The sequence below is a fragment of the Centropristis striata genome, chromosome 11, assembly GCF_030273125.1.
Source record: "Centropristis striata isolate RG_2023a ecotype Rhode Island chromosome 11, C.striata_1.0, whole genome shotgun sequence".
In the NCBI taxonomy this organism is placed as follows: Eukaryota; Metazoa; Chordata; class Actinopteri; order Perciformes; family Serranidae; genus Centropristis; species Centropristis striata.
The window spans coordinates 10,467,222-10,529,572 of record NC_081527.1 but is presented as its reverse complement, the minus strand read 5'-3'; the positions used below and the strand labels follow the sequence as shown (position 1 = coordinate 10,529,572).

Here is a 62,351-nt window from a genome sequence, read left to right as displayed (position 1 = left end):
TGAAGATGTTTAGTAAAGAGCTGGGTCTTTAGTCTCTTCTGAAAGAAAAACATGTATGAATCCATACTGAGGGAACTCCATGGTTGCAGTGATTCACAATAAAAAAAATAAAAAAAATTATTCACTGCACATTTTATAACATCATTGTCTGCTGACTCCTCACTTAACTAACTGGTACAGGGTCACACGTTATCAAAAACTGCTTCATTTGGGAACCTTGTGTCATTTAGGAAAAATAAGCCTTATGCATTAAAACTACTTCGTGTTCAGTTTCCGACATTTTTTGTCTTCTGGAGGGCGTAGCGGGTTCAAAAGATACTGATTTTATATGTAACTAGAAAAACTAAGGAATCTATAGACCCTAAGCATGTCATATCATGTCGGGAAGTTGTCGAAATAACGCTGTAAAGTAAGGCTATTTTGGCGACTTTCAAAGTGGTCATGTGACCTCTGATGTCATGCTATCTCAATGAAAATAAGCTCTCTGGGTTCCCACAAGTCTCCTCTTTACACACATTGCCTACTCTTGCCTAATCTTCAGGTTCACAGCTTTCAGATGATGTTAACCACTTCTATGTGGCATTTATTGATGACCTGCTATCTCCCCCTAAACATCTTCTGCCCACAACCACCAATTCTAAAAAAAAAAAAGGACCTTAAACACAAACTGGTTAATGTTTTTTTGCCTTATTTTTGCAGTACGAATAAAATCAGAAAAACCTATGTGGCGTTTTACCCAAAGTTACCACAGTTTATTCTTACCCACAAGAGAATCATATTTGATCTTAAATTGTATGTGCGTGCCAGGCAGTTTGAAAATAAACTCATATAAGGGCGGCCGACCTTTGTGCCATGTGCAAACCACAAACCAACATTAGACAGCAAACTTAGACTAATGATAAGAAGGAAACGGAAAGGAAATGACACACAAAGGCAGCAAAAAGAGGAAAGAAGATATTAAAGACTTCAGAATATTTTATCCACATTTACAAATTAATCAACACTCTCAAAGAAATAAATTTACTTTCAAAAGACAAGATGAAAGTTCTTAAGCTCTTAATCAAATGAATGCCACATCAATTTTTTGCCTTGAATATAGACACAAGTCTTTTCACAGGATAAGAAAAGTGATCTGCTGTCATGTTAAAAAGTGAAATGAGTCTGGCTGCACACCATGGTGCACTGCAATCTTGTGCAGGTCATAGCAAAGCATGGTTATTATGTGCACTTGTTCAGGTGTGAATAAAAGCTTGCCACCTGTTGTTTCGATATTTCCACCTCCTTTCAGTATGAGTGCACATCAGATTTTGGATAACGGCCACTATTTGCTTGATCTGAGTGTTGGTAAGTGTTGTTCTAAGTGACGGTAGCAGCAGATTGCCCGGATCACCTAAATTAAAAGTTGGATTTGTTACAGGCCTCAGACATGAGTAACCTGTATAAGTTATGTAAAAGGAGAGACAGGATTCAATCGTTGTTGTAGTTCAGCAGGCTGTCCTCTGTCTGAGGGACGGAAGCCCGTTGTCACAACCAGCGCTCACCAACACGATACTCCCCCTGGTGGCGCACGTGCGCAACTACACTCTCAAAAATATAACCAGTAAATACCTCCAAACCTGGTGTCTTTCACAAAAAATATACACAATAATATAACAATCACACTACTATTGTGACCATACATTTGTGGGTGTCACAGATTCATTAGCTGGTTTGTCATATCATGGGCATCATAGAAAGTATTACCAAAAATAGCTGCTTTAAAAAAACATTGCGCTTGTTTATACAGATCAGTATCTGTGGAACCCAATAAATATTAAACTCTTAATATTGACGTTAAAGCTTGTCCCACAGTATGCTGTGTTTTCCCTGTTATCCCTTAATCTTTTTTCTGCATAATATGTGCTTTTAGTACAGTTTACCATAAAGCATTTTGCGGGTACTATACTTGAATTATTTAAGAGCAGTGTTTTCTCTAGGATTTTTTACAGCAGCAGGGGTAAAGGGTTATCTGTCCCCTGGATGGTGTGCACGTGTAAATACAATCTGCAATTTAGAGAGTATAAAAAATGACACTCGACTGCAAAACAAGCTTTAGAACCAGTGTTCTCCACAGGATTTTCTGAGACAATGATTGGGGGGACCCAAACAAAGTAGGGGGGTCCGTTTGCATGCTCCTCCGGAGAAATTTTTTTCCCTAGAAGCCTAAATTTGGTGCCTTTCGCACATTCTAATGCCACTATTCCATCTTAATCATTGTATATTTTGATTCATATTAATTAATTATTGTAAAGGAGAAAAAGTGTTCTTCTATGTTTTATTGAAGGCATGATATCTTGACACTCTTTTTGTACATTCTGTGGTGGATTCTTTTAACACATCCATGTGCTCTTATTTTGAAAGCTACATGTGTTTGCTTTTATTTTGAAGGCGGGTCTAACACGAGATTTACATGTCTAATTACAATATGAAAGTTACTCTGATGAGAGAAAGCAGTGAGAACATTCGGGCGACGCTCTTAAAGTACATCTGTATTTTTACTGTACTGTATTTTATTGTGAAGGATAGAAGTACGGTCCAGGTGTATTGATAACGATGGTTGGAAAATGGAATGGGAGTCCAAGAAGCTCCCGAACAAACATCTGGTGCAAGACCCCAACCAACAGGTCCCTGGCACCAACCTCCCAAGGAGACAGTGGTCAGTCGTTTCAGGACTGGACATGGCCCCTGCTTGGCCAACCTTCACAATGGGGCAGTAGCCCTACCCCACTGTGTGCTTGTGGAAAGGAGCAAACCATGGAACACATCATAGAAGTTTTTCCTCTCAAAAGACTGAAAGGAGGATTAGTTACCCTCCATACAGCAGACCAGGAGGCAACTGCTTGTCTTAAGTTCTTTGCATTCGCTAAATAAATAAATATGACGTGGTATCACAACAAGTTATAGCATGAAATGCTACAAGGCTTGGTGCTGAAATGCACCATCAATTGCTCAGCAACCTCGGAATTGGTAATCTCACGGAGGAGAATCAAAGATCCTCAGAGGCTTTTGTCTGCAGAATATATGATGTGCATTAAACAGACTCTGTTGATGCAGCAAGGCATATACTTTTCTCCAGGGCAGGTAAACCAGAAGCAATGCCGCCGACAAACGATGCGCTCCACTTCCATCTGCTGAGAGTACACTACCAGGCAATGGTTTGGAGAAATGCTCGCTATGCCAAACCTGAGCTTCCTTCACCCTTGGAAATGGGATGGAAACATGGCGATTCAGGACTACAGCCCATTCTTATGTCACAGAATCCAATACCTGAAAGTTGCCTGGAAATGATCCTGTGTGCCTGTAAAAAACAATGCACAACACGCCAGTGCAAATGCCGAAAATCGGGGCTGTTATGCACTGCAATGTGTGCATGTCAGGGTGATGACCAATGTCCTTGTTTAAATGTGGAGTTGTGGTCCTCAAGCAAGATGTGATCTGTAGAACTGTTCAAGGGAATATTATGGAATACCTCACATATCATATATACACTGGGAACATTTAAAAGTGATATTGATTGAATATTTATGTCAGCCTTAAAAAATGACACAAATAATGCTTAATTTCATCTTAAAAGTTGGTATTTTGCATATATATATACATAATACTTAAATTCCTCATCTTGATTGCCTACTTACAAAAAAACTAGGGGAAAGTGGTCCAACGACTGAGCAAGATGGGCAATTTGGTGGCCATTTTGATATGCAAATTAGAAGGTCAATATGAATATGATATGAAATATGTAAAGTAGGTTGGTTCCCGACTTGTACCCATGAATGCTCCTCACTTTCACTTTTTGGACAATTCCGTCTACACTGTGTTCCAAATTATTATGCAACTGAGTTTTTTCTCCGATTTTCCTAAATAGTCGATGCAAATGACAGTCAGCATAATTTAAGTCATCAACCGTTAGTTTAATTAATTCTAATGTGATTGGACAAACCTCCCAATGATAACAGTATTTTTTCAAAAATAAAAAACTTAAAATGCACTGTTCCACATTATTACGCACGACAGAGTTTTATAACATTTTATAGGTTTTTAAGAACTGAAAATGCTCATTTTTGGATTTTCCAGCATTCAGAGGTCATATTTACTGAAATCAAAAGCTATTTCAATCAAAATCACCTTAACAGGTCAAGTTACATTTTAACATAGGACCCCTTATTTGATAGCAGCTTCACAATTCTTGCATCCATTGACCTTGTGAGTGTTTGGAGAGTTTCTGCTTGAATTTCTTTGCAGGATGTCAGAATAGCCTCCCAGAGCTGCTGTTTGGATGTGAACTGCCTCCCACCCTCATAGATCTTTTGCTTGAGGATGCTCCAAAGGTTCTCAATAGGGTTGAGGTCAGGGGAGGATGGGGGCCACACCATGAGTTTCTCTCCTTTTATGCCCATAGCAGCCAATGATGCAGAGGTATTCCTTGCAGCATAAGATGGTGCATTGTCATGCATGAAGATGATTTTGTTACTGAAAGCACGGTTCTTCTATTTGTACCATGGGAGAAAGTGGTCAGTTAGAAACTCCAAATACTTTTCAGAGGTCATTTTCACACCTTCAGGGACCCTAAAGGGACCGACCAGCTCTCTCCCCATGATTCGGCCCAAAACATGCCTCGCCACCTCCTTGCTGACGTCGCAGCCTTGTTGGGACATGGTGGCCGTCCACCAACCATCCACCACTCCATCCATCTGGACCATCAGGGTTGCATGGCACTCATCAGTGAACAAGACTGTTTGACAATTCGTTTTCATGTATTTCTGGGCCCACTGCAGCCGTTTCTGCTTGTGAGCATTGGTTAGGGGTGGCTGAATAGAATAACTGACAGAATAACTGATAGAATAACAAACATTACTTTGTAATGGCATTTTAGCAGCTGTTCTCTTAATCCGATGTTTTTGTCTGGCAGAAACCTTCCTCATTGTGCATTTATCTGCACGAACCAATGTGTGCTCTGAATCAGCCACAAATCTCTTAACAGTAGGATGATCACGATTAAGTTTTCGTGAAATATCTAAGGTTTCCATACGTTGTCCAAGGCATTGAACTATTTCGAGTTTTCGGCAGCAGAGAGATCCTTTTTCTTTCCCATATTGCTTGGAAATGGTCATCTGCTTAATAATGTGGAACACCCTTCTTAAGTAGTTTTCCCTTAATTGGGCTTACCTGGCAAACTAATTATCACAGGTGTCTGAGATTGATTTCAGTGATCCAAAGAGCCCTGAGACACAATACCATCCATGAGTTTAATTGAAAAACAAAACATGTAATCTTTATGACACTTAAATACAATTTGCGTAATAATTTGGAACGCGGTGTAGACTATAAGACCAAAGGATGGAGTTCTTTGGAGTCAGTTGGCTCAGCCCAATGGGTGGTCGGTTGTGCAGGATTAGGAGAACCAGGGGTGCAGCAGAATCTGCTCCAGAGTGCCGCGCTCCTCAGGGTTCACAGCCAAACACACCTTCAACAAGTCCTGGCAGTCTGAGAAGAAAGCAGAGTTTAAGCTGCAGTTCTTTGGAAAATGGAAGGAAGGAAATAACTTTTCACACTATAAGTACCACAACTCAGGACGGTATTGAGGCTTCTTACCTTTGGACAGCATAGTGTTTATGGTAATTTTCTTGCGAAGGAATTTTTTTGTGGTGAAATGGCTGTCCACCAATTCATAGAGCAGAGCGCCCAGCTGCCAGACTGTGCTGGGGCCCGCCTCGTATGTGCTAAGCCGGAAAAACTCTGGAGGGATGTAGGCAGTGGTTCCTACAATACACAGAGAGAAACATATCATGAGTAAGATTGACTGATCAGTCCAGAGATCAACTGATGGATGAAGAGCAGAGGCCAGCAGCGTACCACAGAAGGACTTGTGCGGTATCTCCGTCACCAAGCAGGCACTTCCAAAGTCTACGATTCTCACACGAGGGACATCCGAGCTAAAATCAACGAGGACATTTTCTGCTTTAATGTCCCGATGGAAGACTCCACAAGAGTGCATCTTAATTGCTGCTTCCACCAGCTGCTTCATGATGTTCTTCTTCATGAGATAAAGAGAAACAGATGAGTTGGAGCAGAGCAGAGAAGGAAGTGTAAGGAGACACTTAAACCATTATGGGACAGTTTTGCAGCTTTCACACAAAAACGTTAGTGATTGAGTTTGGTTTAGGGCTGCACGATGTGGGGGAAAAAAACCCATTATCATTATTTTGCACGTCACGGCTGTGTGCATCATCGATTAGTGTCCTCTGGAAACACTTTCCATTGTGTATGAGCTTCTTGCAGTGCTTTTTCTAACCTGGCTTTAATGGTGTAGTGGGTTGTAAAGTTGGTTATTTTTTTCTAAATGCTACACATAAAGATGTTTCTTAATTTGCTAATTTTTTCTCTATTTGCTGCGTGCTGGGCTCTCAGGGCCGACGTACATTTTTCATTTTAGGAACCCTTTATAAAGGTGGATTACTATTAAGTGGTAACCAAATAGGCTAAGTTTGGTATGCACTGCATTGACGCCATTTCTAATGAGTACACTGTGCAAATACAGAAAAATCTGCATTCAACTTTTCCACATAACAAATACACACATGTAGTCTGGTGCGAATGATCCGCTAGATTGGAGCTAGTGTCAACAACTAGCGAATTTCGGGTCTTATTAATTTCTGCGTTGGGTAGTTAATGTCATCTACACTATCATCTTCAGAGCATTCAAGACATATTGTCTTTTATTTAAAGGTTGAGGTTGTTGTTATGGTGTTTGTCGTACAAAATATGGATGTTGAGAAATAAAATCAATACTCTGGTGTGCACCAAAACAACCGGTCCGAGACCTCTTGCAGAGAGGGTCGCGGTCCGTTTCCAAACGGACCCTACTGCGGTTCTATTCCACTGTGAACAAAAGCCGATCAGAATCCGACCCAGTAAAAGGAAATGAACCAAAACGCAGTGGATTGTGGGCCACCTGTGTCGTGGAATTTACTCAGATAATATTATAAAGAGACTCTGGCTACCACTGAGCTAAAGCTAATTTGTCATTGCAGAATTATCATAATTGCTCAAAATAACTTAATATGTACCTTTGTGGTAGAAGCAGATCGTTGTAGGAGCATCAAGGCTCGCCTTCTCTGATTATACAGCTGTCTGATCGCAGCTCGTTGTAAATAATGGATCAACACATTATTGACGACCCCGAGCCTCAACAGGAGCTCCTTCTGAGCGTTTCTCTCCAAATTAGTTTGGTCGGAACACCAGAGCAGATTAAGGCCAGTAAAATTAAACACACTCAGTTTGCGCTAGGTTCCACGTTGCTTTGTTTAAATTTTTCACCGCCAACTTTTCAACCAATAAAAAAGAATAGTGTGAGTAGATTTCCAGCTCTCCACCTTCATACACGCCCCTCTTCAAATCTTTTTTTGTTATTTGGTCCGCTTATATTACTGCACTTTGAAAGCAAACCAGACTAAATACAAAACGAACCAAATGTAGCAAATTTCACTCTGATTGGGACCAAGGTTATAATAGTTTTGGAATTTTCATTAGTTTTAGTTTAAATTTCATTGTGAATTTTTTTTTGTCAAATTCAGTTTGTTTTAATACGTTTTTAGAGTGAGTTTGCTAGTTTTAATTAGTTTTTATTTTTTTGGAAAATGCTTAGTTTTAGTTTAGTTTTTATTAGTTTTAGTTTTTTTGTAATGGCGTATTTGTTGGGTGCCAGATTCAAAAAAGTCACAATAAAGCTTTTATTTCCTTTGTCTGATCCATCTCAGCCCCAATAAGTTTATTAAGTCATAAAACCAGATAGATGAAATGGATTTCATATCAACCAAAAAGGTTTACATATGAAAAAAAAGTTGACAAAGACGAAAAACTAACTTTAGTTAGTTTTAGTTAGTTTTGTAACCAGTTTCAGTAAGTTATCGTTTTTTAAAAAAACTCTCGTTTTTATTTTTATTTCAGTTAACGAAAATGTTTTTTCAATTCTAGTTTTCATTATTTCGTTAGTTTTCGTTAACTATAATAACCTTGATTGGGACGAACCAAACGGACTCGGGTCTTAAAACTCTCCTCTGACACTGACAAAATTCAAAATGATCTCAGTGCAGCTTTAAGGTCACCTCTTGCACACATAGACACAAAAACAAGCTCCAGCCAGCTCCAGTACCTTTGCCTGGTCTTCCCTCAGGAACAAATTCTTATCGAGGTAGGCCAGCAGGTCCTCACAGGGGACTGGTCTCTCCATGACAAGCAGGACCTCTGTGCCCAGATCATACCAGTCTAATAATGACACGGCAGCATGTTTCCCCAGTGACCCCGCTCCACCTGCCACTCTCAGCATGAGAAGCCCCTCCAATGGCACCATGTGTGTCTTTCCATTTATAACCTACAAACAACACAATGTTTCAGTATAGATGTGGGTGTTTGTGGATGTTTTTCTAGCAAAGTTCAACATTGATTTTGGTGCTGAGACATCAGATCAAATCACTCACCACTGGTCCAGTCTTCACAGCAGCTTTAGGGATGCGTTTGATCGCCACCTACAGGACACAATCACCACAACTTTAGTTGGTGCAGGGAGAGACGGCTGTGTGTGCATGTGTGATGTGAGAATACCATATATTTATTACTTACTGGTAAGTTGTCAGTTTTTCTTTCTCCAGCATAAACCGTTCCTTGGCCGCCTTTTCCGATCTTGAGAAGCTGCAGGTACTTGGCCTCAAATTTTTCTTCAAACACAAACACAGATTCATGTTTTAATATTTTTAAACAAAAGAAGAGCTTGATGGTTGAAATCAGTTATTGTTAACCTGTGGTTCAGTAAAGTCTTCTTCTAGTTTTTCCCCCATTATAGCTGACAAAACTCACTTAAAAATCACAAACTTTTGCTTGTTTTGTATTAGTTTTCTTCAATCACAGAGGTAATACTTTGATATTTTGGGAAATACAGTTAATTGCTTTTTAGCCAAAAAATTAGAGCCAAAGATAGATGCTCTCATGTCTGTACGGTAAATATAAAACTATATATATTTAAAGCTCAATCAAGAACTAATTGAAATATACTTTTAAGAAAAACATTGCAAAGTCAATATCTCTTTTTAATTTAATTATTTAAAGTATAGAAGGGATCCTATTCATTTTTATTTTGTCTCATTATTATACTTATTTACTTATTTTTCTTTTTGTCCTATTGTCCCTTGTTTCATCTGTTGTTGCTGTTTTGCCTGTATTAATGAAATCAATAAATAGATTTTTTTTTTTTAAAACATGACCTAATACCACCAGTAGCAGGTTAACTTAGCTTAAGACGAATAGCAGGGGGAAGCACCAGCACATCTAAAGCTCACTAATTAACACTTTATATCTTGTTTGTTTTAGCTGTACAAAAAGGGTGAAAAACATGTTGTAGTTTTCCAGGGATTGTGTGCTAGCCTGTAGAGTGCTGCAGTGTTGACACATGTTTCTAAGCCAACCCATGAGTTAGAATCACCATGTTTCCCTGATTTTTTTAAGCATAAATGCGATTGCCAGAGTAAATTGCAAGTGTTATAAACACTACAAACGACCTACACCACAGTCATATGACTTCAACAACACCGTATACGTAGACAATAGAGGTGGGGGAACTATCCATCCTGCATAGTATCGCAATATTTTGCGTCAATGTATGGATATTTAGCCGACGAGCCATATTTTTTTATGTACTTGAGATACTGGTATCATATGAAACTAGAATATCTAAGGAATCTATAGGCACCATGTGTCAGGATATCATATATTTTGCGTGGCAATATTATATCGATTCATGGCCGCCAAGTATCGATATTCAGGAATATACTGGATTTACTGGTATCACATGAAACTAGAAGATCTAGGGAATCTATAGGCACCATGTGTCAGGATATCCTGTCGTAATAAAGCTGCAAAGTTAGGCTTTTTTTATGTTTTAAAGTTGAGTTAGTTACATGTTTGATATCAGTTCAGTTCAGTTGGACTGAATACTTTGTTGGTCAGTCTGTGGGTTTGACTCTCATCGTGGAGAAATAAAAAGACTGAAGTGAGATGAACTGACTGAGAATTTTCTCTTATTTGACAAAACAATTCTTGATTGAATTCAATTTTGTAGACACAAAATGCAGTTAAACAGTTAAATCACAATATATTGTATCGCAATACTCACCATATCCCAAAATGCTTAAAATCTGGATAAAATATGTATGTTTACGTATGTTTGGACGGGTTGGTGGTCCTTTCATTGTCCTAGTACTTGTTACTCTGTTCAATAACAATAAAGTTGAATCTCATCAAAATGGTATTGTGGGGCCTCTGGTGATTCACACCTCTAGTAGACGATGACCTTTTTATATCCCCAACAAACCTCTGTATCTCAGTTAGTCACCAACCAGAGACTCCCTTATCGGCTTATATTCTGTTGTAGAAGAAAATCTCTCAAGCTTGTTCTAACCATAGACCTTATTTCAGGCAACAAAACAAAAACTAATCGAATGAAATTGAATTTAGATGAGGGACCCAGAAGTGCAAAATTGCCGACTCAGTTCTGGGTGTTAGGAGTCCGACTACACACAGTATATGCTCACACACTCTCCTCTCATTCTCTTTCACACTGTCAGTGTACCTCTGCTGGTCCTGACGGAGCAGGATGGCGTCTCATTGTTCTGCTGGGAGGTTGAAGGGCTGCAGGAGCTCGGGGAGACTTCACCAGCGTTGGTGTCGTAGGTTCCAGTTCTCCGCCTCTTCGGGGGGGGACCCCTTTGGGTGCTGGCTTTTCTCTTGGTCCCTTTAGCTGTCACATCCTCCACTGGCACCTCAGCGGGTTCACTGGCACACCTCTGCCTTTTTCTGGGTGGCTCTGAGTAATTTATGCTGGCCTTGCGTTTCTTACTTGTCACCCTACAGTCGCCCATGCAGTAGTTGGGTTCAGTAGTGCTGCCACTGCTCTCTACACATGAAATAAACCCAGATAACTGGTTCATATTGCATGATTCTGCAAAACTCTGTATTGTAAGTTCAACATTGTTTTGTAAATTTTTACTTTTTACTCCACAAAATTTATTTCACAGCTCTAGAATAATACTTAGCCATTAAGCCTACTGACTACCTTCATTTGTTCAGTTCATTTGGCTTATAAATACTTTATTACTTTTACTTGAGTCCAATCTTGTAACACTGGACTTGTAATAGTGTTTTTGAAGAGTAGTTCTGATACTTTAAGTGATTACTAACTCTTATTTAGCACACAGCCTACCTGCAAAATAATATTATCACACTGCAACTAAAGTCCAGCTGATAAAGTCACTATGTAGAGTCTTTCAAAAATGATTTATCAAAACAAGTGAAAAAAGTGACTATGAAGTCACAATTTAACTCGTTTAAAGAACCTTCTGTTTGTATGTTGAGACAAGTAAGAATAAACCAGGTATATATACATACTTAAATCAATATCAACAAAGTTCACGTCTCTTCAAGAAGACAGGAACTTTCTGTCTACAGTTATTTAACAGGATTTCACACTCACTTGAACAATTCTCTGAGTCCAGAGAATAAAGAGTCTTTTCATCCATGTTGCTTTGTAAGCGCTCGGTACAAATATTTGAGAAAATATTTCACTGTATCAAGAAGAAGTATCAAGAAGTTGTGTGTCTCTCTGCTGATAATATGTGAGTTTGAGTGAATTATCATCTCTCTGAGAGTTCTGAGGTTCTGTGTTCTGATTCTGAAGATCAGGGTTCTATTCCGTGACAATACTAATGGAACACAGGCTGAAATAACTAGAGTGGCCAAAATAACTGCTAAAAACACAAAATAGTCCAAAAGCTAAATCAAAAACAATAAAAAGAGACTAATAATGATTATCTCTGGATTGTTTGGGCACTGTAAGCACAACATCATAATGGTGAATGTGTTAGCGAGTTTTTTTTAACACACATCAGATAGTTATGGTCCAACATTAGCTTTTATTTGTAGCCGTTTTTCTATTCACCTGATGAATATAAGTAATATTCTCTCAAATTTAAGTGCCGATTTAGTCTCCACCAACTGAAAAGTACTTTTCACTTTATTTAATAAACTATTTACACTTTTATATAAAGACACTTGCACATTTGACCTCAAGGTCACAAATCCGAAACCTGCCAACTCGAGCATCTATCACATTAAGGATCAATTAATCAATTAATGGCTATGTTTTTATGCATACTCCTTATAAATACTCCTCCTTATATACATTCCTTATATATACTAAACGTACTAAAACATGTATACATGGGGAAAATCAAAGATATATATACAGTCCTATGCAAAACCCTGTTTTGATAACGGACACTTTTATTTTCAAAGGACGAAAAGGGACTTCCTGTTGATTGTTGAACTAATGTTAACTCAAGTGAGATTAAACTGTAAAAATAACGTCAAGGAGTTCAAAGTTTTATGTTCACAGTAAGCTTCATATTTAAATGTGTTTTTTGTTTAAATAAGTTTTGGATAAAATTAAAGCTAGTAATTCATGCTAGCAAGGTTTGATACAGTAAGCTAGTTTGCTGTTTCTATAATTGTTTTTGCAACTTTCCGTTTTGCAAACTGTAGCTTTATCCAACTTAATTCTCAACTCATTGGCTTATTGACGTACGGCCGCAGAACTGAACGCTCAGCTGTGTTTCAGTTCAGTGATACTGATATGCAGTCAGAGATAAAAATTAAAAAAGAAAAATACACAGATCGATCAAATTCTTAACGACCGTTAATCATCATCGATTAATTATTCCAATCCCTACTTTGTCAAATAAACCATTTACACTCACTATCAAGACACTTGCACATTTGACCTCAAAGTCACAAATAGTTTCTACCAGAGGCAGGGACCAAGTGTCTTTGTAGTGCATGTTACAAGTAGGACTCAAGTCTTTACACTCAAGTCCCAAGTCAAGAAAAATTAAGACAAACAGGTCCTGAGTTTTGTGTTTTAAGTCTTAAACAACTTGAATGCTCTCTTATTATATTAAATAAGCTTCAGGTCTGAGGTAGTGTAAAAAAATAAATAAATACAATAAACAATAACAATTAGAACAATAATTTGAGGTTGTATGCTGTGCACAATATTAGGCAAGATTGATAAAAAAATAACAATAACTTAACTTAAGTGTATCGATACTTTTGAAAATGAGTATTGTATCCGGATAGGACGTTTTAGTATCAATACTTTTTTGAGTATCGATACTTTTGACAACTCTAGTAAAAACACAAGCACTGGTCAATGGTCTCACGCTGTCTCTTCCTCAGGATGGAACGGAAAGCTCCAAGTGGGAGAAATTCAGACGGTTTCAGTTCAGTCTGTGAGGTATTCCATGTCGAGGGGGCAGCAAAGCTAAAAGCTCTTTTTCCATATTCAGTCCTTACATGAGGAACAGATACAAGAGTAGTGCAGGAACGTAAGCATAGCAACTGTTTTTTCTCTGTAATAAAGAGCACTAATAGGGAGGAATCAAGCCTAAGAGAGCCTTATAAACTACTCTGTAAAAAAAGATAAACAATAGCTACTCAATAAAATTGAGGCAACAGATTGCACGCAAGATTATTAGTTAAATCTAACTACGTTACAAGTTGAGTTGATAACAACTTAACTTTCTATTGTGTTGGATTCATTCAAAATTCTCTCGATTTAGAATTACATACACATAAAGATTATATTTAATGTGGTCAAAATAAGTAGATTCTATCTCAAACATTTTTTATATTAAAATTTCTTAAACAACTGCCTCAAAATCAAGGACGCATTTATATTAAATACATTTTATCAAATATATTAAGTAAAATGAAATTACTACAGAATAATTTATTACAGTGTATAGTCAGCCAATGTGTGTATCTGTGTGTACTCAAAGAAGGTCCGATTACAAATACAAAAATAAATAATCATTTTTTCAGGCGAGACGAGGAACGTCTGGATGTGCATCACTGATTGATTAGTAATATTTATGTTGTACGTTCAGTTCTGTTATGTACTGCAATTTTGTTTAGAGTTGTTCACAGCTCTACCCAAAGGGAGTTTTTTGTTGTAAACACAGTAAGGGTTTTTTATTTTATTTTGCACAATGCTGTGAACAAATTGAAATTGAAAGAGTGTATGCAATAAAAAATGTAAAACATACATATTCAGTGTGTTGTCCTCATACAGTAATATGTAACTTTCAGTGGCGGTTCTACACAGGGGCCTACAGGGGCCACTGCCCCTGTGAAGAAGCCCTGCTGTGGCCCCTGTGTCAAATTAATAATACATAAAAATCAATTTATAACCAAGAACGACTGAACAATTCTTATCTATTTTTTGGGAACCCAGAATGTGTACATTGTGTAATAGTTTAATTGTAATTAATGTTATTGTTGATAAGTCTCATTGTTTCAATCAATTAATTTGTAAATTAAGAGATTTTTATATACGCTAAAATAAGGGTTTTGAATGCTTAAATATCATCTTTACCGTTTTTTTTATGTGCCCCTGTGATTAAACACTGGCCCCTCTTTGCCCCCCACAGGAACATTGGTCTAGAACCGCCACTGGTAATTTTACTGTAGTTTTCAAATGGCTGTGTAAATAGTATACACTGCTGTCTTGAGCATTTTCAGGTAATGTCACCAAGATCTGACTTTTTTGCCTTGGAAAACATTTACAGAGTAAACTGTCATAATGAAAACATGACAGAGACGTTTGACTATCTTGGTCATAAACACTGTTGTCAGGACACTTTCACTGACATGAATTCTTGCTTTTGAGGAATGAGCTATCCTTTCTGAGCAAGTGACACACTTTTGCAGGTTATCAACTAGGTTTTGCAATTTGTACTAATAGTTTTGAAAAATGCATTAACTGTTCTGCAAATGTTAATAGTGAGAACCAAAAGCACCAAAGCAACTGAGAAGAACTGTAAAGTCTTTTAGCTCCATGTCAGTGTGTGATCTCCCTCTGCTGGATCCTCATGTGCTCAGCATCCAGAAATCAGCTCCTGAACACGTCAGAGCAGCACTGAAATGTAATTAAGTACATTAAGTCAAGTACTGTACTTCAATTTGAAGTCTTTATAAATTACTTGAGTATTTTCTTCCTTCATTCTGCTTGACACTTGTACTTTGCTACATTTTGGAGTAAACTTTACACTTTTTACTCCACAACTTTTATCTGACAGCTAAAGTTACTTTACAAATGAAGATTTTTTTTAAATAAAACATGATGCTGTAACAATTAAACTTCTGCACAGAACAATAAGTACAAATTGACAGAAAATAAATGGAAAATATTTTCATGGTTTAAGTCATTATTCATTAAAATCATTTCATGGCTCCAGCTTCATTAATGTGAAGGTTTGATATTTTTTCTTTTAGTTGTTCAAATTTATTTCTATTATTTGGACAAAATAAACTCTGTGAAGGAGTTGCTTTGGGCTTTGTGTAATTGTGATGTAATTTTTTCACAAATTTCTGAAACAAAGAGGAGAAAAAAAATCAGCAGATGAATGCATAATAAATACTGATGCATTTCTTTTTTATACTAAGAAATGTTGCAAAGTCAGCGATTAATAATCAGAATAACTGATTTTTCTTCTACCAGGAATACATATAACCTTTGATATTGAGTGTAAGTACTTGTATTGAGATTAAGTACTTATAAATGACTTGAGTATTTTCTTCCTTCATTCTGCTTGACACTTGTACTTTGCAACATTTTTTTGGAGTTAACTTTACACTTTTTACTCCACAACTTTTATCTTACATCTTAAGTTACTTTACAAATGAAGATTTTTTTAAAATAAAATATGATGCTGTAACATAAACTTCTGTACCTAACAATAAGGTCGGCTGAGTCAGTGATCACTTTTAAGTCTCTTCTAAAAACACACTTTTATCGGCGAGCTTTTCCTGATTTTACCTGAATTTTTAATTTTCCTTGAACTGTCTTTTAATTGCACAGAATGATGTCATTTTCTAACATTAGAAAATGACATCTAATGTTAGCATTTCATGGCTCCAGCTTCATTAATGTGAAGGTTTGATATTTTTTCTTTTAATTATTTACATTTATTTCTATTATTTGGACAAAATAACCTCTGTGAAGGAGTCGCTTTGGGCTTTGTGAAATTGTGATTAGATTAGATTAAGATTAAAGATGAATTACTTTTATTAATCCCACAATGAGGAAATTCAATGTGATGTCATTTTCTCACAAATTTCTGAAACAAAGAGGAGAAAAAAACAGCAGATGAATGCATAATAAATACTGATGCATTTATGCATTTTATACTAAGAAATGTTGCAAACTCACCCATTAATAGTCAGAATAACTGATTTTTCTTCTACCGAGGGGACAAATAACCTTTGAGAGCTTCAGTGATTCGAGTCAATTAAACTCAGTTATTACAATGACAAAAAAGACACAAAACAACAAAAAAGAGACACAAAACAGCCACAAACACACAAAATGACTACAAAGTCCGACAAAAGAAAAGAAAAAAGAAAAAATTAACACATTATAGGGATATCAGTTTTGGAGGAAAAAAAGGGAAATAAATATCATCATTGTGAACAACTAACAGTTATGACACAATCACAGTCATTATTATTTATAAGACAGTACCTGATTGTCGTGTGTGTCTCTTAATTACAAGAAAGCAATATGGTCATTATAATAATAATGTATGTAATGTTTATCTTGTGTTATTTTTATCCCCATATTGTGACATTACTAGTGACAGTCAACACTGGGCCATTAGCTGCTTTCCTGATCAAAGATGATGCTGAACATTACAGGCTTTATGTCTTTAGTTTCAACTCTAATTTTATATATTTTATATTTGTGATGTTCTGGTGAAAGCTGCAGCCTTGGGCAGTGATTCATCCATGCTTGTTTACACAGTTTGTTTGCATCCCAACACTCATTCATTTGTTTACAGTCCAGATTTCAAAATGATTTCCCGGACTGCTGTGATCAGAGGTCAGCATTTAGAAAAAAACAAACAGAGTCAAGCCAAAGGTCAGACTGCAGTAAAGAATCCTCTATGTTATGAATTAACCACATATTGATATGAATTAAAGTCTTTTAGCTCCATGTCAGTGTGTGATCTCCCTCTACTGGATCCTCATGTGCTCAGCATCCAGAAATCAGCTCCTGAACACGTCAGAGCAGAACTGAAATGTAATTAAGTACATCAATTTAAGTACTGTACTTCAATTTGAAGTATTTATAAATTACTTGAGTATATTCTTCCTTCATTCTGCTTGACACTTGTACTTCACTACATTTTTGAGTCAAATAATACACTTTTATCTGATGGCTTAAGTTACTTTACAAATTATGATTTTTTCTAAAATATGATGCTGGAACAATTATACTTCTGTACCCAACAATAAGGTCTGCTGAGTCAGTGATCACTTTTAATTCTCTTCTAAAAAAAACACTTCTCGGCGAGCTTTTCCTGATTTTACCTGAATTTTTAACTTCCCTTGAACTGTCTTTTAATTGCACAGAATTATGTCATTTTCTAACATTACTTTTATCCGTTGTTTTATGTCTGTTTTTTTCTTGTCTTTGTAAAGTGCAGTGTTTTGAAAAGCGCTCTATAAATAAAGATTATTATTATTATAAATACGATTAGTACTTCACTACATTTTGGAGTCAATATTACACTTTTTACTCCACCACTTTTATCTGACGGCTTAAGTTACTTTACAAATGAAGGTTTTTTTTTTTTATAAACAATTAAGCCTCTGTACTGAACAATAAGTACAAATTGACAGAAAATAAATGGAAACTATTTTCATGCTTTAAGTCATTATTCATTCAAAACATTTCATGGCTCCAGCTTCATTAATATGAAGATTAGATTTTTTTCCTTTTCTCTCTTTATATAGTAAATTTTCAATCATCAATTGGAAACAAGAAACATTGTGAAGGTGTAACTTTCACTATACGCCACTAATTGTGGCGTAATTCCTCTTATGTTCATTTTCAGCATGTTTTACTGAGTTACTGTTGCTATTGTGCATTATTACACACTAGTACAGTGCCAGGGCCAGATTAACACTTTGCTGTACCCTGGGCAACGATATTGAAGGGCCCCATCATCACGACCCAAGAATCACCATAATTTGGCAAAATACAGAATAAATTACAGTAATATCAGAACTTGGCTCGGCTTACAAATGGCTCTGGATCAATCTGAACATTATATCTTTTATTTTGCCAATGTATGCACAACAAAGCTTCTTGAAGCATTTGCTTTTGCATTGCTTTATTTTTGACCCCACTAGATGGCACCTTGGCTTTAAAAAAAAAAGAAGAAGAAAGGCTTCAGCAATAGTAAATGAGTGTGTTTTCAGCCATTTGTTGGACAAAGAGCGACATCTCTTGGCTCCGTAAATATAACAAATGCTTCACAAAGCTTCGTTGTCCCAACACTACATTCTGGAGTATGTTTAAAAACAGCGATTAATCACTTGGCAGGTGTCTTCCAAATGCCCATCTCTTCCCTAGAGTGCACTAGTTCATATTTTCCCCATTTATAGGCCCCCAAGGGGGAACTTTTTCATATTTTCGTTATTTAAAAAAATATATATTTTGGATATATATTTGGCATACATTAAGGGCTAAACCATTATAGAGGAACAAAGAAAAAAAAAGAAAACGGGGAAAATGTATGTTACATTTCATGGGGACTTTAAGGCCACCCTACAGGACCTGTTACTATATTTTCTCCATTTAAGGGCACTTTTCTCCCCTTCCAGGGCCCAGTAAGCACCACAACATGAAATACTAAATTCCCTGTCAAACCCTCCTTTATCTTCTATTTTACTATAAACAATACCATCATTTAGTCATTTAAAATCAAGCTATATTGAAGACTTGAAACCCGCAATTCAGACCATGAACTCATTATGATGTTGACTGAATTATAATCAAGTGAGCAGTCGGATTAGTTTCTAGACCCATAGACGATCAAGTGGAATCGCCTCCTGCTGGCCTTTAGAAAAAATGCAGTTTAAAGCCATAGATTGTATATAAATAATGGACATAGTGACCGTGACGTCACCCATTGGTTTGTGGACTGCCCGTTGGAAACATCAAGGTCAGCGTTACACTTGTCGCCATCTTGTGTCGCCATCTTGTTTCCGATGCGGGGAGCAGACCATAATTGGACTGTGGAGGAGCGAGAGGGATCTGATCACTGACTACAGCCTCTCTACACCTCAACCTGACAGAGAGAAGTCACTGCTAATTCATGTTAGCATTAACTGGTGTCTGTTAGTCCAACCAAACGCTGAACAAGACATTTTTATTGAACAAAACGTTCTCATAAACTGCCATTAAGTGAAAATACAGTGTGAAAGGGTCAAAGTTATGAGACCAAACCGGTAAACGTCCTTTTTTTATATCTTTATAACTTTGACACGTTGCCGTGGATACGCATTGTTCTGCTTCTCTCCTGATGACGGCTCGCCTTGTTAGTGACCTGTCAATCAATGGTAGCCACGCCCCAAAGCATGATTCTTTCTTCGGTTTTCTTCTAAATGGGGCCATTATTTGAACTATTGACATCAAATTGTCTTGAAGATTTTTTACTAGTGATTGAGACCATAGTGTTGTCCTAAAAAGTTTATTTCATTTTGCACTGAAATAAATGGACAGAATTTTTTTGCAGCCAAACTTAGCGCCCCCTGTTGGAATTTTCGATAGAATGCAGCTTAAGGCACTTCCAGGTTTGCCTCCCTGCTCAGACACGGAGCTTGCCGCCTGGTTAAAGCCACTTCTGTATTGGCTTCATTTTTCAGGCCGAGGGGTTTCCACTTCCACAGAAGCCCAGCATTTCCTCCTGTCCCTTAGAAGGAACTAAAATACTGAAATATTAATAAAGTGAACATTTTTCATCCACAACAGGCAGCACACACATTTGTTTTTCTGAGGCTTTATTGTCTATTTTCATGTGACGACTTAAAGCAAAACTTTCCTTAATGTCTCTCCTCTAGCACAACACCAACAAAGAAGAAAAAGAAGACTTTAACAAGGTCATTGCATGACCAGGAGATGTGCTGATCCGTCAGAAACTGAGCTAGGAACTGAATGCTTGACTGAGATCATCTCGCTGAGCAAGAGCAGAGCAGTATTAACAAAATCACTTACCTGCATCGTCCTCTCTGCTCAAAGAGCTTTGGATCTGACAGGTTTGATCATTTCATATCATATATGTACATTCAGACCACAAACACCCAAAAGAAAAACAAAGATAAGTGTAAAGGAAGTGTCTTTCCTCAAACTCAGTGGCTGTCTTGTTTGTCGTTTTTCTGTTTCTTTCCATCTAAACGTTTCTCAGCTGAACTCTTAAACAGTGACAAAAAGGAAATCCTCTCTTCCTCTGACCCCATTATGTTGCTTAACATCTCATTTAAGTTGTTTCCACAGTATGTTTTCTTTTGATATAAAACATATTTTGGTATTTTTGTTTAACTACATGAAACATTAGAAAATAATTACAACAAAAACAAACAAAAAAATCCCCTAAATCTCCTCTCCAGTGTCCAGAGCAAAATCCAGCAAAATGCATCAGGAGTCCTCGAGGAAGTGTTGGAGGAAGTCCGCTGGATAATGTGTCCTCCTTCTCCTGTTAGAAAAGAGATCTCCTGTTGGAAGATGGGATGGCAGCTCAGCAGAGAGGGGCTACGTCTGCAAGAAGTGGACTGAGGGGAGTTGGAGGGTCGAAGAATTTGTTTGTGGGATTTTTCAGAGATGGACGCTGTGATCTGGGCTCAGAACCTGAGGTGAGATTTGTGTTTCACCATGTATCTGAAATGAGAAAGGAGGAGGGAAGAAAGTTTGTGCGATTTAAAACAATTCTATGAAACTGTGTGACGGCAGAGCGGGAGACAAACAAATACAGTCATGGAAAAAAATATGAGATTACCCTTTTTACAACTAAAGGTACATTTGTTTGGACAAATATAATGATAACAAGAATAGCTGATAAGAGTTTAATTGAAGAGCTGATATCTAGACATTTTCCATGGTTAAATCATTATCAAGAAAACCATGGAAAATTGCTAGAAAAAAAAAATCATATGTGATATGTATTAATATTAATTGTATTGATATTATACATCATATCCATACAATATTCTTGTCCTTTTGCACATTCTACTTATTTACATATTCTTATAACCTGTGTGTGTGTGTGTGTGTGTGTGTGTGTGTGTATATATATGTATAAAATGTATTATGTTATGTATGTATGCACACCCTGCACAGGCTTAATATATGACACATTGCTGTTATTATTATTACTACTACTATTATATACATATATACTGTTGCTGCCATTACTATTATTACTATATACTGTAAAATACTATTATTATAATTATACCGGTCTTATTATCTCTATCTATCTATCTATCTATCTATCTATCTATCTATCTATCTATCTATCTATCTATCTATCTATCTATCTATCTATCTACACACACTGTACTATCATTATATACTGTCTAGTCACAATAACATTATTACCATCATATCATCAGTATAATTACCATCATCTTGCCACTGTACCTTACTTACAAACTTATCTTCTTTTAACTTTCCTTGTTGTATTCTGTTTTTTCCCGTTGTTGTTTTTATTCATTCTACCTCAGTATTTTATTCTATTGTATCAATCAATCAATCAATCAATCAATCAATCAATCAATCTCTATCCATCTATCTCTATATCTGTCAGCTCTGAAATTAACCTTGTATGAGCTATTTTTGTTGTTATCATTATAATTGTCCAAACAAATGTACCTTTAGTTGTACCAGGCATTAAAATGAACAAGAAATTGAAGAAACAAGGTTGGCCTCATCACTTTTTTCATGACTGTATATGTGTATACATAAACATTACAGGAGTAAAGACAGACCTGTCGAGGGTTTCCCAAAAGCGCAGGAAGACGGGCCGGTCCAGATGGCGCCTGTGGCGGCTCAGCTCCAGGACAGTCACGTCCCACTTCTGCACGTTGGGGTCCGTCTTTGCCTCGTCATACTTCAAGTGAAAGGCTCGAACTGTAGGGGAAACATGCATGCATCATCTATGGATGAATCCGTAAGTTGTAATGCTGCGTAATAACACCGACACCCCTTTTTTCGACTAATGCGAACCACGTCTGGTTACATCTCCGCTCTCTCAGCAATTATAATAACTACGGCAGACTACATTGTGTCTTTACAGATATTGCGCCTTGCTTTGTGAGCCCACATTTGTGCTGCTCGACTTGAATTCTATGGACTGTGATTACGATCTTATTAACACTGAACTTAGGATGTTAATGTTGTAACTTGTACGCTAATGCTAGTCCGTATCAATCACATTGCAGTTAACCCTCTATGATAGCATTATGATGCCAGTTAAGAAAAAGTGTTTGCAGTGTATTTTGTCTTAAAATACACTAAATAAACATACTCTGAAGAAATTAAAAAAGCAAATAAGACATGCAAAGTTCACTATAATAATAGACTTCGGCCCTCAGAGTATAATAATAACCTGAACTTTACTGCAACCAACATCAAATAGATCTTTATTAAGTTGTAAAGATCAAAACAGAATGATGATGAATGGTATGCTTTTGAACATTATATATATATACCTAAACACACACTATCAATATCTCATGCTGCCATCATGGTTCATTTTTCCCTCGAGGCAACACAGCAATTTTCCGTAATGGTTTGTTGTTGCCTCAGGGAAACAGTTGCATTTTAACAAGTTTCCATTATTTAATTAGAAAATAAATTGCATGTAACTATCTAAAGCTTTACTTTCCTATTAGTAGGAATATTTTTTTTCCTGATGGAAAAGTGCCACGAAATGACGTTTTGAGAGATTTTTTGTGGCGCGAAATGGCAAAGCTGTTTACTTTGGAAAAGTCTGCAAAAAAGGATTTCAATATGGCCTCCTGGAGGTCTTGTGACAAATTAAAGCATTGCTATTGGTTCCCTATACTCTTCGCTCTTTTTAAAAAGTATTGCATCGTTCAAAAAAGATGCATTGTAGAAATTTGTTTTGTTAAACAAATACAATAAAATGAATGATACACGTATTAGTTGGTGTTGTTGGTCATGATAATCCCGCCCCTGAAGTAAATGGTTTGTGGTTCGAGATCCAGCAAAGAGTTGGTGCCACTCTGGAACCAGTTTTCCTGACTAAGAGTCGGTTCCTTGGCTGTCGAAAAGCGAGGAACTAGTTTAAGAATAGGCACCGTCTCGGAGACGGCACTGGAACTGCCTTGTTAAGAAAGGGGTATGTAATGTGTGACAGAACCGCTTTTGCCACAGAGGAACCGACTTGTGGAACCTGCTGCATGCTGAACATGTGGTCATAGAAATACTATCTACAAAAAAGGCCATCATCTAAAACACAGAAAATGTCGTCTACGTTTAACAGAATCACTCGATTTTTTACTCAAAATAATTTTTTCATTTGCATTTTAACTGACTATTACACCAAAGATGATAGAAATTCCACTTTTACAATGTGACGTGTTGGAGGATTTTTATTAAATTATGTTTTGCCAGCTGGGTTTAATTACAACGTACTTCAGAGAACTTTCACATCAAGTCTGTGACCGTCAGCTTCTTACCAAGCTCTCATAACCAAATTCAAACAGATTTTTACCTGTTATTTATCCGTTGAGATTCTCACAGTTATATAGGAAGTGAAACTGCCTGTGGTGAGGCTTTAAATACTGCGGTTATTATGTCAAAACAAGTATAGAATCAGTTTCGAAAGACCTTCACAGTTTGTATTACTCACTTTTGGCGAAAATGTCGACAGGGGAGCCATCAGGCAGCAGCCATGGCCAGCCTTTGAACTGCCAGGCGGGACCCTGCACAAACACAGCCACCACTCGATCCCTGCAGGAGGACACATTCACCGGTTGTTGTCGTGAAGAAACAGTTTGTGAATACACAGTTGACAAAAATAAATACTTAACATTAACCCACTTAGAACGGATCCAATGTTTTTAAGACATTAAGGCGAAATGCAAGGTGACTTGCTGAAATACACGTGTGGAAGCCAAAAGGGGATAAAACAAAAGAAATTCTTCTGCATCTTCACACGGAAGAATTGACAGAAACAAAAGTTGAATAGTGAGGAGACTAGGGATGGCGTTTGGAAGAAACCTGCCAACTGGATTATCTATAACGTTAACGATCAAGTAAATTGATTATTCGTATGGATGGTACTCGCTCACACTGGTAGAGCGCGTACCATTAAGACTGAGTTCTTGCTGCGGCAGACCCGGGTTCGAATCCGGCCTGAGGTCCCTTTGCTGCATGTCCTCCCCTGCGTCTCCCCCTTTCTATCTGTCACTTTCAATAAAAAGCATGAAAAATGCCCAAAAAATAATCTTAAAAAAAAAATTGGGATAAAATTAAACCTACAGTGCAAAAACCATTGACAAAAAACAAGAAATAAGCAAATACATGCTTGAAACGAGTACAATTTTCCACAGCGCAGTAAGTACATTTTTCTTTGTAAGAAATCTTTAAATAAGTAAAAATATCTAGGCACTGGAAAAACCAATGATGTCTTGAAATAAATACAAGTATACGTATTTTGAGCAATTGTGGCTTGGATAGCCCGACTGTAGTCACATTAAAATAAGCCAGCAATACTTGAAATTAGCACGTTTTGGTGGTAGAAAATGCTTTTGAAATAGCATTCAAACTACATGCAAGCTGATATCTAGCCTCTACCATGGAAAATGTCTAGATATCAACTCTTAAATTAAACTCTTATGAGCTATTTCTGTTGTCATCATTATATTTGTCAAAACAAATTTACCTTTAGTTGTACCAGGTATTGAAATAAACAAGAAACTGAAGGAAAAGGGTGGTCTAATAATTGTTTCCATGACTGTATGTTGGTTATTCTGCTCATGTAGAGAGAGGGATTTCTTCTCAGCTGCACGTCTCTGAACCTCAAAAAAAACTGCTGGCAGGTTTGAAAAGCATTTTTTTTTTTTTTTTTTTAAATGCACCATTTATCATCGGCATAAACTGTAAATACGGACATTATTGTTGGATTTTCATCTTTCTGGCTCTCCGTGAACAAATTATGTGTAATAAAAAACCCCAATAAAAATGTATATAAAAATGTAATAAAAAAAAACAATGACCAGTGAAAAACAAGACCACAGTGAGAAAATGTGAAAGGAGCAAGACACGCCTTGTAACAGCTCGGTGTCCATCGTGTACACAGCCTACAAATATGATAATGAAATGTAATTAAATGCTCACCAGTCTTGTGGAGCCAGTTTGAGCGGTTGATCGATGATACGGTATGGCACAGTGACGCTCAGTGTTGTGCCGCCAGGCTGGATCTGGTCTTTGCGCCTCTGAAGCAGAACCTCATTGTCACGCTGGATGCCTTGCTTCTTCTTCTCTTCGGGCGTGACAAACCTGGCACAGCACATTCCTTTATTTATTTTTATTACAATTACAGTCTGGCAGTTGAACACCTCTGCAAACCAGTCAAGCTGCGGTTTAAATCCATGTCTAGACAGACAGACAGACAGACAGACAGACAGACAGACAGACAGACAGACAGACAGACAGACAGACAGACTTAAAGATCTACACAATCCCCCCCAGTTCGGAGGCAGGCAGCCAAGATTAGTGTCACCAATTCACTTCAGTCTGTTCCTGAGTTATGGTGTTAAATAATGGCCCGGAAAGTGTTTTTGAATAATATTATGTCCCAGTGAAGTTGCCCTTTGAAAATAAAATGTTTTCACTGATCTTTGTGCAATTTTTTTTGTCTCAATTAGTGTATGAATGTTGAGTTTTAGCCAAAAATATATTTTGTGAAGTTATAGCGACTTTTGAGCTGTGCATCGCCAGCAGCTTCTCTACAATTGTTATATAATCCTTATCTAATTGGTGTAATTACAGAGAAAAGGAAAATTGTGCCAATGGGTGCATCGAGGCATAATCAGTGCACAACGTGAGTACTGCTGTTCATTCAATTTAATAACAGGGAAGGGACACAACTGGCTTACGTTTGCATTTAAGCATGAAGTTATGGTTTTAGTTATAGCTCTAACCAATATAACAATTGTCATTTAAGCGTTCTAACTTATTTAATACTAATATTTAATAATCATTTGAGGAAAAAATATCCTGTTCACCATTTTATACAAAAATAGTGTTGTCCATCAGTGCGGCAGCCACATGACTTCAGAAAAAGATGTTCATAAAACAAAATGTTAATTCATATTTTAAAAGCGAGCTGATTAAAAGAAGAGAAACTCAAAATGAGCAAAATGAGATGTGGACTTACTTAAGATCCTGCAGGAGATCCTTAGCATTGAGCATTGTGATGAGCGAGGTGGTGGCGGCGGGGATGATGACGATGGGCGTCCGGGACCCTGAACGAGAAAGTCACGAAAAAAAAAGCAGATAGTGTCAGCAAGGCAGTCAAATAACAGGCATTTTATACAAACGCCAAAAACTAATATCTAACTGAGTGAAAGCAGTGTACCTTTCTTCTGGTTCGGTGGGGGTCTGGCTTGTGAAACTAGAGGAGGAGAAAAAGACAAAGAAATTAAAAAAACATGCATGGCCTTTATAAACACATATGTAGATGCCATTAAATTTCACAAATAAGTAGGGATGGGAATCGAGAACCGTTTCTTTTTGAGAACTGGCTCCCAGTAATCGGATTCCTATGAATTGTTTGTCTGCCTCCTTGACGATTCCGCTTCTCGGTTCCTCCTACGTCTGTAAGCCAGTCAGCGGCGACGACTTATTTGCAGACTGGATGCTAAGGGGTTAACTTCTCCTGCTCTGCTGACTGCAACTGCTGCGGGAGGACTGGGCCGCTTGTGAGTGCTTTGGGACGGCGCCGGCAACTCATTAAGAGGAGTAGGAACGAGTCTCCGAAAGTCTCCAATAACACCAGAAAAAGTCGTTAGATTTGTGGCTAGTCGCTTTTTTGAAAAAGAGTCACTAGAGAGGTCTGAAAAGTTACTGTATATAGTGACAAAGTTGCTAAGTTGGCAACACTGGGTAGCTCTCGCGCACCTTTAGCAAGTCCTTTCATCGAGGCAGGGAAGAGGAAAATAACAGAGGAAAAACAAATGTCACCGAGCAGTGACCAGATTTTTATGGTGAAGGTTTTACACCCTTTTACCACAGTAGATGCCTCTGAATTTCAGTAGGTTAATTTGCTGCATATTTTCTGGTAATCTGCTCAGATGAAACCTAGAATTGTCAAAGTTGCATGTTGTTTTAACCAGTGTCGTTATGTTTCAAATATTCCTATATTTTCTGTTAATATTTCTGCACAAAAAACAGTTAACCTGTCAAAGTTGAAAAGTGCAGTTGAAATTTTGTTTAATTTGTTCATTTTTACAGAAGCATTCTTTGTTTTATTTCCAAATAAGTTTTGTATCAAGTTGAATGTAAAGCACTTTAAATACTCCCAAATCTTAGTAGCCAAAGTGTATTATATTGTTATTGTTGTTGTCGTATCAGTTGGGCTTAAAAAACAACAACAAAAATTTCATATTCTCTGGATCAATAAGAGTGGAACTGAGCAATTATCAGTGGATGCTGGATATGCTGTATCTTCTGTCGAAAGATGAAGATATTAAAGAGTTAATGCAAACAAACCCATTTGTATAATCTAATTCCTCACCCGATGAGAATCGATAAGGAATTGTATTGATAAGCAGTATTGATAATGGAATCAGAATCGCTACATAAGGATACAAATTCTCAATTAAACTGCTTTGCTGTTTTACTGTTACAGGTGAACAGGTCCTATATTCATGTATATTATATCATTATATCCAATGTTTGTCCTATATTCATAACAGGTGTCCTGTTACGAGTATTTTTTTATCCATCAACTTGACTTACATAAGCCAATAAATTTCACTTAAAGTGCTCCGAGTGAAATTTAATTTTATAACCAATTTGTGCCTCTTATGCATCAATTTAAGGTGGACATTTCTTTTTGTAAAGGAAAGCACAGATTCAAGGTAAAAAATATAACATAAAATACATTATTACTCATTCATTTGTGCTTTATTACGTAACCACAGTGAAACAATCAGAAAATCATATTGAGTCCTCTGATTAGTCCATTGTGACACCACTCCCTCTCTTCGTTTTTATCTCTCTCTCCTGCTCCTTTGAGCTGGGGAGGAGCGGCCAACTTTGAATGCTGGGCGTTTATGAACACTTTTATCATTTTTACCACTACTGCAACAGACCACTACTGTTTTGTTGTGTACTCACATACTCTCCAATAGCAACTGCAAAGGAGTGTTTGCAGATGACATGTGTTCGTTCTCGACTCACAAAAGTCCCTTTGACAGAGGCAGTTTTATTTAGAAGTCATGTGCATAGTTTCTGTGGTAATTATTATGTGTGGCAGAAGTTACACACACTGGGACCAGCAGCATATAAAACCTGCTTCAGTGTTGTTTTTAAAAGGACATTTTGGTCATGCATAGTGCTTAACACATTTAATTATCCCATCCTTCATAAAAACAAGAAAACTAATATTTTAGAAATCTTTCAAATGCTTATTTGAGCTAAAATGTTTTTGTTATTTATTTGGCAAATAAAGTGAATTCAGCTTTTTAGAGCCACATTTGAGCCGGCTCACTGGGCTTCTCTGAGAAGTCATAAATTAATCAAGAACTTTCAACCACTAAAACTCATTTTTCTGTTCAGGAATGCAAGTAAATAACTATAATTTGACGTCTTAATCAAGAAATAATAATGTGCATAACTATTTTTACAGTTTTTTTTGTAAAACAGTGAATTTGAAAATTCATGGAAAACAATAATAATTATATTTTAGCATTAAAAATATAATTTTGGTTAAAGAGCTTCTACATACTGGTGTATTAACCACTACAGAAACATAAAAATGATTTTGGTAAATACTAATGCTGTTCATTTAGGACAGATGTGGCACAAACCGGTGGTCTAATAAATTTGTGTTTACCCCGGGGCTACAAAACCTCCAATGTATTAGCCGCTAGCATCCGAAGAGTGTGACTGATTGTTCATTGGAGGATAATGAGGTGCCTTCTCCCCTCACTGTAGAAGCTGTGGGACACATGCTGACAGCTGAGTGGCATTTACTGACAGGCAGCACTAAGAGGGAAACCTCTCAGACAGGACTTGATGTGATTCAGCCACATGTCAGTCAGGTGAAGGATAAAAAATGATAATGACATAAAGTGAGGGTGCCATGATAGACTTCAAATAATTAAATTGAAATACAATTTGGGGTAGAACACACACATCCATTTACCCTTGGGAGAAAAAAGGGAACCAATTATGAAAGTACAAGTGGCAGGAAATCATGCAGTTTTCTTCAGAAGAGGATATTTGCCTTTGCCTCTGCCTCGCCCCTTTCAGTATGGAAATCAATGTACAAATGGGTCAGATGTTGAGGCGTGGCATTTAAACCACAGCTGTGCAGTGGTTTAAATGCATGATTTCAGGTTCATGTCAACACAAGATGCCATGTCCTTTTTCAGTTGAAAGCATGAAGACCAAACCAGTTTACAAAGTTAGATTTCTGGAGGAGAACCCCAATGACATGACTACGAAAACAAGCCAGATGTATAATTGAGGTTGCTTCCACATTAGATTTAAAACTGGGCTGGATTATAAATTGACCAAATTTGAATTTGTGTTTTGATACAATGTGACGCTAAATCCATGTTAAAGTTGAGTTTTAAATCATCTTGGGTGGTGCCAAGCCCAGGAAGCAGCCATCCCGATGGCCAACGTCAGGAGAATTGGTCTCATAAAACATGTAATGTACGACCTGTAACCACATCAGACCAGGACCTCAACATCAGGCTTCTTCACCTGCAAGATCGTCTCTGAGACCCACTAGCCGGACAGCTGATGCAACAGTTGGTTTGCACAACTAGGGATGGCCATTTGGAAGAAACCTGCCAACTTGAACATCTATAAGGTAACGATCAATTAATCGATTTATCGCGACATGGGAAAAAATAAATAAATTGTTTTGACAACGGACGCTTATTTTGTTTTTATATTTTGAAAAGGACAAAAAGAGCCTTCCTATGGATCGTAAAACTAACTCAAGTGAGATTAAACTGTAAAGATAACGTCAAAGAGTTCAATGTTTTATGTTTTAGCCCCCGAAGAGGCATGAGGTTAGTTTTCACAATAATCTTGCATATTTAAGTGTTTTGTGTTTAAATAAGTTTTGCATCAAATTAAAGCTAGTAATTCATGCTAGCAAGGTTTGATACAGTAAGCTAGTTTTGCTCAAATTAATACTCTTAATTATTTCTCTGTTTCATAATAGTCGTTGCAACTTTCAGTTTGCAAACTGTAGCTTTATTGATCTTAATTCTCAGCTCATTGGCTTACTGACGTACGACCACAGAACTGAACGCTCGGCTGTGTTTCAGTTCAGTGAGTACTGATACGCAGTCAGAGATAAAATAAATAAAAAAAAATACAAATCGATAAAATTCAACGTGATCGACCAAATTCTTAACAACCATCAATCGATCATCGATTAATTATTCCCATCCCTATGCACAACCAAATAATTTCTGCACAAAGTGTCATTACCGAGTTGAGGGAGAAATTGCTCAGTTTCGATATCGTCTGGCACTTTGGAGGAGTGTTCTCTTGTTGCATATCTTTAGATAAACATGCATATCTCTGGCCCATGCCATGTGAAACTGATCATTTAATGTACTAGGCATTTAAAGTGCCTTTTTTAGATAATGGCATATTTTAAAAGTGACCTTTGATTGTTGACCAACCAAAGGCACACTTGTAATTTTGCTGTTTCATCAACATCTCAACAGCGTCTTCAACACAGCAGAAAATCTTCCTTTTGTGTTCATGGGAAATGTTGTGCTGCATTTTGAGTTGCGTTTAAGAAGTTCAGTGTCGATGCTAGCGGCCTAGTCACCACAGTCTGGTCTGTGGCAAGCGTGGATATAGTGTAACGGTAACCATCATAACCTGAGGTGTCTTCTGAGGCTGAAAAAGGAGTCTGCACACTGATCTTTCCTCTCAGCTTACATCATCTCTGTGGGTTCAGGTCTGCTGTTGTTCTCACGGTCATGCATGCAAGTCCTAAATATGTGATGTTTCAATCATCCACATCTTCTGTGGTTTTTTTGAAAGACTATTCAAATTCAAAGTTTTTGTGGGACTCTAGTTGCCAACATTCCTCTGCTCTCCTATTAGGTTACTAGCAAATACGTTTTTCAGAGTTCCAAATAATTCTTCTCATTTCCTCCTCCTAATAAAGAACTACATGTCACGACGGAGTACAAGGGCCAAGTATGAAGAAAATAAATTTAAAAAATGAACCGGGGGAAGGGGGGTAATATTTAGAGAAGGAAGTTGCAAATTTACAAGATAAAAAGTGGCAAATTTGCGGGAGACATGCCGCTGGTAGAAAGTAATGAAATGTGGTGATGTAGTAACTTGAAAACAAAACACTAGTCTATTTTTTCCTTTTTTCTTGTAGATTTGCCAATTTTAATGTCATAAATTTGTGACTTTTTCTCTCGAAATATTACTCCCCTTCCCCAGGTCTTTTTTTCCCTTCATAATTGGCCCTGATACGCCGTTGTACACCCCCATACAAGCAGTAAAAAAAAACGAATCAGCATTTTGCAACCTTTACAAAAACACTGTAAGCAGACATATGCATTAATGTATGTGGATATTTTGAATTCAACACCAACCTGGACGAGGGACAGGCTGCAGCGCCGGCGTCTGGGCCTTACGAGCAGATGCTCCTTCCTGGAAAACACAACAACCAAGATCATATTAATAACACAACAACCAAGATCATATTAATAAACGTAGTGGCCCTCATTTATCCAACGAAGGTAGAAACCAGCTCAGATCCGAGCGTATATTTCGACAGGGTTCACGTGTGATTCATGAAACGTTTGTGTCTCGCCAATCACAGCGTTAGAATGATCTGCTGTTGATAAATGTCGCAGCTGGAAACAAGCATCCACAGCCTAATATATACTCGATCCAGAGGCCTATCCCGAGAGTTTATGACGCAATACGGCCTAAGGGAGGAAAAATTTAACAGCCTTGGCTAGTAGCCTGTTTAAAATTTTTTAGTTTAGTTTACTTATTTATAATGATGTTTTGGTGATAAATGATATAGCCTGAATATGCTTTGATTTGTCACCATTATAATAAACCCACTGCAGAGTTTTATCAGCTCAATGCATCGATACAATAGTCTATCAACAATTCTCTGACTCAGACATGGAGACTTCATTCTGACTCAAATGTGCATTCACAAGCTGAGATCTGATCGTACCCACCGCTCACGTCCAAATGGATAAAAGCCGGCCACTGTACGCCCACTTTCTGTTGTACGTTCCTTTGATAAATGAGGGCCACTACGTTTTAAACTAAGTGAATGTTGCAGCTGCAAAAATGTTGCCATTTGTGTTTGTGTGCATGTGAATCCAAAGCAACAGATCAGCCATCATCTGACAACAGCATGGCTTCTTATTTTAAAACCCTCGGGGCCTGTTCAAATGTTATGCACACTGCTTAGCACATAAGATGTGCTCTTTAAAAGCAAGCTATAAAAAAAGATTATACATTATTATATTCTACTTTTATTGTACTGATTTTTTCACCTACTAATAATTGATATCACACGCTAATTGATTTTAAAACATTTTAACCCTTGTTTTTGTCATAATACGACCATGTTTTTAGATGGAAAATCCCCAGAAAATATTAATTATTTTTCAATATACTACATGCAAAGTAAAAAAAAAAAAAAAAAAAAATTGTTGAATTATTGCAGACTGAAACTTCACAAGAGTGAAACTACTGTTCATACAGTGTATTTTAGCAGGAGCTGAGCTGGAAAAAATCACATAAAAATACACAATCTTGCCAAAATTCATGCCAAATGCATGAACAGAGCCAAAATTATTAACAAAGCGCCCAACCTATACTGAGGTTTCACATTTTTTTTTTTGCATTTGTACTTATATGAAATCGTAGGCTTCGTCACTCAACTCCATTCTTACTTCTTAAGTTGTGAATGGAATGTAAATTATTTTTGGTTGTTCACAGTCAGATTACGATGTGTCAGCTTTGTGTGACAAAGCTGAATATCTGGATATCTGCTGGTTACGCTGGAACATACAGAATATTGGCTGACCTGGTTTATTATTGTCACATCGTTCATTGATTGATTGATACTTGGGCTAGGGCATATCTCGCTGACCGTTAGTCAGACTGACCTCAGATTTCGTATGTGGCTTGTGCATTGCACGAAGGTGTGCATCCTCGATTTTGAAGATTTTTGAATTCATTTTTCAAAGTATCATTATTTACGTAGGACGTGTTGCAGCATTGCACTGCTCCGCCCCATTGTGTGATAGGCCTACACCTGGTTAGTAACACAATTCACTCTGGATTTCCACACCTGACTCATCTCATCTGTAAGTCTATTTAGCCTACCTAAGCCATAACTTAAATTGAATTGAAAAATCGACTTAATCTCCCACTATATGAATACATACTTCCTACGGGCACTGCACTAGTTCCTGAAAATCAAGGCAATTCTGATGTCAAAAGTGAGCACAGAGAAAGCAAAAGCTTGTTGCTCAAGTTGAAGTTTAGAGGACATCGACATCAGCCATCAGTATCTCCGTTATATAAATACATTTGAAACAACAACAACAACAACTGTAGGCCAGTAATTTGTATACAAAAATTGACAATGCACGTGCATGTCGATTGTAAAAAAAACAAAAACGGACAGCTCATAAGAACACTGTGATCACAAAGAAAACTAGCGAGCAAAAAACACTTCTTTCACATGGGACTATTTGTTTATTTTACTGTTGAAATGTTGTCTCGATATTATAAAAAACTTGTCACTCAGGGATAAGCAAGTATAAATAATGTATATATAAATGTAAAAAAAAAAAGAAAAAGAAAAGGTAATGTATATGCATACAAACTTGCATTAGTACCTCTTTGGTTTTGGCAGCCCACCACACAACATGACATGTTCAAAACTTAAATTATGTATTTCGTTATAATTATCGAAATTTCAAGTTTTCACATGAATTAAACCTGATTCCTCGAGTGACGTTAGAGTGTGGAGTGTCGTGTTCTGATAAGGGGTCTATTTGTGGGTGCCAAGATCTGTTAATGAGTATCAGATTGACACCCTTCCACACACCAATAGCTGTAGAGCAGAGTATATCAGCAGCACTGCAGGATCACGGTCAATTACAGATAAACTGCTTGTCCGCAGCTCTGCAGCGCTTGTACTTTCTCTCCGGTGATAACATTCTTTGCACCAGGAGAAGCTCTGCTCTGCATTACAACTTCACAATACAGCTGTTAAAAGATATAAACAATGTAAATATCTTTTTAAAAGATCCAATTCTTCTGCAGCTTAAATAAATCCTGCTGATTGAAATGCTACATTGCCCGCAATAATAATAGATTATACCCAAAGTGTAAATGGTAGTGGACATTATACAGTAATGGAGAAAGTTATTAGACCACCCTTTTTCTTCAATCTCTTGTTCTTTTTAATGCCTGGTATAACTAAAGGTACATTTGTTTGAAAAAACATAATGATAACAAAAATAGCTCATACCAGTTTAATTTAAGAGCTGATATCTAGATATTTTCCACGGTTATCAATAAACCATGGAAAATGTCGAGATATCAGCTCTTAAATTAAACTGGTATGAGCTATTTTTGTTGTTGTAATTATATTTGTCCAAACAAATGTAACTTTAGTTGCATTAAAATGAAGAAGAAATTAGTGAAAACAAGGGCGGTCTAATATTTTTTTCCATAACTGTACATCTTAAAAGTACTGTTTTCTACTACAAAGGTATTTTCAGCGAGATTTGTAGCACTCAAGTTTTTATGCAAGTGGTTAAGACATAACAATAGGATACAGGAAACTCTAGGTTGAGCAATAGATAGGTTGTAATGACTCAACATTACACACGTTAAAAACCCTAACCTTAGCACTGCATGAGACTTGGTAACCTGAAAAAGCCAACCATCGTGCCATTTCACTAGAAGTTCACACTGATGTTTACACATTGTCTCTTTTGCTCCAGAACGCCAGCATTATCAACAGACACAATCGATAGAGACTTGCAGGGGACACAATAAAGAATGTAACTAAACAGGCTTTTGAGTTGCATTGTCCATCACTTGCAGAAGTAGGCTGTAACAAGACATTTTACGTCTTTCAATCTCATTAAGCAGTCCGCAAACCATTAGTATTTGTGTAGGTGCCAACATAAAGGCTTCTCTCCCCTCTCCGCTTACTTCACAGCACGTCAAATTGAGAAAATGCTTTATTCTTCTTTCTGGAGAGTGGGCGTGAATACAAATAGGTCAGCAGCCCAAGCAGCCCACCCCCTCCCCCTGAACAGAGCAGCCAGCAACAGCAGCAGAGACGGCGTGACGTGGTGGGAGAGCGTACTGCCACCAAGCCTGGAGCTGCCTTTCAGAACGAACCCACAACTCACAGCGCTACCTTCCGTTCATCTTCCTCCTCCCCTGCTGCTTTCACCCCTCTAGCCCTCTCGCAGACAACACAACGACGGCACAGAACAGAAGGTGAATGGCTGCTGAACGTGAAGGGTGAGAAGGGGGGGGAACGGAGAGAGGCACATGGGGGGAGGGAAGTTAACATGAGAGCATGTGAACCAAAGAGGAAGAGCGAGAGGAAACAAGGATCAGCACTGAAATGCAAGAAATGCTGAACAAACAGAGATGGAAGGCTTGTGCGTCATCCAGAAATGATCCCCATCCATCCACTGCTGCTTTGATTTACACAATACGACAAGCAAGGACAGTGGAAGGACCCACGGCTGCAGCTTGCCGTCAACACTGACTCTTCACTTCCTCTGGTCAAATGCAGCAGCAGCAGCAGCAGCAGCAGCAGCAACGTTAGCATCAAGCCTCTGGGGACAATGCGCCAAGGCAGATGGAGAGACTGACACACGTTTTTCCACATGCATGCACAAGCATTTGCATGGTGAGACTCTTCTTTTTGTGGCTCACACCCAAATGTGGGTTGGGTTAAAATAATAGGATGATAACAGAAATGAAACCAGTTGAACCAAAGTCGTCACCAGAGCTGTATGCCGTTATGATTAGCATAAGAGCACATTAGGTGCAGCGACACAGAGGGCGATCAGTGTGAGGACTGTTACTCATCACATTCAGAAACGATGGACGCCAAAAAGAGACGAGTCCATAGATTGAGACGGGTGAGTTAATGCATCAACACCACACTACGCTGAAGAAATTATTCAAGCTGCTAAATCAGTTAGTACATCTCTGTGCCAGTACAGGATATAAAGGGTGTGCTTTTATAAAAAGGAAATGCTGCTTCCATTTCTGTTGATGCATGCAAGAGAGCTAACAGAAGTCTTTTCTGTGCTCTCACAAACCACTCTTTGTCACGTTGGAGTCCTTTCAGAGGGTAGTGTGTAATTCAGTAAAAAACTGATAGACCACACTCCACTTCAGGGTGCAACGAGCACACAAACACAGGCTGTTCTTTCTGTAACCATCCCTCATCTGGATGCTGTTCAAGAGCAAAAGAATGTTGAGTTGAGAAAGCTGAACATATTCTGTGCAGTTTTGTCCTGAAAACAACATAAGTTATTCCTTCAACCGAATGAACTAAGAGATTATACGAGCTGCAACAAAGTTAATCATGAAGATATAAAATAACGTCTAGAAAAGTATGCTGTGAGTTGCTGTCCAACCTCTTTCCCACTGAACACTAAAACATGACTTTAAGATGCTTGTAGTTTGTACAACAAGTATTTTAACATTATGATGTTTGTGATCTGTGGCGCCTCAAGACAGTGTTTCAGGAATTAGTTTAAGCGGGATTTTTTGTCAATATTCAAGTCTAACCTCCAAAACAGTCAAAATTACACTTTTAACACAGCCAAAAAGACGTAAAACCATGCATTATCATCAGATTTTTAACTTTCAAATGGCCCTTGAATGGATCATGTGTGATGAAGAGAAAAGTAATGAAGCTTAAAATTGTGATATTTAATCAAAATCACTTTATTTTACACGTCTATAACCAGATTTGGTAAAAACAACAACAAAAAAACAAATAAATTCTGAGAATGCATGCATGTATGAAACTGTACTTTGTTACTTTTTTTTTTAAACATCCTTTTCAAACCCTGGCTGGTTTTGGGGTTCTGAGGGTTATTGTGACTATATAAGACATATGAAAATATCCATCTGGTTGCTCAAATAATCCTCTCTTCTCCTCTGTCTCCTAGGCAATCACCAGAAATCTTCATTGGGTGATTGTTCCTTAAGTAAACCCATCAAACACTTCACTTTGCCTCCAGGGATCAAAGACTAGTCAGAAGCTGCTGACCACTGGCTTTACAAGCGTGAGGAGTGAGCTAGTCCGGCTGAAACCATGCAGTGGAGACGACGCCACTGCTGTGCACACATAACTAAAATTCTCTATCTTCTCTCACTGCTGGGTCTGTTGGTTTTTCTGGCCCACCAGTGTTGGCTGCCTAAGCTAACAGGTATGGCATGGTGGAGGGGCCATCCTGTTGTGTACGGAGGAGACCAACTGCATACCACCAAAGCCAAATGGAACATGAGCGCCCCACATTCAGCGTGGAGGTTTGTCATTGTTCCTCAGCCGACTTTCAACGTCAGCACCCCTGAGAAGGAGGGTGTCTCAACTACTCAAGGAGAGCCAAGAATTGACAGCACTCTGGCAGCCAGCACTAGTCAAAGTGTAGAGGGAGATCTCAATGGTACTATAACCAATGGGCCTTTCACTTACACCATCAACGAGCCAGAAAAATGTGCAGACGGCAAATCTTCGCCATTTCTGGTGTTGCTGATAGCCACCGAGGCTCGGCAAGTGGAGGCAAGGAACGCCATACGGCAGACATGGGGGAACGAGAGCGTGGCTCCGGCTCTGGGATTTATCCGGCTGTTTCTGCTTGGGAAGAACGACGGAGAGCTGGGAATTTTACAGCAAAAGATGCTCGAAGCAGAGAGCAGGAGGCATCATGACATCATTCAGCAGGACTTTAAGGATTCCTACAAAAATCTGACCATAAAGACATTGATGGGAATGAATTGGGTGGCAATTCACTGCCCACAAGCCAGCTATGTCATGAAGACGGACAGCGACATGTTCGTCAACACAGAGTACCTCATTTACAAGCTGCTGAGGCCAGAAGTGAAACCTAGGAATAACTACTTCACAGGAAGTAACATGAGAGGCTATGCACCCAACCGAAACAAAGATAGCAAGTGGTACATGCCCCCTGAGCTGTACCCAAGTGACAAATATCCCACCTTCTGCTCTGGGACTGGTTACGTCTTCTCTGGAGACCTGGCGGGGAAAATCTATCGTGCATCGCTAAGAATTCCCTTCCTGCACCTGGAGGATGTGTATGTGGGGATATGTCTGGCAAATCTCCGCATCGAGACCACTCCTCCATCCAATGAGTTCCTATTCAACCACTGGCGCGTGTCTTACTCCAGCTGCAAGTACAGTCACCTGATAACATCACATGGGTTTCATCCCAATGAACTACTCAAATACTGGCATCACCTGCAGAGCAACAAACGCAACTCATGTATGACCGCAGTGAAAGCAGGCAGGGCACACAGAATGCACAGACAGAGGCCAGCTCAGTAACTGAAAAAGTTGTCCTTGTTCAATGATATAAATAATGATTCATATCTCAGCCCATTCTGTTCTCAACATCAAGAGATTCATCTGCACTTTATCCATATGGAGACTCTGCAAACTCTGCATAAAGGCCTGTGTAAAAAACTGATGAAAAGTGCTATAAAATTATTGCCAAATTTGTACAAAAGAGATGAAAAATGTTTACATGTTTGAGTCAAACTACTGGACAGTTTATGTACAGTTATATTTTACAATAGAATAAGCTGTGATGTCGTGCAAAGGCTACTTTTTTGTAATAATGTAAGATTTACTGTATGTGTTTTATATATGCCGCATAAAGATACAGGCTGCTCTAAAACTAGAGTGGACAGGGTACAATACCAATAAACATTTCCACATGTGTATCAAACAGTCAGTGAAGTCCTTTAAAAAAAAAAAAAAAATGCATACTAGATATGGAGATTGTTGCACACTGACAAAATAATATGTGACCAGCCACTTTTATGTATGAAATGACCAAAACAAATTTATGTTATGTATAATATTATGTTGTATGAGTAGCGTAGGTCATTTGGAGAGTAGCAGTGTGTGTGTTGTTGAGTGGAGGAACAGACAGACGTCACTTACTTCCTTTTGTGCTTAAATAAAACAGAAGAGTGGAACGGCACGAGAAAGCGAGCTGAGAGGCTGTTTACAGCCTCCTGCTAATTCTAACTGAGAACTATAAATTCATGCTTGCTATGTTTTTGTGAGTGCTTGAATTATGGATGCATTTTTTGATTTCGTAAAATCAAACATTCATGGAATGATCTGTGGTTACATAACCACGTTGTTCCCCACTGTGATTATTCCACTGTGAGACTGGATTTTTAAAAAAAGCACATTTCAGGACTTAATAAAAGCACTTAAGTTTCTCTTATTATTATTAGTGACGTACTGTCTCAAGAAAACATCATTTCAGTAGACAATGATGCACTTCTAAAGCAAAGAAAAAAAACTTTCCCTTCTGTGGTTTATGCTGATTCTCTTTGAAATAGTAAATTAAATCTAGAATTAGAAAGCCCGGCAGTATTTTTTTTCTGGTAATGTACTAGAATAAGTGCGTGTGACTGATTGATTAGGTCACACTGAGGCCTTTGTTAGCAGCTGTGCTATCAGATATGGCAGTAAATGTAATGCAAATTGATAACATGCAGTGTAGCTCTGGGTTTAGTCCTCCCACAACACTGTGAGCAAACAGCAGAGTTTGGTTCTTACCGTCACTGACTTCAGGGTCATGCCGTGGTAGGTGCCCATGGTATCGATCTTGAAACCCTCAGTTTCTAGAAAAACAACAACAAATAATCTGTATAATAATTATCTGATTACTGGCAAAACAAAATGGGTTATTTTCAAAAGAACAAGTGTGATAAAATATAATTCCAAAATAACTCTGTAACAAGTTTGCATCTTCAATTTTTACACTTACTCGAAATAAATTCTTAACCTCAACTCTGCTGAAATTTCATTGCATGTCATCCCTACTGGAAGTATGTGCTTTAAGTGGAATCCCTTTCAAATGTAACCAACTGAATGATTACTGCTTCAGTGAGAGCTGACGTGACTGAGAGCCTGTTTACACTGGATTTAGCGCTGACCACTTGTGATCCGATCGCCCAAGACACATTTTAAAACAAAGTGTTAACAGGGTCCAAGGCACATTGAGATCAGATCGCTCAAAGCTCTTCCCGAGGTGGTCCAGGATGCGTTTGACCACATATACAGGTGCATCTCAAGAAATTAGAATAACATGGAAAAGTCAATTTCCTGTAGTTCAAGTCAAATAGCCCCAACCAAGTATTGAGTCATATAGATGGACATACTTTTCAGAGGCCAACATTTCCATATTAAACATCCTTTTTAAAATTGGTCTTTTGTAATATTACATTTTTTTGAGACATTGAATTTTAGGTCTTCATTAAATCTAAGCCATAATCATTATAATTAGAAGAAATTAAATAAATTGAGACATGAAATGTTTCATTCTGCATGTAATGGATCTATATAATGTGTTATTTCCACTTTTTGAATTTTACTACTGACATAAATAAACTTTAATATGATATTCAAATTTATTGAGATACACCTGTATTAGCGCAGATTCGCCCTGATGCGTCCCCAACAAGGACGTAACAGGAAAATATAACGTGTCTAATTAAAATGCTAGTCTGAACTCGGACTAACATTTTATCATTTATTTATTTTAGCATATATGGGCTTATGTTTTGAATAGCCAAATAATGTGGCCTACATTTAAAGGTTGTTATGAAATGGCAATGCAACCTGCACAATAGTGTCTGTATGATACAAAGCAGGTGCATTTGTTTTTTTTTTATATCATCTCATCTCTCGCAGCAGGCTTGATCCCTGTTACGAGCAAAAGCCTGCTGCTGAGTTGCTTGCACAGATGCAAAGTGTGGTAACTACTGCTTAGCCTGATTATAGATAGCGGAAATAACAAAAGTATATCTTGAGGTATACTGAACTGGCTTTATAGTTCAGTTTTCAATCGATTATAAGGATCAGCAACTTATGAACTGCTGTACGTAATGTCCCAACTTCTTTGGATTCTAAGTTTTGTTGACCCACAGTCAAATTTTCAGGCAACTGTGTATTCCTTAATGGCCACACATACATGCATGCACACACCTTTTTTAGCAAGAGACACACAAATCAAACTCACCCTCTTTCCCTTTGAATCGCTCCTGATCGTATCTGTTGTAGGCAGCAGGGACAGGCTGCTTGTTCCTTAGGGACGGGTCCTGGAAAAACCAAGCAATTTATTACTTTCCATACTTGTCAGTTGACTCATTTATAGACTTGCTATTGTTTTAACCCTTAGAGAAACAAACAGAGAGCTCAGACACATTTCTGTGCTGGTGCCGTCCAGTGAAAAGCTGAGTGCTGTACTGAGATCTGGCCTGTTAATTGTATTTTGGATCCGTCTCAAGGTCTGAAAAATGTGACTACAGGATTCTAACCGCGACATTTTAATTTCATCGTTTAACCGTTAATGTCACTTAATGATGGTTGGCTATTGGTCAAAAAACGCTCCAAAGTTAGGCTTAACTTTATATCTAATAAAAAGATAATAAGCATTTTTATATCTCAATGAAAACGTTCTCTATCTACCCATTATATAGTATTTTATTGCAGTCAGAACCATTTTGGAAATTTGACCTCCCTATGTAAAATGACCTGTTGTGACCTCTAGGATCATCATAGCCTCATGAAATTTCACAACCACAAGAAAGAAGAACAGAAGGATATATAGCTAGGTATATTGACAATAAGGGGGTTTCTCAGCGGCTTATAGAGCAGAAGCGCTCACAGCATAGATTTGTCTATGATGTTCCTCAAGCCCTTGGTGTGTTAATGTGGTATTTGAGGATTTTTTGAGGAAAATATCAATTCTCAAGTGCTAAAAATGGTTAGATTTAGCATCAAAACTATGTAACAAATGGTATCAACTCAAAAGTTGCAGCGAAAACTCATGAGACAATTGTGCATGGGAATGGCTGGCATTCAGTCTTATACACTCTAACTCTGAATATTTCATCTGTGTATACTGAATGGGTCTCCCATGAGTTAAAAACTACTAACGACAACAAAAGCAGCAATTGGCAGGTTAATCCGAGTCATGCTGTATTATTAAACAGCTGCACCCTTATAATTATGACGGGAATACATAAAGCATGTATGCAGCGCACAGACTGCATTCTTACCACTTGAGTAGTGTTCTGTGCTGGCCTCTGCTCCGGTGCTCGCCCTTCTTCTCTGGCTTTCACTGACTGAAGGATGGCGAAGATGTTCTTGGAGAAATTCTGCAGAGGTGCAATACAGTAAAAAGATATGATGAGTTGAACACTTGTTGCTTGCTTCCCTCTTCATTTGGTGAACATTAAGTGAAACGCATCAAGGTTTAATGGCACCAGACGAAAAGGTTTAGATGATAAAAGGTAAATTATATTAATCTGCAGCATCTACTATGTGCTTTAAAGTAGCCTATTTAAGATTATATAAGAAAACACTGTGAATACACTCAAATTAGCATTAATGTGTAATCTTCAACAAATTTCAGTCCCATCATATAGGAACTGCTGACAACTAATGTCTTTAGGCAACACAGTCCTTTACAGCGTGATATGTGTTAACATAATGTCCCACATACCAGGTATCATAGTAATAAACATAGTACAACAAAGAGCAAATATTCTGAGTTTTCTTTTACACAGTTGTTTCAGATTTAAAAAAAAAAAAAAAAGAAGAACACTTTAAGGTGTGAAAAAAGTCCAGCTTAATATATATATATATATTTGAATTGGTCACCTTTTACCAACATTAGATTTAGAAAGTGATTTATAGGCTGCCAGATTAATTGTTCTAAGCATACAGAAAGTCAATGCACACAGGATGAAAAATAATTCTATTGCTGCCATCTAGTGGTTGAGGTTTTTTACTGGGTATTTACAGTCGGGCTGTCTTGAAGTTTTTCCCACAACCCAAGGCCACTGCCCCTGAAAGCTCAGCAAAAGAACAGCTGCTTTCAAACTCAGGTATGTGCAGTAAAGTGGAAAAGAAGTTAAAAGAATATGTCATATGTTTTAAATAATTTACTCAGCCTGTGTTACCTTGAATCCCCCACAGTGAAAGAAGAATCCAAAACTTAACTTGTGCAACTCATTTATCCAGTGGCTTGCTCAACCACTTCTCAGACATGCATTTTCACTAAAACCTTTCATCATAAACTGTCTCACACTTGTGCAGGCATGACTTGATAAATGAGACATGTAAACATTTTGGGGCTGAAGCTCCAAATGGTGGTCTGAAATGTGTCTCTGGTGAGTAACTAAATCTACAACAATGAGTTCACAACAGTTATATACTGCAAACTGTTTTTCTGGTAAAAAATAAAATAAAATAAAAAACATTCTAAAGTGTGTTTGATGGCATTGTTGCATGTTTAGAAAAATGGCACATTAAATATCTTGCAATATATATATGGTTTGTTTGAAAATATTCTTTCAGTAAAGTCTTCTTTGGACCAAGTCTGAAAACACCCTAGGATCAAAATAAAAGTTTTGCAACACTATGCTGCATTGCCACATCACTGTTGTGGGTAACTACAAGAGCAACAAAGTACGACACTCCTCCCACAGTGCAAGAAAGCCTGCCCAACATAAAATATTGTGTGTGGGTTTTGTTTGTTTACTAAAACTCACTTACAATCTGTGTAATGACCCTGTCAGGACATATATTGAAGCCCAAGATCAAGCTAATGTGCAGGTGAGAATGAAGGAAATTCACCCCAAATCCCAGATTCGACTGGATTCAATTTAAAATTTCTTTCCAGCAAAACATTTTTGAAAAAACAGGTGCGTAACATACTGGCTGTTTTTTGTTTGTTTTTAAATGTATCATACTAAAGTCCAATCCCCACTGGCCGCATTTTTGTCTCACAGATCAAATAGGATTCCATTCCATTCAATGTGTCAATACCCACTGAAAGTGTTTCATGGAGACCCCGTATGTTTTCTCACACGTCAAGTCATGCATACGCATCATGCATATGCATATACAGCTGTTTAAATTGCACAAATATCCTGCTGTATATGTGTTCTGAACGTATCAACTGCATTTACATTCATTGATCAACGCTGTCAATCTGCCTGTGTTCCCCTCACTCGCTACAGTGGGCGAAGAAATAAAATCAATCAATATATACATTGTTGATTTATTTCCATGAAGCCAAGATGAAAACAATTCAGTAATTCAGTAATTTCAGTACATTTCTGCTGTCAGTCAGCCTGCTGAAGGCAGTTCAGCACGTTGCTGTCCACTCAGCTGCTGCAGACGGACAGCTGCAGAGTGAAGCGCACAGACAGACCTGATTGAGCCTTGATTGACCAATTAACATGCGGTAAATAAGTTCAAAACAGACATTCAGCCAGATATTTGTGTGATTTAAACAGCTGTCTATGCAAAAAATGGCTCCATAACGCGACGGAAAACGCTTCAGTGGGGATTGCAAAACAGTAATAAGACGTTATCTCACCAAAGTGTTAAACAACAAAAAGCCAATAACAACAGCTCGAGTTTCTCAGCGTTTACGAGATGTCCCTGAATGCACCATGAAGTCCATTGTTTACATAGCTCACGGGGAAGGCCCAATTGTTCCACACCGTGACTTCAGTAAGGTGCGAGAATTTTTTCCGACACATCTGACTTTTCTTAGGATGCATGCAAGTCAGCCGGGGCAGTAGCGGGCACGGAAGATGGTGGGGTAGGATGAATTTTCAATTTGTCACAACTGAAAGCTAATTTCAGCCGATTTTCAATTTAGAATCAAAATCGTGACACCACCAAAAGGGACCAAGAATACTGTCTGCAGAGAAGTATAACCCTGATTGGATATCATTAGTAACCCTGACCTTTCCAGTGCTCTGGAGGATGGTTGTCCTGGTCCTCCAGACCCTCTCTCTGCTGACGATATCTCTGGTGACATCCACCTCAGCGTCCACAAAGCTTCTCTGCTTCAGGGTTATGTCATCATCCAGATCTGTTTTGATGGTGGAACGTTTCTTGGCCATAATCTTGGCCTTGATGGCTGCGATTTTCTCCACTGACATGGCCTCAGACAGTGACCTGGAGGAGAGAAGTTATGATCATTTGAACAGCTCATCTGATTTGAGAATCTGGTCTGTTGCTGTCATTATGTAGGAAATCTTCCAAAATCCAGCAATGACATTAATATTCATCAGTCAATAAGGACAGGTATGTCACAACTAATTCAAGTGGGGGAATAGTCTACAGTGGAGAGATTATTGCTTCATATTGAAGACACATTATGTATAAATGCAGCTGGGGCAAGTCCATTGTACCTGATCTGGTCAGTCTGCACGATGCCCTCTTTGTGGCCCTCCAGACGGGCAGCCAGACGCTCCTTATCCAGACGCACTCGTTCCTCATCCTTTGAGAAAAAATGAGTGTGCACAACATTAGCAAACTACAGAATAAAACAGATAGTAACATTGGTTGCCAAGTAAGCCACTACAATAACGTTTGTTTATTACAATATCATTTATTTAGTATTAGTACTCTGGAGACATGTTGTCTTGGTGATGTTAAATTCTTTAAAACCTGTTAAGCATATTGCCTTTAATCAAAAATTAATATGAATAAATAGTTCTGTTCTTTTACATTATTGTAAAAAAATTGGTCTTATTCAATTTGAATGTGCTTTCAAACCTTATGAGACAATAGCTTCATACTTACATTTGAATTGGTTCTATATAGGGGAACTTATTGATTATTCAGCTGTTGTTGTAATCCGCAAAAAACCTCTTATCAGTTATAGACTCTCTGTGAATGGGAACTGTTCCTGCTTGTGGAACAGAGATAAGGGAGTAAATACTCCCAAGCTCCACTGACTCACATGTGTTGTGGAAGATATTTCATGTTCATGAGCTTACCTCAATCCTTGGTTTTTTGGCTTCAGAAGATACTTCATCAGCTGCTCTTTTGACTAAAAAAGCAGAACAGTGGTATTATTTATCTGCACACATGTCAATTCGGTTTTGTATCTACTTTGCTGACTGAGATACTAATCCTTTAAGAGAAAATATCTACCAATTTGCAGCAATAGCAGATTACATAAAGCACTGAAATATAATTTATTAATCAAGGTGTTTTGACTTCAATTGAACTGGATGCAATAACAACAATTAATACCAAAATATGCATAACTGCTGGTGGAATGAGCTCCTCAAACTTAACGCAACAAATATGGTGAGAGCTTACCTTGTGTTGGCCTTTGCAAACCTATTTCTATAGGTGCACTTCTGTCAATACTTGTCGATGTAGCTGTGAAAAGACAAAATCAGACACTACTTTAATGTGTTACCAACTAGACCAATTACAGCTAGGCTTCTCCTTGCAGGGATGAATCAAAAGCAATAAGAAATCAGAACAGAGTGCTAATATATTGAAGAAAGACTAACTAATTACAAACTTCCTGCACACAATAGAAACACAACATACAGCACCACAGATGTCACAAGAGTTACTTACAACTTTCGCCATTGAGATACGCCAATAAGCCTTTTCGATCAGGTCGTCTGACAACAGGGATGTTCTCTGTCTATAAACAACAAGTGAAGGGGGAAAAATAGGCTGAAATAGTGGACTAGGTTCAATAGTCTTTGAATAATAATGGCACTGACAGATTGAGGCACATTGATAGTTATTCCAGAGCACTTACTGCAGCTCGCCGCACATAGGATGGATGGGGGAGATGCACATTGTTGAGCAAGAACAAGATAGAGTCCAAAGTATAGTACTCTTTGGGCTGGCCCTCTTTACCAGTACTGAAAGTAGAAACACAAGCAAAGAAAAACAGAAAAATCACTTAACCTCAACTTTAGCCATCAAGGCACATAGCTAAAAAAGTACACAGACTGCTGCAGGCTGCACTTTAAGTCAATCTCAAGTCTATATTAAGGAGTGTATATAGTTAAGTTACTTGCTCAAACTCTAGTTTTGAAATCCAGTTGACACGGAACTATCAACAGTTTTGTGGTTAACTTGCATACCAGTCCGTCTGCAATCTATCTATCTCTTCTTTTTTAGCGTTATATAAACAAGATTTACTTTTTCACAGGGTCAACAATGCTGTTTATAGTCACAATGAATGATAATCAAAAGACAAGACTTTCCACATTGTCACACTGTTAAAATAATCGTCTATGTCATTTTTTGTCAAAATTGTTTTTTTGCTTAAATCATGACGCCGGCCACCTAAAGTAAAATCGCCTACATCCTCAGTTGATCAGATCATGTGATTTTACCCCTTTAACATAATCACTTCTTTGACAATTTGCCACATTCATAGGCATCAGATAAGAACCCAGCAAAGAAGAGCTAGAGGGAGATTGTTTAGTTATCAGTTTAGTTTATCAGCGTTTTATTGTTGACACTAACATTGGTAACACTTTACTCTAAGGTGCCTACATAAGAGTGACATGAGCGTGTCATAAACATGACATGGGATGTGTCATGAACATTAATGACACTTTGAAGTAACATTAATGCTCATGATACTTGTCATGTCATGTTTATGACAGGCTTGTGTGACTCTTATGTAGACACCATCAAAATAAAGTGTTACCATATCTTGCTCAAGTCACAAAGGCATGTTAAAAAAATTGCCTAAGTCATCTATTTCTCTTAAGTTACATAATTTACACACAGTGTTATTACTATGTCAATAGCCATCCTTTGTTACATCCTTTTTGAGTGAAATGATCAATAAATGTCATATGTTACACTTTTGGTGAAGTTTTTTGTGTTTCCTGCAAAACTTGAAAAAATTAGTTAGGCGATTATTTTAACAGGGTGACGATATTATGGAGTCTATATAGTTAAGTTACTTGCTCAAACTCTAGTTTTGAAATCCAGTTGACACGGAACTATCAACAGTTATGTGGTTAACTAGTCCGTCTGCAACCCTTTTTTTCTTTGCGTTACATAAACAACATTTACTTTTTCACAGGGTCAACAATGCTGTTTATAGTCACAATGAATGATAATGAAAAGGCAAGACTTTCCACATGACCGCTGACACCATGGGAACATCAATGTTAGCTAACATCGCTAACTAGTTAGCATCACATCACTACTGCAAGTTGAGCTGTAGCTACACCTCTCCAACGTATTTTAAGTTTTAAAAATATAAATTAAAACACATAGAGGCTAGAAAAGAGGTGGCCTAGTCAATGACACAACACTAAGGTAGCACGACTAAGTAACCAAAGAGTGCTTAAAGTTTTAAGTACAGTAGCGAGGAGAGGAGTTAGGTTAGCATCTTAGCATCAAGCTAGCGAGCCCTCCGTGGTTACAGGCACCACAAGGCACCGATGAGCTTTAGTAGCGGGCCTTTAGAAGAGATTATAGATATTTAAGCACTGACATACCCCCAGATTATGTAGTTGGTCTTGACATTTTTCGGCCAGGAGAACTCTCCAAATATAACTTCATCTCCTTTGGCGACGATTTCCTTTTTCTGGATGTTATACTGACGAAGAACACTCAACACATCCGCCATCTTCACTTGTCTTGATGTAGTGTGTTTGCGAGGCCCCTAGTTATCAACATTGTGTGGCCTCGCAAGATGCCTGAATCAAACTTAGACCGACTGTTTACCCTCTGGAGTCCATCTATTTATTGAAAATACACATGTTTTATTTACAGTAATAACTTTATTTATATATGATATGTAGACAAGCTGAGAAAACCAGTTGAAAGTGCAATCATAGGAGCTTTCAGTGTGCCATTTATGTTTCTAGACCATTTTTAAAATGTGAATTTTCTTTCTACAATGAAAACTATTACTATTTTCAATTTACATGCAAATAGACTGTTTTGTACTATTATTATTTGTTATTTTTTTCTTCTGTTTTTGAGTGTATAAATGGTAAAAAAAAATAAATAAAAAAAATAGAAGGTACATTTCCAAAGACACCTGTGTCTTTTGTTTTTATTTTCGGTTCCTGGCAGCTTTTTACTTTGTTAATTAAAATAAAATGAAAAATCTGACTGATAGCCAAGTCTGTGTCAAGAAAAAGGAGCCATGGATGTGATGTAAGGACAGATTGAAAGATGCTAAACACAGACAGAAACAAATGCATAGGAAGTTGACAAATTTGAATCAAAATCTCCTGAACTTCAGAGGTTTAAAGATGACAATAGACATTTGCCACTTCGAATTAAATATGACGTTGAAACCCTTTCATTATTAATAATAATAACTAGTTGTTAAGTCAGCACCGGCAGACACAAGAAGAGTACCAGTGCCTTGCTTAAGGGCTCTTCCATAGTCAGTGATATCCCTAAAAGGAAATATTGTTATCATTATAATCTATTAACAGTTGTTTTAATCTGTGGTGTTCTCTCGGGTACCTTTCTAATAAGAAAAACTCGGAAAGTGCTCCCTAGGGTGCTTTTATATGGAGCAAACATGACAAAGTGCCCACTGAGATGCCCTTCTAGTCGAGAAAATATGATGCAGTGCCTTCTAGGGTGTCCGTAATGTGAGAAAACATGATGAAGTGCCCTCTAGGGTTTATATAAATGGAGAAAAAGTGATTAAATGCCCTTCCAGTGGAAAACATGTTATAATGCCCTCTAAGGTGCCCTCTAATGTGATTTTACCCCTTTAAGATCATCACTTATTTGACAATTTGGTAAGGTGTTATAATGCTAGAAAACTTGCCTTCTTTTCCAACGCCTGCCCCTCTGACAGAATGGGACCGCCACAGATGTGTAATAGTAATCCAAACACACAATAGTTGAAGAGCAGCAAAGTGTTTATTAGGGGTTTACATTGCCACTACAGTCAAGTCCTTACATGTTAAGCACAACAGACAATATGATGGAGAAGAAGTTAGTCATGGTGATGAAACACTATACTACCATCCCTCAGAATAACTCTCTTGGGTCAGATTTATAATACAAATATTTTAGCTTTGTAACATTTTTACCTTTTGCCAAACAGTGGACATTGTCTCACCATTTAAATTGACAGCATCGCAATGTGTGGAAAAGAATCCTTCACAGTCACATGGTCAGGAATTTATTCCTCTTCATACAGTGTGAATTATATCAGAATTAATGAGTTTAAAGTTCAGTGAATGCTGTCAGTAATTACTGTCGACTAAAACAAGAAGCACCACTGTAGTTGTTTACTTGCATTTCCCCAAAAATAAATTGGCCCCATTACACTAAAACACTGTGTATTTATTCTGTTTGATGAAATATAAAGCATTGTACTTCAAATTTCTACAGTTACATGTTTTACAAAAGTACATTCAGTTCATTTTATTCCCAGGAAGGTAGCAGTTATCTGTTAAGTTTTTGCATAACGAACATTCTTAAATAAAAAATACAGAAATATTACTGTGCTAGCAGATTCAGGCTCCGTAAACAGATGTTAAGTAGCTATGACTTGTCCTTCTGGACATAATAATACAGTGAAATAAAGAGTTGCAATGCATAGAATTCAGGCTAATATGAGAAAAAAAATGTTTCCAATTTACAGTAAACTGACTTACAGCCCCAAACATTGGCCTTCTTGTGTCACAAAGGAAAATTCCATTTAATACCCCCAAAATGTCTCATCACATCTAAGAGCACCAAGGGTATTAATTTATAGGATAAATTTAACAAAATATCAAAACAGACAACTCGGTTTCAAAAGAAAATAGTCTGAAGGGAAAACAAATGTTAATACAATAACAATTGTACCTAGGCTAAAGGCAAGAGATGTGTAAATGGTATTCTAGACACGAATATTAGCATTTAAAAAATATTCTCTGACCAACCAAATCAAGAATTTGAAAAGTCAGCAGAATACTTTTTATCTCGACTTTTGGTGCTTTCTTTCAACTCCTCTCTTTTACAATACATCTGTTAATTATTTATAATAATGCTACAAAAGACAGTGGGGCAGGCTTTAAAATGTAAAATGCCTCTACCATCATATCAAACCTGCTAAAATCAAACCATAGATACATACTAGAAACTTAAAATAAACCTACAGTTGCACTAAGCCTCAAACATTCTGACTCTTACATGGTTCCTCCTATTTAATCTGCCAACATCTTTCCATATATGAGTGGAATTTATTGTCCAATGGATTAGTGTCTCAACAAGAACCACCAATGCACTTTAAAAGGGACAGAATGGATCTTTCAAAGATTGAAACATAGTCTGTGTTTTATCTATTGTAGATGACAGTCGCCCCAACCTCAGGCAGGAGTACCGGCACAGTAGCTAAGCAATATACTACTAATATACTACTCTGGACAAAAAAATAAAAATAAAAAAATGTAAAAAATCAGTTTCAGTTTAATAGGGCTTTTCCACCAGAGCCGGTTCCCCGCCGGTGCACAATTGCAAACGGTTCCTTGGCTTTCCACCGGCACCAACTCTTTGCTGGTCTTGAATCGCAAATGGCTACGTCAGGGGCTGGGGGCGGGGCTATGTGACCAACAAGACCAAATCGATTCCCTTAAGACAGACCAACTAAAACGTGTATCATTCATTTATTTGATTTGTTTAACTGCAATGTGGTTGATACGGGCGAGCTAGTGTGCTAATATTAGCGGGCGATCGCTAGCATGCAAACGTTAGCTGGCCATCGTTAGTCCAACATTAACATCTTACATTCAGTGTTAACAAGAATGTATTCGGCGCCCATAGTGATCAAAATGGGCAGCACAGATGTGTTGTAGAGACATGTAGTCTGCCGTTGCTATTATACGGAGACATATACAGACGTTAACAGTGACGTAATGACGTGGCTGTGAAAAAGCAAACAGGTTCAGAGCTGGTTCACAAGTTGAACCAACCGCAAACCAGCACGAGCACCGGCTCCAAACTGGACGGGAACCAGATCTGGTAAAATAAAGGGTATAAGCGTATGCTATGTTTAGAATATTTTCACCACTTTACCTGGTTGTCAGAGAGCCCTTTCCAACATGGAACTGAAGCTGGTATCAATGCTTTCTTTCAAGCCTCTAGATCAAAACATTAATTTTACCTCACAGAACATGGAAGTCCCTGGTCTACTGATGCCTCAATCGGTTACTTTGATGTTTTAAAGGGTTAGTTCTGAAACACCAAAGTCATACATTAACACAAAGCCAAACAACAACACAAACAACTAACTGACTGAGGCAGCAGTAGACCAGCAGTGTTCCACAAGGTAAAATTACTGGTTTTGTCAATGGAATCCAGTGACTTTGAAGCGACAATGGATTAGTCGTGCCATGGCTTCAGTACCATGTTGGAAAGGTCTGTCTAATGGCAAGGTCAAGTGGTGAAAATATTCTAAATTTGGCATACACTTGAACTGATATGCTTTTTTTAGGTGGCTACAATACAGAAATGTCCCCATTCACAGCAGCCAGTACATTGCTGGATTCTGTGTTGGTACTCCTGCCTGACTTCTACCATACTGGGGGCGTACTGACCACCATCTACTACATGAAATACATTGACTATGGATGTGTCTCAAACAACCCCACTTCAAAAAAATCCAAACTATCCCTGTAACATACACAGTGCTGTTTGCACTTTGCAGCTCTTTGACATTATGATATGCAATTACATACCATGTCTTATAACTTTCTTTTCAAATTTTAGAAATAAAAATATGCACATAACATTTCCAGAGTGTTGTCCAGCCCGCTGGACACTTGGTCAATTGATTTGTAAGCGACATAATACAAAAAGAGAAATGGGAATTGGAAATGTCAACATCTTCTGGATCAGTGCTGTTTTAGGGCACTCTACATGCTAAGTGAGCCACATTGGTACACTTTGTGCCTTCCTTTTGTGCTCCAACTATACAATTGAAACAGAATGGGTCCCAATACTTGGTCAGATCAGATCCTGGGCTAGGCTACGGATGACGCTCAAAGCTCCAAGGTCGAAGCCACAGATGCTCAGTAAACCCCTGTCTTCCGTGTCTGCGATGGCGTGTCCGATGGAAGTCAGCCCACACATCACCATCTTGGTATTAGCTCCTGATTTCTGTTGAGTAAATACACACATAAGGTTGGGGTTACTGTTGGGATTTTGGGCTCAAAAGGTTACACTTTCCTCACTGTGATAAAGGAAAATTATAAAAAGGGAAATATCATAAACTTAAAAAAATGTTTGTGTCCAATAATCATTGTAGAAACTGATCAGCTTAAAATTCATATAAATGTGAAAAGGCACCTCATCCCATTTTGCCTTATTAAGTCTGTGCCCATCAAAATGTATTTTACCTTGCATTTGTGTCAGCCGCTTTTCTAAAACAATCTTTAACACATGATTCAATTAAATCCCCTCTCAGAGCAGACAAAAATGAATAAATGTACCTGTCTATGTTTCTTTAGAGAATCCACAGGGCTGGCAGTGAACGTCCACAGTGGGTTGTTGGTCAGAATGATGAACACATCTACAGCTTTTCCGTTTTCTGTGGCCCATGTGATGGGAAGTGTGCAGTCTGTGCTCCCACCTGGGATCTGGAACATACAGTATGGTGGAAAAGGTCAGAAACAGAACTAAAGTCAAGCCAATATGAACGCCATGCTTGTTTGGTAACTGACAGCGAAGAGTTTATCCTTCTGCTCTTGCACAGTGTGGAGTCTATTGACACTGATATAGGTAAATAAAGATAGCATAAATTTAGTAAGAAAGCAGAAATATCAAACAATGAAAGGCTAACTAGGCATCAGTACATTATATTTTCCCCATTTTAAAGTTTAAAGTCTGCCCTAAAGCATACCAAGAACATAAAACATAAACGCTTTATAAAAAATGTTTACTGAGGTAACAAATCAAGTGAGAAGTAGGTTAATTTTCTCATAGACCTCTGAACAATCTGACTTCTTTTTGTACTCAGTGGAGTCGCCCCCTGTTGGCCATTAGAAATAATGTAGACAGGAGGAGTTAATATAATATAATACATACACTTGCCAAAGTAAACTCATTTCGTTGTGACTTTATCAAGATCAAAAATACAACACCGATTCCAAAATAATAAATGTCTAAAAAGTAAATAAAACAGAATGCGATCATATACTAATCCTTTGTGACATATATTCAATTGGAAACTGTATAAAAACAGTATATTTTATTGTCAGTTTTTAAGCATTTTATTTTTATTCTACACAGGGTCAAAACTTTTTTCGAATCTGCCTTGTATGCCAAAATAACGACATTTTAATGCTGGTCTGTAAAAAGTCTGAACTTACGCTTTGTCAGGTCTGTCTGCAAAATGACAACAAAACAACTTTTAAAATGCGGGGTTCAGATCAACCACAGCTATGCCATGCTGGAGATTCTCAACATCTGGCGGAGATCCGCACTTTGAGTGCACTTTTCTAGTTTACTTTGAGATTGGTTTGAATGTGAGTAAGGATCTTATCCTGTAACCTGGTGTAGTTTTCGAGAAAATGTTATAGTCATTGTTTGATTAAGACCACACAATTCAATTTTCTTTCTGTGTGCTGCCAATTATAGTTTTTTAGAAATGTAGAAATTCAGAAGTGGACAAAATCGAAATGAGCCAAGACAACTACAATCGGTGCATCTCTATTATTCTTTGATGCTGTGACTTACCTTAACCAGTTCAAATGTTGCTTGTGCGAGGGTCATGTCAGCAGAGATAGAGCATGGAACCAAAGCTCCTTCAGAATAGGCCAGCACATGCGTGTCTGCTTCAGTCCTTGCAAAAATCTGTGCCAGACACAAATATCAAAAGGAAAGCATGACATCACAATCACAAAAACCAACAACAACTAGGCATTCTGTGAGTAATGCACATATCACAATTGGCATGTCTCTCGGCTAATAACTCCCGGAGGGCTTGTGGACTGAAATAATAGCACTGCGGAAGGAATTTCGCAGGAATTCATAGTATGTGTCAACAGATCAATTCCTTCACCCGGGCTGCCCCGAAAGACAGGGACGGCCAAAGCCCCATTTAGAGACGCAGCTGTTCCATTTCCAACTGGGACAACAATTATCCAAACACTGTGTAGATATTTAGCTACAGCATTGTCTTACCATGGTGATAGCTGCAGCGGCGACAGCAGTGCTGATTGACGTCCCTGGGACAATGCTGCTCAGCGACGTGCTCACGTCTACCGCCAATACGAAGCGTTTACCGACAGGCTGCACATTCTGGAGACAAAACAGCAACAGCAAGAGAGGTTATGTGTTAGCGAATGCTTTTGGTTGGAGTCTGCCTTGATGATTTCAGAAAAGCTGTTAAAATAAAAAAAGAACCGACCATAAAACTCTTGTAAAAGGCAGAGTCCATTGCTTTGAGGATGCTGCTGTCTGGTTCCCATTTTCTTTTACCCTGATAGCCTTGGCCTCTTTTGTAGTTTTCAGAAGACAGGAGTATACTGAAGGGGTGGAGGTTTGCCTGGTGATTTCAAAAGAGACGTCAAATACACAGACTCATCTTTAATCAAAAAACAGAGTGGTATGCAAAAGTATGGGCACCCCTGACAATTTCCATTATTTTCATTTATAAATCATTGGGTCGTTTTGATCAGCAACTTCATTTTGATCTATCAAATAACTGATGGACACAGTAATATTTCAGTAGTGAAACTAGGTTAATTGGATTAACAGAAGATGTGCAATATGCATCAAAACAAAATTAGACTTTCGCGAAAATTAGGACACCCCAACAGAAAATTCACATCAGTATTGAGTAGAGCAAATTTTTGCATCTGTCTAATAAAAAATTAAGTTGCTGATCCAAACACCGAATGATTTATAAGTGAAAATAATGGAAATGGTCAGGGGTGCCCAAACTTTTGCATACCACTGTAACTGTAAAATCAATTGGCAAGACCACGTGTTCTACCTTTGTGAGTTCCGTCTCGCTCTGGATTCTGTCACATACAGCTTGTGTTTCTGAACTTCCCGGTTCAAGAATTTTGTCGGATGTCATCTTACCCAAGATCCTTAGCACTGATTGGAGAGGCATTTCCTTCAACAAAGCTCTCCATACCTCCAAGGGGGAAAGAAAAACACATATCCTCTTGCTCAATTGATAAAAAAAAAAAAAAAAACACATGACAAATGTACTGACAATGCAAAGTCTCACTATGACTAAACTTGCCCCCTCACCTGTTTGGACTTCAGGTGGTCTGTCAGCAGCTGTTCCCTCTCCAGTTTGTGTTCTTCTATTAAATTGATGACCTCTGTTTCATCACAACTGTGCTTGACCTTCTCCACCACTTCCAGATACGACAGCACTTTGGCAACCTCTTCTGAGTTCTCTTTGTCCGAGTAAGCAAGCTGAACTTCTTTCCATCCTTTTGTTACATATTTGCTGATCAAGGCAATTGCTGAAAACACAAAAGATTTGACCATTACAGTCTTTCTCATAACTATAAAACCTATATATTACAGATATTTAGAAAAGGTTCACAAATGTACAGGGTCAGGGCAGATATAACAGATAAAACTTGGTCGCAATGCAGTGAAAAGGGAAAGTTTCAGTTTGATTTTTTCATGAATTTGATTACATTTTTGTGTTGTAGTTTGGAGTGCCTTTTGTCTCACATAGACGTTATTAATCTGCTAAACAGACTCCATCTTTGTAGCATGTGACTGCTGTCAGCTGACAAGTTTTACTAAGTGATAATGCAGTTGGTTATGCATGGTTTGGAAGTGTGGGCCATTTTCACTGGTACTGAATAAATTAACTGGATCCCTTTCCCTACAGGATTATGGATACTAAAGGGGCCCCACAATGCGATCTGATACTTGGGTCGCGAAATGATATTATTGCGATTTTAAGCATTTTGCGATATGGTAAGTATTGTGATACAATATACTGCTTTTTGACTGCTTAACTGCATTCTGTGTCCACAAAATGAAATTCAATCAATAATTGTTTTGTCAAATAAGAGAAAATGATCAGTCTATTCATCTCACTTCAGTCTTTTTATTTCTCCACAATGAGAATTAACTTAACCAGAGAGCCTATTTTCATTAAGATAGCATGATGTCAGAGGTCACATGACCGCTTTGAAAAACACCATGAAACATCAAAAAATAGCCGAACTTTGCAGCATTATTTCGACAACTTCCTGACAGGATATCCTGACACATGGTGGCTATAGATTCATTAAATCTTCTGGTTTCATATCATACCAGTATATCCAGTATATTCCTTAAAGTGAGACCGCTACTGCCTCTGCATTTTTTCTTACATTTCTAATGGATATGCATTGATTTGATTGATTGATTGATTGATTTTAATGTGACATGTAAAAAACACCCACAAGGTTGCTCTGCTGCCTTGCAATACTTCTGGTACAATAAGGTATTAATCTTGATCATTTTTACACTGATTTTTACACAGTTCTATGTAGTTTTTACCTGCTGGAGAGCCACATAGCCACAAAGAGAAAATCAACAATAGGACCACCTCTAAAAATAGAGATGAGCCACGGGGCCTACACAGGTTCATGTGGGTCCATCGTCTGTGAAGCAGCTTCATTGTGGGAATGCTATAACAGACATGTAGTGCCGCGTCCCATGTACTTTGGCCGTCACCATTGTTTCCCTTTCTATTGGAGTTTTTCTGTTTATTCAACACTTTCACTTCTCATTTTCACTCCTGTTGCTGTTGCATTTGTTGTTGCTTAGTGAAATCAGTCCAATGATGACTGTAAGATTTAGGGCTTTACTGAATAGTTCACAGCTTCATTTTAAAGGCTTGGCATTCAAATTCTAGATCAATATTCAAATGCTGTGAAGCTTTTTTTGCATGTCCATTCATTCTGTTTAAACCTGGCACTTCTGCACAGTTGTAGATAAAGATTAGACTTCAACAATATACTTAGTAAAATACTTCCTATTAGAATTTCATTCTAGTGATGGCTGCATAGGATTGTTTCAACTGGCAGGATCTAAACATTTGCGAAAACGAGTGTTGATGAGTAAAATCTTGGTTAAATCAACAAATCAATTAGTCGACAAAATTATAGGAGTGTTAGCCAACAAAAATGTCAGCATCAAGTTAAGGACAGGCTAGTATTTAACTTAGCTGCCTTTCTAATTTGCAATTATGTTGCTGATCCTATATGATCCTGCTGATCCTGTACATTATGTAGCCTGCAAAAAGGTTCATGAAATATAAATTTGAGTAACAGATATAAAATTGTTTTGGGATCTTTCAAGTTATTTAGTGCAAGGCAGTAATAGGAGGTGGATGATTTTTTTGCCCATGCCCTGTAAACCGCCGTGTGGGTCTGTGTAAACTCACCTTCATTAGCTGGTTTAGTGTGAGAGAGCCTTAGCAGATCCTGGTGTGACCATCCCTCTCTTTGTTTACATTTGGTCACAGCCGCAGCCAGACACATAGCATCCTGCTCATTGTACCAGTCAGACACTGCTTTCCTCAGAGCCCGTCCCCAAATACCACACTTCATACCCTCTTTCAATTCCTTCTTGTTCTGGATAAAAGAAAACAGGTGGGCAGGGTCCCGACAAACTTCTTTCATGGCTTTAAACGCTGCCTGTCTGGTCTTCAGCTCCGACTGTTGGGAGCACAAAGCCAAGGCAAAAAAGGAGGGGCCGAGTCTGACAGCTCGCCCATCCTGAGTGAACCTTTTTATCTCCTCCACCACCTCAGGACCTCGGCCCTCCTGCAGCAGGGACAGCAGAGCTCCAGCGCTCTCCATGCTGACACGACCCTCCTCTCTGGCGGTGTATACGTCTTCCTCCGAGCCGTAGCAGAGGAAGCGACACAGTCTGGCCTTGTCGCTGACCTCCCATGGACAGCCACCGCCAATTGAGTTCAGGGTGTGGTTGCTCGATGAAGACATTGCTGTACTTCCCGATGGCTCCATTGTAACACTAGAAGGCCTGGAAAAGAAAGTGGAGAAAGGGAATTCTAATAACTTTTACATCCACTGACTGGCTAATACTTAATAAGCCTTTTTAATCTTACCACACTTCAGATTGGTTGAAAGTAATCAAGACTACGTGCACCAATGACTGCAGAAGAAGATTAGGGCCAGGTAGGAGAAATATCATTATTAACTTTGAGAAAAAAGTCGAAATGACAAGAATAAAATCGAAATACAATGTCAAGAATAAAGTTGAAATACCATGTTGAGAAAATACATATATAATACAATATATGTATGAAAAATAATAAATGACATAAAAACAGAGTTTCTCCAAAACAATAGTTATGGAAGTTTACTACCAAGAATAGCTTAAGTGTCGGGGATTCTTTTTTACTACTATACCCTTAAATATTATGGTTAGTGCTCATTTTATGACATTTCTGAAAATAGGGTTGTAGCTTGAAGTCTACCTAACTTTTTGGATAGAAAAAAAAATGTTTCTCTGATGACTTATTGACACGAATCTGTGAATATCTTTACCGAATTTTACCGAAAACAAAAAGTGTACTTCATACTCATCACTTGATTTTTCTTTCGAAATTGTGTTTCAACTTTATTCTGGACATCTCGACTTTAATTCTCGTTATTTCGACTTTTTTGTCGAACTGCATTATGAAAAAAAAATCCTCCTCTCATTATTTTTCTGTCCCACCTGGCCCCAGTCCTCTTCTGTAAATGACAGTCCCCAGATTTAACAGAATGATGACACAGTTATTATCCCATTCATTATAATGTTGTAAGGATTAAGCACTATGGGACAGAGCAACTCACGCTAGTAAACCGCTGTGGAGATCAATAGCCAATCTAAGACACTCCCCTGAACACAAGATAACGTTAACTTCGCTCGCAACATTTACTGATTGCCTCAGTGTACTGACAGAAATAACCTAAAGCCGATTACAGGACATGATGATGCACATCAGGCATATACAAGCCGCACTGAGCTGTTGATAGAAGATACTGGAAAGCCCAGCTCACTAGCTTTTCAGCATTCAGTAAACTAAAGCTACTAGTTCATGTTTGCTAACTTAGTTAAGCTAGCAGAGGCAAAGCAAAATAGTTAAGTTAACGTTAGCCAGCTGGCGTAGGCTATTTAAAAAACGCTATATTCGTGGTTATGGAGTTTCTAGCTAGGCATAAACAACCTTACCGCTCCTACTGCTAAGGTCTGACAGCTGAAGCTACGTGGTAATATTACCCATCACTGAGGTTTCTCCTCGCGGACACCGGGAAGCTAACCGCCGCAGCTTGGTGCAGCTCGCGCCGGGATGGGCAGCTGGTTACCTAGCTACGCCAACCGTCACTAAACTGGGTTGCTTTACTGCAAATATACGATGTTTGTTGATCAAAACACATTGGTCAACAAACACATGATGTATAGCGACGTAAACTTACCACAATATATGTCCACAAAGCACTCAAGTTTTTGATGTAGTTAGATGGAAAGAGGCCTCCCCTCTGGCCGTCAGTGAGATTATCAGGATGCTGCCGCGATTCATGCTGGGATACAGAGTTCTTCTTCTTCTTTGGATCTTTAACGGCAGCTGGCGTTAGTAATGATGATGCATTACTGCCATCTCCAGTTACCAGTCTCCCTTATTGTATCCAAAAAAACAGTGGTCCAGTCAGGTCATAATTAAAAATCGTCACATTTTTAAAATAATCGCCTAAGTCATTTTCTGTCAAAATTGTTGTTTTTTGCCTAAATCACCTCCTCATGACGCCGGCCACCTATGGTAAAATCACCTACATCCTCAGTTGATCAGATCATGTGATTTTACTCCTTTAACATCATCACTTCTTTGACAATTTGCCACATCCATAGGCATCAGATAAGAACCCAGCAAAGAAGAGCTAGAGGGAGATTGTTTAGATAGATAGATAGATAGATAGATAGATAGATAGATAGATAGATAGATAGATAGATATATAGATAGATAGATAGATAGATAGATAGATAGATAGATAGATAGATAGATAGATAGATAGATTGATTACTTTATTCATCCCCGAAGGGAAATTCGGTTGTCACAGCAGTTCGGTATTCAAGTACAATAAAATACAATAGAATAAAATACTTAGGTAGCATAAATAAAAACAACAATAGAAAAAAACACAGAATAGAACAAGGACACTTAAGAAGTTAAAAAAAGACCATCGGTTGGTAGGATGGTTGACAAGATGAAGGTAATTATACTGGTAATATGATGGCAACAAAGCTATAGTGACTAGACGGTATATAATAATAATAATAATAATAGTACAGTATATATTATATATAATATATAATATAATATGTAATAATAGATAATAAACAATATAGAAATAAAATGAAAAATATAAATAAAGTAATTATAAGTAAAATAATATGATATATAATATATAATAATAATAGTAATAATAATAATAATAATAATAATAATAAATAAGGCTGGTAAGGCCGGTATAATAATAATAGTAGTATATTACAGTATATAGTAATAATAGTAATAATGGCAGCAACAGTATATATAATAATAATAATAGTAATAATATTAATAACATAGCAAAGTGTCGTGCATAGATTTAGTGCATAGATTTAGTGCATTTCAGTAATGTTGGTTCTGGCAGAGGTAGATGAATTGTATAGTCTTATTGCAGAAGGAAGGAATGACTTCCTGTATCGTTCCTTGGAGCCTTGAAATGTGGAATAAATAAACTACAACCAAAACAAATAAAATTAACAAAAATGCTGAGATAAACTTTATTAATTAAATGATTTGGTAACGCTTTATATTAAGGTTCTTGTAATAACCATTAATTAACTAAATAAGGACCTTGTAAGTCCTTACAAGATGCTTATTAACATTATTGTGTGTTTATAAGCTTATATAAGTGTTAATAATGGCATTACAAACACCCATGACCCACCCATTATGTCTTTGCCATGCCTTTATTAATCTTATTTTGTTTGCTTATTGATATTAAAATATACTTTATTGCTCGT

At 37.8% G+C, this 62,351-nt stretch overlaps 4 protein-coding genes and 1 long non-coding RNA gene across 5 annotated transcripts; 1 reads left to right on the top strand and 4 right to left on the bottom strand.

Moving 5' to 3' along the window:
• Positions 1-5,266: 5,266 nt before the first annotated feature.
• On the bottom strand, positions 5,267-8,394 carry LOC131980198 (serine/threonine-protein kinase pim-3-like). The gene is made up of 4 exons (XM_059344410.1): positions 8,192-8,394; positions 5,893-6,073; positions 5,632-5,799; positions 5,267-5,523 (listed from the first exon to the last, which is right to left on the bottom strand). The coding sequence occupies exons 1-4, from the start codon at positions 8,387-8,389 to the stop codon at positions 5,432-5,434; spliced, it is 639 nt and encodes a 212-aa protein (XP_059200393.1). The 5' UTR covers positions 8,390-8,394; the 3' UTR covers positions 5,267-5,431.
• Positions 8,395-8,545: 151 nt separating this feature from the next.
• LOC131980205 (uncharacterized) lies at positions 8,546-10,733 on the bottom strand. The gene is made up of 3 exons (XR_009395209.1): positions 10,661-10,733; positions 8,659-8,753; positions 8,546-8,564 (listed from the first exon to the last, which is right to left on the bottom strand). It is a non-coding gene; the product is annotated as an uncharacterized LOC131980205 (long non-coding RNA).
• Positions 10,734-19,975: 9,242 nt separating this feature from the next.
• cdc73 (cell division cycle 73, Paf1/RNA polymerase II complex component, homolog (S. cerevisiae)) lies at positions 19,976-48,994 on the bottom strand. The gene is made up of 17 exons (XM_059344399.1): positions 48,842-48,994; positions 47,131-47,236; positions 46,941-47,010; positions 46,671-46,733; positions 46,343-46,395; positions 45,752-45,840; positions 45,302-45,515; positions 42,596-42,694; positions 41,554-41,632; positions 40,089-40,153; positions 31,834-31,891; positions 26,598-26,633; positions 26,397-26,484; positions 25,355-25,516; positions 23,865-23,965; positions 21,976-22,117; positions 19,976-20,866 (listed from the first exon to the last, which is right to left on the bottom strand). The coding sequence occupies exons 1-17, from the start codon at positions 48,970-48,972 to the stop codon at positions 20,830-20,832; spliced, it is 1,593 nt and encodes a 530-aa protein (XP_059200382.1). The 5' UTR covers positions 48,973-48,994; the 3' UTR covers positions 19,976-20,829.
• Positions 35,627-40,078, top strand: LOC131980191 (beta-1,3-galactosyltransferase 2-like). The gene is made up of 2 exons (XM_059344400.1): positions 35,627-36,396; positions 37,441-40,078. Exon 2 carries the CDS (start codon positions 37,587-37,589, stop codon positions 38,835-38,837), a length of 1,251 nt encoding a protein of 416 aa, XP_059200383.1. The 5' UTR covers positions 35,627-36,396; positions 37,441-37,586; the 3' UTR covers positions 38,838-40,078.
• Positions 48,995-50,523: 1,529 nt separating the features above from the next.
• Positions 50,524-60,912, bottom strand: ro60 (Ro60, Y RNA binding protein). The gene is made up of 9 exons (XM_059344398.1): positions 60,761-60,912; positions 58,717-59,318; positions 56,568-56,788; positions 56,302-56,448; positions 55,714-55,851; positions 55,488-55,604; positions 55,041-55,157; positions 53,795-53,941; positions 50,524-53,462 (listed from the first exon to the last, which is right to left on the bottom strand). The coding sequence occupies exons 2-9, from the start codon at positions 59,300-59,302 to the stop codon at positions 53,310-53,312; spliced, it is 1,626 nt and encodes a 541-aa protein (XP_059200381.1). The 5' UTR covers positions 59,303-59,318; positions 60,761-60,912; the 3' UTR covers positions 50,524-53,309.
• Between the last annotated feature and the right edge of the window lie 1,439 nt (positions 60,913-62,351).

What these genes read in the sequence shown, in the direction of transcription:
- cdc73 (XM_059344399.1), bottom strand. Translation starts at nt 48,972, where the DNA reads ATGGCGGATGTGTTGAGTGTTCTTCGTCAGTATAACATCCAGAAAAAG. An exon ending in TCCTCCAGAGCACTGGAAAG is followed by an intron (nt 42,695 to 45,301) that starts GTCAGGGTTACT and finishes GCACCTCTGCAG; the next exon opens with AATTTCTCCAAGAACATCTT. An exon ending in GCGATTCAAAGGGAAAGAGG is followed by an intron (nt 40,154 to 41,553) that starts GTGAGTTTGATT and finishes TTGTTTTTCTAG; the next exon opens with AAACTGAGGGTTTCAAGATC.
- LOC131980191 (XM_059344400.1), top strand. Translation starts at nt 37,587, where the DNA reads ATGCAGTGGAGACGACGCCACTGCTGTGCACACATAACTAAAATTCTC.
- LOC131980198 (XM_059344410.1), bottom strand. Translation starts at nt 8,389, where the DNA reads ATGGTGCCATTGGAGGGGCTTCTCATGCTGAGAGTGGCAGGTGGAGCG. An exon ending in TGAGGGAAGACCAGGCAAAG is followed by an intron (nt 6,074 to 8,191) that starts GTACTGGAGCTG and finishes TATCTCATGAAG; the next exon opens with AAGAACATCATGAAGCAGCT. An exon ending in AAACACTATGCTGTCCAAAG is followed by an intron (nt 5,524 to 5,631) that starts GTAAGAAGCCTC and finishes CTTTCTTCTCAG; the next exon opens with ACTGCCAGGACTTGTTGAAG.
- ro60 (XM_059344398.1), bottom strand. Translation starts at nt 59,302, where the DNA reads ATGGAGCCATCGGGAAGTACAGCAATGTCTTCATCGAGCAACCACACC. An exon ending in CACTAAACCAGCTAATGAAG is followed by an intron (nt 56,789 to 58,716) that starts GTGAGTTTACAC and finishes TTGTGTTTTCAG; the next exon opens with CAATTGCCTTGATCAGCAAA. An exon ending in CTCTAAAGAAACATAGACAG is followed by an intron (nt 53,463 to 53,794) that starts GTACATTTATTC and finishes TTTACTCAACAG; the next exon opens with AAATCAGGAGCTAATACCAA.